This window comes from Hordeum vulgare, chromosome 6H (genome assembly GCF_904849725.1).
Source record: "Hordeum vulgare subsp. vulgare chromosome 6H, MorexV3_pseudomolecules_assembly, whole genome shotgun sequence".
NCBI lineage: Eukaryota > Viridiplantae > Streptophyta > Magnoliopsida > Poales > Poaceae > Hordeum > Hordeum vulgare.
This window is the reverse complement of record NC_058523.1, coordinates 200,652,315-200,724,403: the sequence shown is the minus strand read 5'-3', so window position 1 is coordinate 200,724,403 and position 72,089 is coordinate 200,652,315.

Genomic DNA, 72,089 nt, shown 5'->3' with positions numbered 1-72,089 from the left:
CTTGAGCTTGAGATAAACATAACATGGGTGGGCCATGAATCGGGCGTAAGCCGGCCTTCCAAACAACGCATCGTAAGGGCTCTTCATTTTGGCCACCTCAAACATGAGAGACTCGGTCGTGTAATTAGACGCTGTGCCAAAAGCCACGTTAAGTTTAGTCCACCCAATTGGATACGCTGACTTACCTGGAACAATGTCGTGGAAAACCGTGGACAATGGCATCAAGTCTTTCTCCAAGAGATTCCTCCTTCGAAAGGTATCGAAGTATAGGATGTTAATGTTCCTGCCTCCATCCATGAGGACTTTGGAAAGGGTGTATCCTCCGACTTGGGGAGCCACGACCAAAGCCAAGTCACCAGGGTTATCAACTCGGGGCGGGTGATCCTCCCTGCTCCAGGTTATGGGCTGTTTAGACCAGTGAAGGTACCTGGGGAGCGCCAGCTCGGCCACGATGAAGGTTCTATGTTTCACCTTCTGATCCCGTTTGCAGGTGCTGGTGGTGAACACATGATATTGCCCATTGTTCCGCTGCTTAGGGTTATTCTAGAAACCGCTACGATCATCCTGTCGCTGGAGATCCCCTTGCGGGGGTGGTTGCTGAAACACTCCTGGCGGGTTATACTGTTGTTGGTTGTGAACTTGGTACTGTCCACTGTTGGGTTGTGACCCGCCCTATGGACCCGGGTTAGGGAAACCGCCGAATGGGCTCTGGCGTGACCCGAGCATGCCGAACTATTCCTGTCGCTGGCCCTGATCACCTCATTGGCCTTTCTTGAGCGCCTCAGTTCGGAACTCTTGCATCACGTAGCAATCGTCCCAAGAGTGGGTCGCCTGCCCCTCAACCATAGCATGCTGTGGGCAGGGGCCTTTGAGAATCTCATGATAGTTGCGCGGCTTCTTCCCACTGAAACCCTGCTTCTTCTGGTGCTGGTTTCCGTTGCCGGTATTGGTGGTAGCAACAAAATCTGTGGGACCTTACTGTTGTCTCTTTTTGCCTTGCCAGCCATGGTGGTGGTTACCCCGGCCTTGAAACTGAGAGTGACCCTTCGACGACTCGCCCCTCCTGGCGGTGCTTGCCTTGTCATCGCCCTCTCCAGGATCCTTGGTGCCATCTGACTCGGCATATCTGGTGAGGGTATCCATCAACTCGCCCATGTCCTACACTTTACGCTTAAGTCGCCCTAGCTTCAGCACCAGAGGCTCATAATGGCAATTTTTCTCCAGAATCAGAACCGCGTGAGCCGCCGAGATGCCATTTGATGAATTAATAACTTCTGTGACTCGCCGAGTCTAGTGGTGGGCCGACTCATCAAGCAGCTGGACGCAGTGTTGTAGGTCGACGATGGTCATCGGGCGTTTGCAAGTCCCTCTAAAATTTTTGATGAAGCGCTCCTTTAACTCTGCCCAAGTGTTGATGGAGTTAGGCGGCAAGTTTCTCAACCATGCACGCGCCATTCCTTCAAGCATCATAGTGAAATACTTGGCACAAACCGCCTCGTTTACGTCGAGCATGTCCATTGCAAGCTCGTAACTCTCAATCCATGACCCTGGTTCGAGATCTGGTGTGTAATTGGGTACCTTCCTTGGTCCTTTGAAATCCTTAGGCATCCGCTCATTGCGTAGAGCGGGCATGAGACACACACCCCAATGTGCTTGCCTCCGGCATCGAGCGGTGCGGGAGGTGTTTGGGTATAAGCCGGATAACCCTGACCCGTCGCGGCTGCCGTCTCCATCTCACATGTGGCTCGCGCCGCATCCAGAATGTCTTGGGCTCGAGTATCGCGCATCCCTAGCGGGTTGGCCTGAGGAAAACGTCGTTGCCCAGTAGTCACTGCGGGTTGGTCCTCGTGGCGACTCCTTGTGTGACTCGCCTGGGGCATGGAGTGTAACCGGTCAAGGTTGTGTGAGTATTGCGCATGTTGGACCACTGTTGTCTTCAGCATCTCGATGGCGTTTCTTGCTTCTACCTCAGCCGGGGAGTTTCTGTAGATGGGGAGGGACTCGAGGTGGCGGGTTGCCGCCAGCACGTTATCCACGAGATTTGAGAAGTGTACTCATGGTGTCTGGAAGCGAGTTGCATGGGCATCCATCGGTTGAGACGGTGGCGGGTTAGGTGGTTGAACCGGACCTCCCCCTGGAGCAGCTTGCAAAAGTCGATCAGGTCCCACCCCAGGAGTGCGCGGGGTTTCGAAGAGGCGAGTTGGATGTAAGTCGGCCGGGAGGCGTCCATGATGCCTCCTTTGGTGAATAGCATCGAACGCGCGTTGTTGTCTCTCGAGTCGCCAGCCTTCGGTGTTCAGCCGTTCCGTCTCGGCAGTGATCATGTCCTGCTGCGTCGTCATCTTGGCGGCTTCCGCTTCCACGTCTCGCTGGGCTTTGGCCATCGCCTCCCACAGCTTCGCCAGCTCGGCGTTGATCGATTCCTGATTCTCTGGCGTCACAACAGTTGTCATGAGCTTGGTGACCTCCGCCGTTAAATCCTCCACGGCTTGAGCCCGGATTTTCGACCTCTCGCCGATCTCATTGTTGCCGGCTAGGTTTTGCTGAGGTTGTGTCGCCCCTGCCATATAGATGGCGATTTCTCGACGGGATCTTTCAAGATTCTCGGGGTCCATTGCCAGTGTCAACCCTCCAAGTTGTCCTTCGTGAAGAGGATGAATTGAATCTGTCTCGCCCATGGATGACTCGTCGTCAGAATTGACGGGGGTGACCTCCTGGATTGCCGGTTCGTCTTGTATGCTGGCTCCCTGCATGAAACCGACAAAAACATGGCGTCTCCTGTCCTGTCGTGTGATGGGGAGGATGTACCTGGCCGGCTCGACGATGTCGGTGGAGGTGTCCGGCTCAGGCATGGGTGCTCCAATCATGCCGATGAAGATGTTGATCTTGCCGAAGGGGACTCTGTAACCAGATTCGACTGAATCAGCTTCTAGCCCCCACAGCGAGTTGTCGATGTAGTACCTTCAGTGGTGTCTCTTAGTCATGATGCCTACCGCATAGCTTTCAGACCCTGGTAGGGCTCCCTTTGAGAACTCAACTCCACCGTGCGCTAGCCCCACGGTGGGCGCCAACTGTCATGGTTTTGTCACAACAGATGTCCTCGTGAAAGGACTTAAGGATGGAGCCATCGCACCTTGGTGGCGACTCAAAGGGGGTGAGCGAAAGCGAGACTCAGATTTACCCAGGTTCGGCCCCTCGTGTGGAGGTAAAAGCCTACGTCCTGCTTTGTGTAGATTGATGATGATTTCGATTACAAGGAGGGCGTAACTCGCCAGACCTAGCTCTCGATGATTTCTAACTTGCCTCTATCTTCCCCAGGGACTCGCCTTTATGTACAGGTTGAGGCCCTAGGATTTACAAGAGTCCTGACTATGCTACAGATCATAGCTTTCCCTATCTCTAAGTCGTTGTGGTTTCCAAGACTCGAAACCTCCTTGGCGTTCTATCCTCTATATAGCTCCTGAACCGCCATCCTGCTCCTGGGCCCCTTGGGCCAAGGCCTATATTACCAATAAATGAGTCGCCCCTTTAGTGACCCGGCCCAGCTAGGGCGGATTACACCGCAGGTAATATCCCCAACACGTAGCTTGATGAAGATAGTTGTTGATGACCCAGTTCCAAGTGGTGTGACAGTTTTACGTCTGGTTCAGAGCAGCTTGGTATTGAAACCAAAAGGACACATAGTCCCTACCATATTCTCCTTGAGCTAAGGACATGCAGTCCTTGCCCAACACTTGTGGTAAGTCTTCAGGGCAGACTTGCAAACCCTCACAAACTTGGTCACCCGGCGATCCACAATTGACTATTGGATGCTCTAGACCATGACGCCTAACCGTCTGGAGGATGCACAATCCTCAAAGGTAACAGGCTTAAGTTCCACACAGGAACAACTTCTTGAGTGATGCTCAATCACTTGGCTTTTGAGTTGTGGTTTGGTGTTTGGGGTATTTCCTCACTTGATGATTTTCTCTCGAACACTCTGAGGAATTGGGTTGCTCTAAATGACAAGTGTCAGTTTCTCTCAGAGCAGCCAACCAGCAAGTGGTTGTGGGGGGCGGCTACTTATAGCCTGGGAGCATCCCAACATGATTTGACATAAATGCCCTTAAATAATGTGACCGTTGCGTGGATAAGATCAGTGAGGTGGCGCGTGTTGCAGGAGTGGCCGGGACTTTCAACTGTGGAAGTCCTCATGTCTCTCATATTCCTCACTTTGAGGCTTTGGTAGATTTAGGCTTGGGTTGAGCATCATGAAGAAATTCATTCCATAATTTTACCTCGACCCCCTTTAACAGTACGATGTTCCTGTGACTCAAGAGTAAAGAAAATGAAACAAAAAGAGTAAATCTTCACGCTTCAAAGTCTTCAGACTATTTTCTTCAGGACACACCAAATTCCTCATCTCCAATATCTTCATGAGGAATATCAATTCCTTCGCAATTTCTTCGTGATCAAAGTCTTCAAGAAAAGATCAAAGTCTTCACGCGAAGACATTCATTATTAGGGGTCAACAATCATTGTATAACTCAAACTCCTCAGCGACTTATAGAGCATGTGTACACTCATAAACATATTAGTACCTTAACCTATAAGTCTTCAAACCACCAAAATCACTAAGGGGCAATAGATGCACTTACAATCTCCCCCTTTTTGGTGGTTGATGACAATTAGGTTAAGTTTTCAACGGGGATAATAATATGGAATGTAAGTACAGAGTTTGAGGAATTTGAAGTTAAGATACAAAGAAATTCCCCCTCAAGATGTGCATATTTCGAGGAATATCCTTTGAACAACAGATGCACATTGATGATTTATATCATCGTGATGTCCCCCTGTATCTTACAATTCATGCATGCATTTGACATATAGTATGAGGAATTAGAAATGCATGATGAAAAATGGTGTCTGACGAATTTCAGCATGTTTGCATTAATAAACTTGAGGAATAGGCATGCGAGGAAAAACGTTCAGAAGAGTCAGAACACCATCGGGCATAAGTTACAACTCATTACATCAAAAACTTCAGAAGAACCAAGAGTTTGTAACTTAATAAAGTTTATAAGCCCATAATGTATCCCGCTTGAAGACTAACTCTTAGATTTCTCCCCCTTTGTCATCAAGTGATGAAAAGGGACAAAACTGAGGACTAACGCCCTTGAAGAAATTCACTTCTTGGTTGATGTAGTGGCGTGAGCATCTTTGGGGACAGGCTTCTTTCTTGGACCAGTTGCAGTGTCTTCTGGTTCTTCATCTGATTCAGCAGTGCGAAATTAAGAAAATGAATTGTCCTCCAAGTCAGGAACTGGGATTGACTTGAATTTCTTCTTTGGAGGCCACGACCAGTCAAAGTCTTGAGTAAATTCCAAATCCTTAAGTTCCTCGGGAGTCTTCAGGTGAGCCAAGGTGGCCCAAGTGCGATCAAATACCACATGAACATAATAGTGACTTTTCTTCACTGCATTTTGAGTCTCATTGAGGGTTCTCACAATGGCACCAAACTGGCATTTTACCCACTTGTGATTGCTGTTGACTTTTTGGTGAAGACTTAGGAGAAGCTCTCTGTTAGTCATCACTCGTGGGGCAATTGGGCTTGGAGGATCTTGAGTTGCAGTGTCATCATATGAGGAATATGAATCTGCCTTGCGAAATTGGCCATCAAGGGGCCGATTTCCTTCATCTATCACAGACTTGTCTTTGCCTTCAACTGGTTCAAAAGATGACTTGATGACTTTGATCGGCGGCAGATATCTGAGGTGATTCTGAAAGTCAGCTTGATAGTTGATGCATGATCTGTTTTTGATGGATCGCATGATCCAAGGCACATAAATCTTCAACTCATATGGTGACAAAGCATTGTCAGCCAAAGTCCTCAAGAATAAATCATGAAGATTCATAGGAATGCCATGAATGACATTGAAGAGGATATTATTCATGATGCCTACGACATCTTCTTCATTGTCATGTCCTTTGATAGGTGCAATGGCATAGACAAGATCCTGTACACAGTTCTGGGCTCATACTTCAAATCTTGCACCAGAAATCGAGTCCTTAGAGGTTGTCCCGTGGCCAAAGGCTTCATGAGGACTTCCATGAGCTTGTTTGGCAGTTCACGTTCATCATACATTTTGACTACGTCCGCTGAGGGAATTGATATTGCAAGATCTCGAAGCAATTCAGTAGCCGGAACTTTGTAATGCGTGTGCTGAGTCATCCAATCTAATACCCATGTGGTGATGTCTTCAGGGTTGCCTGAGATATGTAGTGTGGCATAAAATTGAAGAATTATATATGTATGTGTTCCCATCATCGATATCTGTGCATAAAGGCAGTAACCCAGCTTCGTGAAGAACATTGAGGACTGGGGCAAAGCAAGGTATTTCCTCCATGTCACAGTGAGGAATGTGAGTGTGATGAAATATCCTCTTTCTTCTGCAGAACTTCATGTGGATTCCTGTGAAGCAGATCACAGAAGCATAATAGTTCAGTTGATTCCTTGTCCAGAACTTCATGTGTCTGATGCGAAGCTTGTCATATGGATTATCTCCTGTGAAGTACCGATGTTCCTCATAAAATGCTTCTTTCTGAAACATAGGCCACTTGGTGAAGGGAAGATGAGGCTTTGGTTGAAGAGTCTGCTCTTGAGAATTAGAAGCCTCTACAATTGCAGTTTCTGGATTCACCACAACAATTGCAGTCTCAGTATTTGTAGTAGGAGCATTTTCGTCAGTTTGAGCATTTTCTTCATTTTGAGGAGTTTTCTTATCTGAGGAAGTAGTTTCAGTTTTTTACGCTGCATTTTCTTCAGCTGATGCAGCTGATTCTTCACGAATGCTCTTTTCATCGGATCCGGTGAGAATCTCAGTGGCAGCTGGAGTATGAGGAACTTGAGCTGTCCTTGGTGAGTTTGGATGGGTCTTTTCCGAGAACTCATCATGGATTACAGGTGTGATGCATGTAGTTTCTTCATCACCCTCCTTTTCTTCAGTAGTCATCGGAGGTGTATTGATTTGAGGAATATCATGAATCTGTATTTCCTCATCCATCAGCGTGGATGCACGAGAGCGAGTGTATTCCATTTCTTCATCCTCTTAGGGAATGACATAGTCCTCCCCGAAAGGAACGATCATATACGATGGTGCTGCATTGAGAGGAGTAGCATCCACCGGGGCTGATGAGGATTCTGAAGGAGTAATCTTCAGACGTTTGGCTTCTGAGGATTCTGTAGCCATTGAAGCTTTTCTCTTTTAGTTTCTTTTCCAGACGCTTTGGTTTTCTTCACGTCTGATGCACACGGAGTCACTTTCTTCATCTTTGAAGATTTTGGTGCAGGAGAAATTTCATCTGGCACTATTTCTTTAGTGTCGGGCCTGGCAGATTCTTTAGTTGGAATATTCTGAGGAATTTCTTCAACTGCCGGTTCTTCATTTTCATCACCCTGAGCTGTTTGCACAGTATGGCTTGGCTCAGGCTTTGTTGACTGCTTGGAAGTAGCAATTCTATCATTGTATTCATCAACAGATGCAGTTGCGGCTTTGCCAAATTGTACTTTGGCGCCCTTTTGATCAGCATGAAGACTTAAATATCTGTCTGTGAGAGTCTTTAGCTCCGCCTGATTAGAAACAAGTTTCTCACGGGATAAGGTGAGGAGGTTCTGCTTCAAGAATTTCTCCTTTTTTATCTTGGAAAGCCTAGCTTGTTTGGCTTGTTGATCCTTCCATTTAGCTTTATTGATGAAAGTGGCAACCAGGTGGCTGGCTCGAGGAGGAAGCTTCAAATCATCAAAGGGGGTGTTCGGATCCTCAAGCCGGAGATCAATGAAGTTTAGCAATTCCTTTGAATCCAGCGCAAGAGGAATGGTGCTTCTAGTGGCTTGTGCAACTCTTTCCTGCTTGTTTCTGATGATGGCTTGAAGAGTTTCGTCATCATATTCTTCACTTCCTTCTGATGCAGAAGGAATGTTGACGACTTTGCCAGAGCTTGGCCTGGTACCTCTACCAGCAGTCATCTTAGTCTTCAGCAGACTAGGTGAAGATTTTGACGCAGAGCCAGTGGCAGATGGCACAGAGGAACTAGGGTTTTCAGATTGAATCTTACTGAGCTGCTTCTGCTAAGGTGGTGAGGACTTGGCTGCAGTTGAGGGTTTTGCAGTCGATACAACTTTCTGAGGAAATTGCTCTTTTGTCGTAGCTGTTGAAGCTTTTGGTTTCTTCAACAGAGCCTTCTTCTGAGGAATTTCAGTGGGAGAGGCCTCAACAACTGAAGAAGTGGCAACAGTGGCTGCAGCAGGAGAGTCCTCATTGAATTTCGTCACAATAGCTTTTGCCTTTTCCTGCAACTTAGACAAGTATTTGTCTTTCTCATCAGGGTAATCCTCAATAGTGGCTACACTTGAGGGATGAGCTGCTTGTTGATCTCCGTGTGGCGGTCTTTTGCAGGGTGGCTTGAGGGCAAACTTTTTGGCATATTTCGGAGTCACATATCTGCACGCCTTCCACTCTTTTGCCCACCCGCGCTCGATCTTTTGAAGCCTAATATTGCGCTTCACCATAGTCTCTTTACCGTGTATTTCCTCATCAGGTGTACAATAATCAGCACATATTTCTTTAGTTATTTCAAAAGGTTGTATTCTGTTCCAACTTCTTTCCTCCTTTCTGTTTCCGGTCTTCTTCCATTTTCTTCAGCCGAGGTTTTTGCTAAGGAATTTGAACTCGTGATGATTCTAAAGACACGGGTAAGGTTTCTTTGAGAAATGTTGCAAATGAGTTAAGTTGATGAGAACCTAGAGATTCATCAGCTGACATTTTGTACCTATCAACAGAGTATAGTTGTGAAGAATTTGAAGAGGTCATATGCGTTCTCAGATTTGAACAAATTGAAAAAAATTAAAAGTTGAGGAATATGACCAATGAGTTGAGGAATTTGACTAAGCATTCTGATCTTGGGTTCCAGAGTTGTGGAGATTCGAGAATTTACACAATTGAGGAATCTCGTGAAGAATTTTAGTGACTTGGTGAAATTCATCAAGTGTTCTAGGCATGACTGTGCAAGGCTCACAGAATTTCTGAGGAAAAATAGATTTCGTGAATCTAAAGAGAATTAAGAGATCAGCAGGGGCAGTAAAATAGGATTTTATTTACCCTGTGTGAAGAACACGATGAACTGGAGCAGTAAACAGAAGTTCTTTGGTTCAGATCTTCAGTGCCCTAACTTGGCTACTGAAATCAGCTATGGTGGTTGCGGAGGAAGATATTCTACTGTCGGTGTGAGTTCAGCGACGGCGAGGGCGAGGCAGTGAAGCTTTTCCTCACAGGCGGCGAGGATGTTAGCGGCGGCGCTAGGGTTCGAGGTCCAGCGGAGAAGACGAGAGTGAAGTAGAGCTTTGACTAAGGGGGGGGGGTAAGGGGCTATTTATAGCTCAGGTGAAAAACTATTCGGGCTGAAACTTTTGGACTGAACTGCCCTTGCCCCTTCGTCTCCACTTGACACATGGTGCCCACGATTGAGGCGGTGGAGATTGTGGTTATCCGAACGTGAGTAGTGGGAGTGGTTACTGTTGTAACGTAAAAAATAGTTTTAATTTTGAAGATTTCGTTGCAAAGTCCTCATCTGACAAGGATTCGTTGAGGATTTTGAACAAGTGACAAACAGAACGCATATGAAAAATTGACAATAGAGTGGGTTGAGCTTAGCACAGAGGGGAGTCGGGTCCGATCACATTCACTTAGAGGAAATATCAAATTGAAGATTGAGCGATAAGTGAATGTTGTTGAGGACATTGAAAGCTCTATATATATATATATATATATATATATATATATATCATCAAAACTTTTGAAGAATTTGAAGATTTTGAAGAATTTCAACTTTGAAGAATTTCCAACTTGAAGAATTTCAAAGTTGGGTGGTGGCGTGACCCACCGTATAAGAATGATGATTTTAGGTGTCGCGTACAACTGTCGTAGGGCCGTGAGAACCAAATTCTTCATTGATTTCTTCACACTTAGAGTGATTTTCTTCATTGGTTGAGGAAAATCATTACTTTGTGTGTTGCACATCTAAGTCATCAATTTTGCATAAGTGTTAGGATGTGTGCATGTTTACAAGATATTCGTAGATTCTAGGTTATTTAGCTCATATCACAACTTGCAAAACCTTCTCTCATCCAAGGGCTTTGTGAAGATATCTCCTAGCTGATTGTCATTCTTCAGATGATCGATGATATTGCCCTTGAGAACATGGTCTCGAAGAAAATGATGACGAATCTAGATGTGCTTGGTCTTCGAGTGTTGTACTGGGTTGTAGGCGATCTTGATTGCACTCTCATTGTCGCAGTAGAGGGGCACATTCTTCAGGTTGATGTCATAGTCTCTGAGGGTTTGTTTCATCCATAGCAGTTGAGCACAGCAAGATCCAGCACCAATGTATTCAGCTTTGGCAGTGGAGAGAGAAACACAGTTCTGCTTCTTTAAGGACCAGCAGACTAATGATTTTCCGAGGAAATGGCATGCACGTGATGTTGACTTGCGATCCACATGGCCACCAGCATAATCAGAATCGGAATATCCAACGAGGTGAAGATTTGAGCCCTTGGGGTATGATACGTCCAAAATGCATCACTATTTTGTATCATAATTTGTCTCTATTCATTGATATATTTCACTTTATGATGATGTACTTATAGTGTTTTGGCTTATTTTACACAGTTTACAACTTTCTGGTGCCGAAACACCACATGCAGGATTCAGTAGAGAAAATAGCACGAAGAGTTGCAATATCAGAACATCTCCAATTGCGCTGAAATTTTGAGGGGAGAATTTTCCAAAAAGTTCCCTAAGGCAGGCCAAAGAAGAGCCGGAGGGGGGCCACGGGTCACCCAGGCGACTCATACGTCCATTTTGCATCATGTTTTTATGTTGATATTTATCGCTTCTTGGGCTGTTATTTCACTTCACGGTACAATACTTATGCCTTTTCTCTCTTATTTTACAAGATTTACATGAAGAGGGAGAATGCCGGCAGCTGGAATTCTGGCCTGAAAAAGGAGCAAGTTTGAGATACCTATTCTGCGCAACTCCAAACGCCGTAAAAATCAACGAGGATTTTTTTCGAGAATTATAAAAAATACTGGGCCAAAGAAGTGCCACAGGGGCACCAGCACGTGGCCACAAGCCTGCTAGGCGTGGCCACCCCCTTGGTCGCGCCTAGGGGGCTTGTGGGCACCCAGCTGGCCCTATGGCCCCATCTTCTGCTATATGAAGGGTTTCGTCCGGAAAAAATCAAGAGGAGGCTTTTCGGAGGATTCGCCGCAGCCACGAGGCGGAACTTGAGCAGAACCAATCTAGAGCTCCGGCAGGACGATCCTGCCGGGGAAACTTCCCTCCCGTAGGGGGAAATCGTCGCCATCGTCATCACGAACACTCCTCTCATCGGAGGGGACTCATCACCATCAACATCTTCATCACCACAATCTCATCTCCAAACCCTAGTTCATCACTTGTAACCAATCTCCATCCCGCGACTCCGATTGGTACTTGTAAGGTTGCTAGTAGTGTTAATTACTCCTTGTAGTTGATGCTAGTTGGATTACTTGTTGGAAGATTTTATGTTCAGATCTTTGATGCTACTCATTACCTCTCTAGTCATGAATATGATTATGCTTTGTGTGTAGTTACTTTTGTTCCTGAGGACATGGGATAAGTCATGCTAATAGTAGTCATGTGAATTTGGTATTCGTTCGATATTTTGATGTGTTGTATGTTGTTTTTCCTCTAGTGGTGTTATGTGAACGTCGACTACATAACCCTTCACCATTATTTGGGCCTATAGGAAGGCATTGGGAAGTAGTAAGTAGATGATGGGTTGCTAGAGTGACAGAAGCTTAAACCCTAGTTTATGGGTTGCTTCGTAAGGGGCTGATTTGGATCCACTAGTTTAATGCTATGGTTAGACTATGTCTTAATTCTTCTTTCGTAGTTGCGGATGCTTGCGAGAGGGGTTAATCATAAGTGGGATACTTGTCCAAGTAAGGGCAGTACCCAAGCGCCGGTCCACCCACATATCAAACTATCAAAGTAACGAACGCGAATCATATGAACATAATGAAAACTAGCATGACAGAAATTCCCATGTGTCCTCGGGACCGTTTTTCCTCCTATAAGACTTTGTCCAGGCTTGTCCCTTGCTACAAAAGGGACTGGGCCTCTTTGCTGCACCGTTTCTACTTCTGTTACTTTTTTCTTGCTACGAATCATCTCACCACACAATCACTTGTTACCGATAATTTCAGTGCTTGCAGATATTACCTTGCTCAAAACCACTTGTCAGATCCTTCTGCTCCTCGTTGGGTTCGACACTCTTACTTATCGAAAGGACTATGATTGATTCCCTATACTTGTGGGTCAACAAGACTCTTTTCTGGCACTATCTGATCAGGAGAAAACCACTTTCACCTGCCCTTTCGGTACCTTTGCTTATAGACGTATGCCTTTTGGCTTATGTAATGCACCTGCCACCTTTCAAAGATGTATGATGGATATATTCTCTGACTTTTGTGAAAAGATTGTCGAGGTTTTCATGGATGACTTCTCCGTTTATGGGTCTTCTTTTGATGATTGCCTCAGCAACTTTGATCGGGTCTTGCAGAGATGTAAAGACACCAATCTTGTCTTGAATTGGGAGAAGTGCCACTTTATGGTTAATGAAGGCATCATCTTAGGACATAAAATTTCTGAAAGAGGTATTGAAGTCAATAAGGCTAAGGTTGATGCAATCGAGAAAATGCCATACCCCACAGATATCAAAGGTATAAGAAGTTTCCTTGGTGATGTTGGTTTCTATAGAAGGTTCATTAAAGACTTCTCTAAGATTTCTAGGCCTCTTACCAATCTCTTGCAAAAGGATATTCCTTTTGTCGTTGACGATGATTGTGAGGAAGCCTTAAAATACTTAAGAAGGCCTTGATAACCGCACGTATTGTTCAACCACCTGATTGGAACTTGCCTTTTGAAATCATGAGTGATGCTAGTGATTATGCTGTTGGTGCTGTCCTAGGGCAAAGAGTTGATAAGAAGTTGAATGTTATTCACTATGCTAGTAAAACTCTAGATAGTGCCCAGAGAAACTATGCTACTATGGAAAAGGAATTTTTAGCAGTCGTGTTTGCATGTGAAAATTCAGGTCTTACATAGTTGATTCCAAAGTCACTATTCACACTGATCACGCTGCTATTAAGTACCTCATGGAGAAGAAAGACGCTAAACCTAGACTCATCAGATGGGTTCTCTTGCTACAAGAATTTGATTTGCACGTTGTTGAGAGAAAGGGTGCTGATAACCCAGTAGCAGATAACTTGTCTAGGTTGGAGAACATTCTTGATGACCCACAACCTATTGATGATAGCTTTCCCAATGAGCAGTTGAATGTCATTAATGCTTCACGTAGTGCACTGTGGTATGCTGATTATGCAAACTATATCGTTGCCAAATATATACCACCTAGTTTCACATACCATCAAAAGAAGAAATTCTTCTTTGACTTGAGACATTACTTTTGGGATGATCCTCACCTTTATAAGGAAGGAGTAGATGGTGTTATTAGACATTGTGTACCTGAACATGAACAGGGACAGATCCTACAGAAGTGTCACTCTGAGGCCTACGGAGGACACCATGCGGGACATAGAACTGCACACAAGGTAGTGCAATCAGGTTTCTATTGGCCCACTCTCTTCAAGGTTGCCCGTAAGTTTGTCTTGTCTTGTGACGAATGTCATAGAATAGGTAATATTAGTAAACGTCAGGAAATGCTGATGAAATATTCACTTGTCATTGAACCATTTGATGTGTGGGGCTTTGGTTATATGGGACCTTTTCCAAAATCCAATGGGTATACTCACATCTTAGTTGTTGTTGATTACGTCACTAAGTGGGTAGAAGCTATCCCCACTAGTAGTGCTGATCACAACACCTCTATCAAGATGCTGAAAGAAGTTATGTTCCCAAGATTTGGAGTCCCTAGATATCTAATGACCGACGGTGGTTCACACTTCATTCATGGTGCTTTCCGTAAAATGCTCGTTAAGTACGATGTCAACCATAGAATTGCGTCTCCCTATCACCCTCAGTCCAGTGGTCAAGTAGAGCTAAGTAATAGAGAGATTAAACTAGTTCTGCAAAAGACTGTCAACAGGTCTAGAAAGAATTGGTCTAAGCAGCTCGATGATGCACTGTGGGCTTATAGAACTGCCTATAAGAATCCCATGGGCATGTCTCCGTACAAAATGGTGTATGGGAAAGCATGTCACTTACCTCTTGAGCTAGAGCATAAAGCTTATTGGGCAATCAAAGAGCTCAACTTTGATTTCAAACTTGCCGGTGAGAAGAGGTTATTTGATATTAGCTCGCTTGATGAGTGGAGAACTCACGCATATGAGAATGCCAAGCTGTTCAAAGAGAAGATTAAGAGGTGGCATGATAAGAGGATACAAAAGCGTGAGTTCAATGTAGGTGATTATGTCTTGCTATATAACTCTCGTTTAAGATTCTTTGCAGGCAAGCTTCTCTCTAAAAGGGAAGGTCCCTATGTTGTTGAGGAAGTATATCGTTCTGGTGCTATCAAGATCAACAACACAAAAGGTAATTGTCCGAGAGTGGTAAACGGGCAGAGAATCAAGCATTACATCTCAGGTACTCCCATAAATGTTGAAAGCAATATCATCAATACCATAACTCCGGAGGAATACCTAAGGGATGTTTATCAGCCTGTTTCAGACTCCGAAAACGAAGAGGTATGTGATTTTGTAAGAAAACAAAGTCCAAAACTTTTCCAGAAGGAAATTTTCTCCATTTTGGAATATTTGAAAAAATACAAAAATTGGAAGTAGTCCGGAAAGTGCGCGAGGAGGCGACAAGCCTGCACGTCGCGGGCCCACCCCCGGCCGCGCCGTGTGGGCTTGTGGCCACCTCATGCGCCTCCCAGACTCCGTTTTCGTGCAGGGTACTCCTTCTGGGCTGGAAAAAATCATTATATATGCTCCCGTTAGGTCTGACCCCTGCATCACGCAGATCTCTTCTATTTTTCATTTCGAGCCTATTTTCTGCCGCAGATTTAGAGCAAGATGTCGTCCCAGGAATCTGTGGGGGAGAACAATCTCCGTCAAATCTATGGAGAAGTTCATGTTGATCTGAAAAATATGGAGGATCAAACTCATGTTGCAACAACTCGATCACCTTCACCACCAAAGGAAGAGAACTGAGCATTGGTATGGGAAATCCCCTTGGCTTGTGCCAAGCTTGGGGGAGTTTCCCCGGTATTGTATCACCATCACATCTTTTGCCTTTACCTTTGTTTTAGTTTTCCTTTTCAGTTTTCTTTTTTCTCTAGTAGTTTAAAAGTCTTAGTGTTTTAGTCTTGAGTTTTGCTTTGTATCTCCCCCGATGTATTCTTGCTCGTGAGCTTCATAATAAAGAGTGTCTTAGTTGAAGAGCTTTGCCTCTTGCCATGATAAAAAGAGTGAGAATAGAACAAAAGCATGAAAGATCATGTAATGATCTTATGGGAAGTGATGGCTTCACATATAAAAAGAATGAGGATTGAAACTTGTTGAGGGTAGCGAACGTAGACCTTGGTCATTATTGCAATTAATAGGAAGTGATAAAGAAGGAGAGGTTCACATATAAATATATCATCTCTGAAACCATCTATGATTGTGAATACTCACTAAACTATTGCATGCCTAGAAGTAGATGTTGGACAAGGAAGACAACATAATGAATTGTGTTTGCTTGGTTCCGAACAATGTTATATGATTAGAGATCCCTTAGCATGTGACGATTGCTTCCACCTCATATTAGCCAAAACTCCCGCACCAAGTAGAGATACTACTTGTGCATCCATAAACCTTCAACCCAGTTTTGCCATGAGTGTCCACCATACCTACCTACGGATTGAATAAGATCCCTCAAGTAATTTGTCGTCGGTGCAAGCAATAAAAATTGCTCTCTAATATGCATGATCTATTAGTGTGTGGAAAATAAGCTTTGTACGAACCTGTGATGAGGAAGACATAAAAGCAACAGACTACATAATAATGTTCTTTATCACAAGAGGCAATATAAAGTGACGTTCCTCCGCACTAAGAGGACACGCATCCAAACCTCAAAAGTTCATGACAACCTCTGCTTCCCTCTGCGAAGGGCCTATCTTGTACCTTTACTTTTTGCCCTTGAAAGAGTCATGGTGATCTTCACCAATTCCTTATTTTTCCTTTGTCTTGGCTACCCTCACATGCTTGGGAAAGATCTATATTCATATGTTAACTTGGAGGTAAGCATTCATGAATTATTATTGTTGACATTACCCTTGAGGTAAGCAGTTGGGAGGCAAAACTATAAGCCCCTATCTTTCTCTGTGTCTAGCTGAAACTTTGATCTCATGAGTACCACGTGAGTTGTAGCAATTGTAGAGAACGAAAGAATGATTGAGTATGTGGATTTGCTATACAAGCTCTTATTTGACTCTTTCAGATGTTGTGATAAATTGTAATTGCTTCAATGACTAAAGGCTATCGGTTGTTACTTCTCGGTACGGTTCTTGATACATGCTTTACTTTGTGAAGGAATTATCACTTTAGCATGAGAGATTATATGTTGGTATTTCTGTTCTGATCTTGATCATGATGCATGCATGTTCGTATCTTGTTTTGTCGACACCTCTCTCCCTAAACGTGTGGACATATTTATTGAGCTAGGCTTTCGCTTGAGGACAAGCGAGGTCTAAGCTTGGGGGAGTTGATACGTCCATTTTGCATCATGTTTTCATGTTGATATTTATCGCTTCTTTGGCTGTTATTTCACTTCAGGTACAATTCTTATGCCTTTTCTCTCTTATTTTGCAAGGTTTACATGAAGAGGGAGAATACCGGCAACTGGAATTCTGGCCTGAAAGTGGAGCAAAGTTGAGATACCTATTCTACGCAACTCCAAATGCCTCGCAAATCAATGGGGATTTGTGGGCAGCCCACTGGCCCCCCTCTTTTGCTATATGGAGGGTTTCGTCCAGGAAAAAATCAAGGAGGAGCTTTTTCGTGGATTCGCCGCCGCCACGAGGCGGAACTTGAGCAGAACCAATCTAGAGCTCCGGCAGGACGATCCTGCCGGGGAAACTTCCCTCCCGGAGGGGGAAATCGTCGCCATCGTCATCACCAACACTCCTCTCATTGGAGGGGACTCATCACCATCAACATCTTTATCAGAACCATCTCATCTCCAAACCCTAGTTCATCACTTGTAACCATTCTCCGTCTCGCGAGTACTTGTAAGGTTGCTAGTAGTGTTGATTAGTCTTTGTAGTTGATGCTAGTTGGATTATTTGGTGGAAGAGTTTATGTTCAGATCCTTGATGCTACTCATTACCTCTCTGGTCATCAATATGATTGTGCTTCGTGAGTAGTTACTTTTGTTCCTGAGGACATGGGATAAGTCATGCTAATAGTAGTCATGTGAATTTGGTATTCGTTCGGTACTTTGATGTGTTGTATGTTGTTTTTCCTCTAGTGGTGTTATGTGAACGTGACTACATAACACTTCACCATTATTTGGGCCTAGAGGAAGGCATTGGGAAGTAGTAAGTAGATGATGGGTTGCTAGAGTGACAAAAGCTTAAACCCTAGTTTATGCGTTGCTTCGTAAGGGGCTGATTTGGATCCACTAGTTTAATGCTATGGTTAGACTTTGTCTTAATTCTTCTTTCGTAGTTGCGGATGCTCGCGAGAGGGGTTAATCATAAGTGGGATGCTTGTCCAAGTAAGGGTAGTACCCAAGCGCCAGTCCACCCACATATCAAACTATCAAAGTAACGAACGCGAATCATATGAACATGATGAAACTAGCTTACAGAAATTCCCGTGTGTCCTCGGGGGCGTTTTTCCTCCTATAAGACTTTGTCCAGGCTTGTCCCTTGCTACAAAAGGGATTGGGCCACTTTGCTGCACCTTTGATACTTTTGTTACTTGTTGCTTGCTATGAATCATCTCACCACACAATCACTTGTTACCGACAATTTCAGTGCTTGCAGATATTTCCTTACTGAAAACCACTTGTCTGATCGTTCTACTCCTCGTTGGGTTCGACACTCTTACTTACCGAAAGGACTACGATTTATCCCATATACTTGTGGGTCATCAAATGCCAACTGTTATTATTGATTGTGTTCTGGCTAATCGATATGCAGGAGATAGACATCCAGGCGAACACTTGTTATATCTTTCACAACTATGCTCCTCATTTAAGCTTGTAGGTTATTCTCTCTATCATTAAAAGATAAGGCTTTCGAATTGTATAGGATTCTTGATGACTCTCATTTACTAAATTGCCAAGATCTTATGCCTCTCTTCTATGAAAGGTTTTATCCTGTTCATGAAATACATCGAGAGGGGAATTATATTTATAACTTTTGGTCTCGTGACGGAGAAAGCATCGCTCAAACTTGGGGGAGGTTGAAATCCTTAATGCTCAAATGTCCTAATCAGGAGCTCTCCAAAGAAATTATTCTCACAAATTTTTATGCAAGTATTTCTCGTCAAGATAAAGAGATGCTTGATGCCTCCTCTAGTGGGGCATTCTACAACAAGCACTGAAGCTAAGTGGGATCTTATTTAAAGGATCCAGAAGAACACTGAAGATTGGGAGATTGATAAAGGTATTGAACCCATTATAAATTATAAGCGTGATTACATTGAGAGCTATCTGAAAACTGATTACTTCAATACCTTTTGTGCTAAGATTGGTCTTGATTCCCATCTTCTAATTGATTTTTGAAAAGTCTTTGCCTCTCATATTGACTCTTCTGAGAAGAAGGAGGATCAACATCATAAATCTTTTAAGGAATTACTTGTTGATATTAATGTTGTTGACCCTATCTTGCATGTGGTTGAATATGAAAAGCCCCTTTTCCCGCAAGGATGAGGGAGCATTCTTTTGTCACAGGTATCCTGAATAAAAGTGAAAGAACGACTGATGAGCATGACGAACTGATTAAAGTCGATCCTCAAATTTCATTAGTCAAGGATCTTGTTACTAGTAATATTGAGGATTCCAATATAAATTTTTGTGTTGTTTCCACTAACCTTGTTACAGCCAAGAATAAAGGCCCAACTTCAGGTACTCCAGTTGTATCTGTTAAAATAGGAGATCATAATTATTATGGGCTATGTGATTTGGGATCCAGTGCTAGTGCTATTCCTTTTTCACTTTATCAAGAGATCATGAATGAGATTCTACCATGTGAAATTGAAGAAGTCGATATTACTATTCATCTTGCAAATAAAGAAACTATCTCTCCTATTGGAATTATGTGATATGTTGAAGTTCTATGCAGAAAGGTAAAATATCCTACCGACTCTCTAGTACTTGGTTCAGTACAAGATAGTTTTTGCCATATTATCTTTGGTAGGCCCTTTCTCAAAACTTGTGGAGCTATTGTAGATTGCAGGAAAGGAAAAGTACCTGTTGAATTTAATGGTGAGCCATATGAATTTAACTTTTCTAAATTCTCGAAGCAAACTCGTGGTACTGATCTACCTAGTAATGATAAAATTATTGAAGAGATAGCTTCTATTGTTATTCGTCCTAACGATCCTTTGCAGCAATTTATGGAAACCCACGAGAATGATATGCATATGCAAGAAAGGAATGAGCTCGATGACATATTCTTGAGACAACCTGCTATCCTGAAGCACAACCTTCCGGTTGAGACTTTGGGAATTTTACTGAAACCAAAAGAAGACCGTGTGTTTGATCCTAAACCTCTCCCCAGTATGCTTAAGTATGCTTATTTAGATGAAAAGAAAGTATATCATGTTATTATGAATTCTAACCTTTCAGGATATGAAGAAGAGCGATTATTGGAAGTCCTTCGTAAACACCGAGGCGCTATTGGTTATACCCTGGATGATCTTAAGGGGATTAGTCCATCTATTTGTCAGCATACTATCAATCTTGAGCCTGATGCTAAACCAGTTGTTGATCATTAATGATGGTTAAACCCGAAGATGAAGGATGTTGAGAGGACTAAAATTCTCAACTTCTAGCTGCACGTATTTTCTACCCTATAGCTAATAGTAAGTGGGTAAGTCCAGTACATTGTGTTCCCAAGAAAGGAGGTACGACTGTGGTTCCTAATGATAAGAATGAACTAATACCTCAAAGAATTATTCTTATATATAGAATGTGTATTGATTATAGGAAGCTGAACAAGGCAACCAGGAAGCACCACTACCCACTGTCGTTCATCGACCCAATGCTTGAAAGGTTATCCAAAAATACTCACTTTTTCTATCTTGATGGGTACTCTGGCTTCTCTCAAATTCATGTTAATACTGTCGATCAAGAGAAGACCACTTTTACTTGTCCCTTTGGTACTTATGCTTATAGACGCATGCCTTTTGGTTTATGCAATGCTCCTGCTACTTTTCAAAGGTGTATGCCCGCTATCTTTCATGGTTTTTGTGAGGAAATTGTGGAGGTCTTCATGAAGGATTTCTCCGTCTATGGAACCTCTTTTGACCATTGTCTCCACAACCTTAATAAAGTTTTGCAGAGATGTGAGGAGATGAACTTGGTACTCAACTGGGAGAAGTGCCACTTCATGGTCAACAAAGGAATTGTTCTCCGCCACAAGATTTCTTAAAAAGGGATCGAGATGGACAGGGCAAAGGTTGAAGCAATCGAGAGAATGCCTTATCCAAAAGACATCAGAGGTATTCATAGTTTCCTCAGTCATGCTGGTTTCTATAGGAGATTTATTAAACACTTTTATAAAACTTCAAAACCCCTTACAAATGTTCTCCAGAAGGATATTCCTTTTGTGTTTGATGAAGATTGTGAGGAAGCCTTCGAAGTTCTTAAGAAAGCCTTGATAACCGCCCATATAGTCCAACCCCCCGATTGGAATTTGCCTTTTGAAATCATGTGTGATGCTAGTGATTTTGTTATTGGAGTTGTGTTAGGACAAAGGGTTGATAAGAAAGTGAATGTTATCCACTATGCTAGCAAAACCCTTGACACTGCTCAAAAGAATTACGCTGCTACTGAGAAAGAATTTTTAGCGGTAGCGTTTGCTTGTGATAAGTTTAGGCCTTACATTGTTCATTCTAAAGTTATCATTCACACTAATCATGCTGCTATTAAGTATCTTATGGAAAAGAAGGATGCCAAACCAAGGCTTATCCGATGGGTCCTTCTTTTTCAAGAATTTGATTTGCAGATTGTTGATAGGAAAGGAGCATACAACCCTGTAGCACACAACCTTTCCAGGATGGAGGACGTACCAGATGATCCTATTCCGGTCAATGATAGCTTTCCTGATGAACAGTTAGTTGTTTTGCAGGTGAAATCTAATTCAGGTCCATGGTATGCAGATTATGCTAACTTTATTGTTGCGAAGTTTTTGCCTCCAGGTTTAACATTGCAGCAGCAGAAGAAGTTTTCCACGACTTGAGGTATTACTTTTGGGATGACCCACATCTTTTTAGATAAGGTGCGGATGGAATTGTGAGGAGATGCATACCAGAGCATGAGCAGAAGGATATCTTGAGACAATGTCATAGCAGTCGTTACGGAGGACATCATGCCGGTGAGAGGACCGCACACAAGGTTCTCCAATCAGGTTTTTATTGGCCTACTCTCTTTAAAGATGCTAGAAATTACATTTTATCCTATGATAAGTGCCAGAGAGTTGGTAATATTAGTAGGAGGAATGAGATGCCTATGAATTATTCGCTAGTCATTGAGCCTTTTGATTGCTGGGGTTTTGATTTTATGGGTCCTTTCCCTCCTTCACACAAATACACTCACATCTTAGTAGCTGTAGATTTTGTGACCAAGTGGGTTGAAGCAATCCCCACTGAAAGTTCCGATCACAAGACATCTTTGAAAATGCTCAAGGGTGTTATCTTCCCCAGGTTTGGTGTACCTAGGTACCTCACGACCGACGGAGGATCACATTTTACACACGGTGCTTTTAGAAAAGCTCTAGCCAAATATGATGTTAATCATAGAATTGCTTCACCTTACCACCCTCAAACAAGTGGGCAAGTTGAGCTCACAAATAGAGAGATCAAGTTGATCTTGCAAAAGACAGTGAACAGTTCTATAAAGGACTGGTCCAATAAGTTAGGAGATGCTTTGTGGGCGTATAGAAGTGCTTACAAAAATCCCATGGGGATGTCTCCGTATAAGATGGTTTATGGCAAGGCATACCATCTACCTCTGGAGCTAGAGCACAAAGCTTTCTGGGCTGTTACAGAGCTTAATGTTGATCCAAAGCTTGCTGGTGAAAAGCGTCTCATGAATTTGACTTCTCTAGATGAGTGGATAAGTCAAGCTTATGAGAGCGCAAAAATGTTCAAAGAAAAGGTAAAGAAGTGGCATGACAAGAGAATTTTCAAACGTGAATTTAATGTTGGTGACAAAGTTTTGTTGTATAGATCTCGTTTCAGGTTTTCTCCAGGTAAATTACTTTCCAAGTGGGAAGGACCGTACCATATCGAACAAGTCTACCGCTCCGGTGCAATCAAGATTAATAATTTTGAAGGCACAAAACCACATGTTGTGAATGGACAAAGACTCAAGAATTACATGGCTGGAGACCCCATCAATGTAGAGGTGGGTGTGATACAGGTAACCAATCACGAAGAACATATTGCAACACTGTATGAGACACTGGCAGAAGCAGAATAAGAAAAGGTATGAAATACAGTAAGGAAACTTCGCGAACATAAATAAAAGTTCCAAATTATGTGTTTTCACAAAATTAGGAAAATTCCGAGTCGAAGCGGAGCTGGAGAGGAGCTCTAGGTCACCCAGGCGACCTGTTGACGCGGGCTAGCCCCTGGCCGAGCTAGGAGGCCGCCTGGACAACCTCGAGTCCGTCTCCGACTCCACTTTGGCTTGTTACATTCCTTTTGGTGCAGAAATTTTTCCTATATATTTTCCCGGATCGTCCCGGCTTTGTATCTTGCGATTCCGTGTGTTTTCCTTTTGATCTGTTTGTGCGAGGAGAACTTTCAGCAAACTTAGGTGCCATGGCTTCCCCAGAGTCTCCCAAGGACAAGTTCCTCGTCAATGTCATCAACCCTTATCTCGCAGAGATAAAAAGACACCCTCAAACCATTTCGGTGGAGGACGGTGTCCTCCACAAAGAGGATTTCAAGGGACCTATTGAATCTCAAACGTATCTATAATTTTTGATGGTTTCATGCTGTTATCTTGTCAACTTTGGATGTTTTATGTACCTTTTATATCTTTTTTGGGACTAACTTATTAATTAACTTCCAAGTGCCAGTTCCTGTTTTTTTGTGTGTTTTTGACTCTTTTCGGATCTGATTTTGGAACGGAGTCCAAACGGAATAAAATCCCCGAAATAATTTTTTCCAGAACGGAAGAAGATCAGGGGACTTGAGGGCCAAGGCAGGAGAGCCACAGGGGGCCCACAAGCCCTGTATCCGTCGCGAGGGGGCGGCGGCTACCAGGCTTGTGGCCTCCCTGGAGCCCCCTGCCCTAGCTCTTTCGCCTATATATTCCCTAAAATCCAGAAAAAAATCAGGGCATCCACGAAAACACTTTTCCGCCGCCGCAAGCTTCCGTTTCCACAAGATCTCATCTGGGGACCCTTCCCGGTGCCCTGCCGGAGGGGACTTTGGAGTTGGAGGGCTTCTACATCAACATCATCGCCTCTCCAATGACTCGTGAGTAGTCTACTTTAGACCTACGGGTCCGTAGTTAGTAGCTAGATGGCTTCTTCTCTCTCTTGGATCTTCAATACAAAGTTCTCCATGATCTTCATGGAGATCTATTCGATGTAATCCTCTTTGGCGGTGTGTTCGTCGAGATCCTATGAATTGTGGATTTGTGATCAGATTATCTATGAATTATATTTGAGTCTTTGTTGATTTCTTATATGCATGATTTGATATCCTTGTGAGTCTCTCGGAGTCTTGAGTTTTGTTTGGCCAACTAGATCTATGATTCTTGCAATGGGAGAAGTGCTTGGTTTTGGGTTCATACCATGTGGTGACCTTTCCCAGTGACAGAAGGGGCAGCAAGGCACGCATCGTGTTGTTGCCATCAAGGGTAACAAGATGGGCTTTTATCGTAGATATGAGATTGTCCATCTACATCATGTCATCTTTCTTAAGGCGTTACTCTGTTCTTTTGGACTTAATACACTAGATGCATGCTGGATAGCGGTTGATGTGTGGAGTAATAGTAGTAGATGCAGAAAGTATCGGTCTACTTGTTTTGGACTTGATGCCTATAGATATAATCATTGCCTTAGATGACGTGGGGACTTTGTGCGGTATTATCAATTGCTCGACAGTAATTCGTTCACCCACCGTCTACTTGCTTTCATGAGAGAATCCACTAGTGAACACTACGGCCCCCAGGTCTATTCACAACTATCGTTTCCACTTTCACTTTTACTTTGCTCTGTTTACTCTTTGCTTTCAGTTGTCACTTTGCAAACAATCTATAAGGGATTGACAACCCCTTCACAGTGTTGGGTGCAAGCTCTTTGTGTTTGTGCGGGTACTTGTGACTTGACGAGATCTTCCATTGGTTCGATACCATGGTTCTCAAAACTGAGGGAAATACTTACCTCCGCTGTGCTACATCACCCTTTCCTCTTCAAGGGAACACCAACGCAAGGCTCCAAGGCCGCGGGGAAATCCTTTGCATATTTGCCAAGGAAGTCCCTAAAGGTGTAGCCGTAGCAGCAGGATTCCTGGCGCCGTACCAGGGAAGGTCTGTTGTACCCGTAGCAGAAGGATTTCTGACGCCGTTGCCGGGGAAGATCAAGTCAAGAATAGTCTCTCTTGAACGTGCTGATTTCTGGCGCAAGGAGGAGAGATCAAGTCATCTATCCAAGTAGGTGTCACAAACTCATCTCTTGTATTTACCTTTTTTGCCAGTTGCCTCTCGTTTTCCTATCCCCCACTTTACATTTGTCGTTTTCTTTTGCCTTTCCCCTTTTGCCGTTTCCTTTTGCCTTTTTGCCGTCTTCCTTTGTCATTTTCTTTTGCCCGCTTCACTCGCTTACTTCCTCCTCGTTTGTGTGTGGGATAGTCCATCAATGGCTAGACCCACTACTCCAAACTATACCCCTGAGAAGGAAGTTCTCAATTTCAGGCAAAATGAGGAAGAAAATTTAAAGGACGCTTGGTACCGGATTTGCAATGCTCAAAGTAGATCTACTTGTAAGCAATCCACTACCGTTCTTCTTCGCAGTTTTTATGTTGGAATCTCTCCTTGGAATAGGTATATCCTTGATACCATCGTAGGCGGGAATTTTTTGGGGAGCCATACTGTTGACACCTATGGAGATATCATGAATTTGGTTGGCTCACCCCCGCTCATGGTTAATGGAACTACCTTGACCTTGGAACACGTGATGCAAAGGCTTGACGCTATTGAAAACAAAATTGCTACAGTTGAACTTATTGAGAGTTTGGATAGAAAGATCCACAATCAAATTACTCAGTATGGATCCAAAGTGGGAATGGTCTTGAAAAATTTAAGGGAGAAGGAACCCATAGTTAATGATTCCTCTAGAATTGGCAAACTAGAAGATGTCCTAACCAACTTGGGTTCTGCTTTTGCCGCTGTGCAAAATACTCCAAATCTCACTCTCAAAAAGACCGTCAAGTCTGTTTTTGTTCCTAAAGCTAGTGGTGAGTCATCCAATAAATATGAATATCTTAAGATGATAAATGATCACACTACGTATGGTTTGAGCACCAAAGATGACTATACGTGATTCCATCACCTTTTGCCTAGCTAAGGGCGTTAAACAATAGCGCTTGTTGGGAGGCAACCCAACGAATCTATCCTTTTTCTTTCTGTTTTGTGTTTACCACACTTTCATAATTCTGTTATGATTGTGTTTTTTGTGTTTGTTTTTTGCATTTGTGCCAAGAAAAACCGTTATGATTAGTCTTGGGGATGATCGTTTGGTCATGATGGAAAAGATAGAAACTTTCTGCTCACGAAAAGAATTTTAGTTTTCTTTCTGTAAGAGATTTTGAGTTGATTCTTTTTTATGCTGATTTCTACAAAAATTCTTCAGACTGTCGTAATTTTTCACAATTTTTGAAGTAACAGAAGTATACGAAGTATACAGATTGCTACAGATTGGTCTGCTGTTAACAGATTATGTTTTTGTTGTGTTGGTTGCTTGTTTTCATGAAACTATGGATAGTATCGGGGGGTATTAGCCATGGAAGATTGAAAATACAGTAACCCAACATCAACATAAGTAGAATTTAAGTTTGTACAATACCTAAGGAAGTGGTGGTTTGCTTTCTTATACTAATGTTATCAAGAGTTTCTGTTTAAGTTTCGTGTTGTGAAGTTTTCAAGTTTTGGGTGAAGTTCTTATGGACAAAAAGATAAAGAGTGGCAAGAGCTCAAGCTTGGGGATGCCCAAGGCACCCCAAGATGATTCAAGGATGCCGTAAAAGCCTAAGCTTGGGGATACCCCGGGAAGGCATCCCCTCTTTCGTCTTCAATCCATCGGTAACGTTACTTGGGGCTATATTTTTATTCACCACATGTTATGTGTTTTGCTTGGAGCGCCTTGTATCGTAGGTGTCTTTTATTTTTGTTGTGTCACAATCATCCTTGCTGCACACCTAGAGTGAGAGACATGCACTCACCGTGATTTTGTCGAGCTTCACTTATATCCTTTGGTTAGACAATTCAGCTCATATGTGCTTTACTTATATCTTTTGAGCTAGTTGATTTTGCTCTATGTGCTTCACTTAGATCTTTTAGAGCACGGCAGTGCGTGGCTTGGTAGTTGATCTATGCTTTGAAAGTAGTCTCAAAAGGGGTAGTTATCCAAAGGGATATGAAAACTTCCACCTTCATGTGCATTGAATAGTTAGAGAAGTTTGATTCATCTCAATTAGTTTTGAGTTGTGGTTATGGTAATATTGAAGTTATATTAGTAAGGTGTTGTGGATCGAAGAAATACTTGTGTTGAAGTTAGTGAGTCCCGTAGCATGCACGTATGGTGAACCGCTATGTGATAAAGTCTGAGCATGATTAGTCTATTGATTGTCATCCTTTTTGTGGCGGTCGGGGTCGCGCAATGGTTTATACCTACCAACCCTTCCCCTAGGAGTATGCGTTGAATGCTTTGTTTCGATTACTACTAAAACTTTTGCAACAAGTATATGAGTTCTTGTTAGAGCATATATCTCCATATGTGGTTTTGGTACTTGATGACAATTCCTATGGACTAATGGTTGCCTTAAGTTACATTTATAGGATTTGTCCATAGGCACTTCATGAAGTCCATCTGTTGGGTTCAAGGAGTTTATATGATGACCAAGATGGTATTCAAGGTATTATCCAAAGAATGGTCATAGAGACACATGGTTGATCAAGATCTCAGACAAAGAGTAAATCAAGATGATCAACACACAAAGCGTACAAGATGTACCGAGAGGGATCAAGTGATCCCATGGTATGGTAAGCATTGTCCATTACGTGTTTGTGTACTAACCCATGGTCTTCGTGAGAGTTCTATGTGGGGGTTAGGTGTGTTTCCATGGGCTTGCGTCAAAGGGAAGATCTCATACAACCCATGGAGTATGACGTCAAGTTGTGACCGTCATCAAGATTGTAATGTGCAAGTTCAAGTGGATCAGCACGAAGATAGCATGCTTGAAGCTTGTCGTCCATTGTGGTGGTAATGGACTTGTGAAGATATGCTGAAGAGTGGCTCACCCATAGTGAGTATGGGGGAGCAATCAACTAGACTTCATCAAGCCAACGTAATCAAGAAAGGTCGTCCATCTTGAGGAAGCCAAGATCATCATCATCTAGCTCAAGAGGACGAGGTGCAAGGTATAGGTTTGCCCTTGATAGGTTTTCTGGTTAGGATAGATTGTTGTACTATCAAGGGGGGCTCTCAAGTGAGTAGCTTGATCGTATCATTCGTTGAGAGCTCAAACCATTTGCATCCTTGCATCATACTTCTTGGTTCTTGTTTGGTGTTTCTCTTTGTGAGTTTTAGAGCTTATGGTCATCTTCGCGACAAGCTCGAGTTCACCGAAAACGGAGTCCATATCGCTGTTTGGATAGCTCTTGTCGTCCTGAATCCAAGAAGCTTGGGTTTGCTCGATTCGGAGCTCGTATGCGAAAGTTATGGCTGCTTCAGTGGCGAGCGGTAGTACCGCTGGACCTAGCGGTAGTACCGCTAGAGTTGGCGGTAGTACCGCTGGCCCTAGCGGTAGTACCGCTGGCTGGCGGTAGTACCGCCACAGGTCAGCGGTAGTACCGCTCCAGGAGCTTACTACCGCCTGCCTAGCGGTTGTTCGTGGACGGACCGTTTTGCAAAGACTTTCTTGGCGGTGGTAGTGCCTTTGCACTACCATGGGGCCAGCGGTAGTACCGCTGGAGTACCAACGGTAGTACCGCTGCAGCCGGCGGTGGTACCGCTAGTTGGCGGTAGTACCGCCCCTGGTCAGCGGTAGTACCGCTGGAGTGCCAGCGGTAGTACCGCTGCAGCCAGCGGTAGTATCGCTGGAGCTCGAGCAGATAGTGGGGGTAACGGTCTGATTCCTTCCCCCACTATATAAAGGGGGTCTTCTTCCCCCTTGGCTTTATCCATTCGTTGAGCTCTTGTTCTACCTCCATTGTTGACATTCTTAGAGCTTGCTTACTCTCAATCCCTCTGATGATTCTTGCTTGTTCTTGAGGGAAAAGAGAAAGGAGATCTAGATCCACATCTCAACCAATCACTTTCTCCTCTATGTGAGGGGAACCCCTTGGATCTTGATCTTGGAGTTCTTTGTGAGCTCCTTGTTCTTCCTCTCATATTTCTCCATAGCTTTCATTGTTGTGGAGGGATTTGAGTGTGAGGGACTTGACCACTTCGTGTGTTCTTGCCATTGCATTAGTTGCATCGGTTTGAGTTCTCCACGGTGATACGTGGAAGTGAAGTTTGAGAAGCTTATTACCTTTGGTACTTAGTACCGTAGATATTGTTCTTTGTGGATGCTTTGGCGTCCTACAAAATTCCTCAAGGGTCCCTTAGTGGAATCACGGCATCTTGCATTGTGCGAGGGCGTGAGGAGATTACGGTGGCCTTAGTGGCATCTTGGGGAGCATTGTGCCTCCAGACCGCTCTAACGGAGATTAGCATCCGCAAGGGTGTGAACTTCGGGATACATCATCGTCTCCCCCTGCCTCGGTTATCTGTTACCCGAACCCTTTACTTATGCACTTTACTTTGTTATAGACATATTGTTTATTGTAATATATCTTGCTATCACTTAGTTGTTTATCTTGCTTAGCATAAGTTGTTGGTGCACATAGGTGAGCCTAGTTGTTTGTAGGTTTTGTGCTTGACATATTAAACGTTAGTTTTATTCCGCATTTGTTCAAGCCTAAACCTTTATTATTTTAAAGCGCCTATTCACCCCCCCCCCCCGCTAGGCGACATCCACGTCCTTTCAGTTCTTCATGACTAATGTTGAGTCCATGGTTTAGATGCACTTTCACCTTCCACCATCACTATGTTCTTAGTGTCGTGCAACTTTCGCCGGTGCACAAAACCCACCATTAGCCTCCCTCAAAACAGCCACCATACCTACCTACTATGGCTTTTTCAAAGTCATTCCGAGATATATTTCCATGCAACTACCACCATGACATGTGCCACCACTTCCACATTGTCATTGCATGATCGTAAGATAGCTAGCATGATGTTTCCATTAATGTTTATGCCATGCTAGATCATTGTCACGGTACACTACCGAAGGCATTCCATATAGAGTCATCGTTGCTCTAAGTTTTGAGTTGTAAGTGTGATGATCATCATTGATGGAGCATTGTCCCATGTGAGGAAATAAAAGAGGCCAGCGAAGCCCATATACAAAAAGAGGCCAAGGATGCCTACCAAAAAAAAGAGGCCAAAGAGCCCACCAAAAAAATGAGAGAAAAAGAGAGAAGGGACAATGCTACTGTCCTTCCACACTTGTGCTTATTAAGCACGATGATTTTCATCCTTGAGAGTCTCTCGTTTTGTCACCACCGTATAGCTAGTGGGAAATTGTCATTATATAACTTGGCTCTTGTCGTCCTGAATCCAAGAAGCTTGGGTTTGCTTGATTCGGAGTTCGTATGCGAAAGTTATGGCTGTTTCAGTGGCGAGCGGTAGTACCGCTGGACCTAGCGGTAGTACCGCTAGAGTTGGCGGTAGTACCGCTGGCCCTAGCGGTAGTACCGCTGGCTGGCGGTAGTACCGCCACTGGTCAGCGGTAGTACCGCTCCAGGAGCTTAGGACCGCCTGCCTAGCGGTTGTTCGTGGACGGACCTTTTTGCGAAGACTTTCTTGGCGGTGGTAGTGCCCTTGCACTACCAGGGGCCCAGCGTTAGTACCGCTGGGGCCAGCGGTAGTACCGCTGGAGTACACTACAAGGAATATGCTAATACACGACGCTATATTTTTGTCGCTACATCGTCACGGTTTTTAGTTTACGACGATCTCACGACGAAAAACCAAGCGTCGAAAACGGAGCGTCAGAAATGAACAGCACCGACGTTTTGATCGAAATCGTCATAACTTCTACGACGATTCCTGGATCGTCGTAACCTTTACGACGAGCCTAAATCATCATTGACAATATAACCCAGTCCTACGTGGCAGTCCTACGTGGCAAAATTATGACGAAATCAAAACATCATGGTTGAAATCGGCCCAACCCATTTCAATTGATCACATGGGCTGATTTTATTTTTTGGGGCTTTTTCTTATTGGGCTTCTTTTTGGACCTTAGCCCATTTATAGCCACTTTTAGTTTTTATTTTTTGAAAAAAAAATTTGGGCCCTGACCTTTTAGTGCCCAAATACATTTGGTCCAGTTTCAGTTTTGGCCTTTTTTCATTTTTGAATTCAGCAACTTTTTTTTTCAGAACTTGGTTTCATTTCTATTTATTGGGCATTTTTCAACCAATTATTTGTCCAATATTAAATGCAGCATTATTTCATATTCAAATCAAGAAAACTCCAAGTCAAATTAAAATCATCGATCATATAACATCACATAATACATCTCCCAGGTTTACATAACACAATAACTTATCTCATTCACAGTTGACAATCAGATACCGGTTTTCACAGCTAAAGCATCAACCCAGAAGAATCTCAAAAGAAAATACAGAAATTAGCACTCGCTGTGAAGAAGTCATCCTGCTCTTGCTTCCCCACTCCTAGTTTTGCATCCCTGATACCAGCTTTTATGGGCTCTAGTATACCTGCATTCAAACAAAGTAATGTATTATTGAGGCACAGGAACTAGATGGCAATGCTAAATTGTAAAACGTCTTTCAAAGAACAAAATATCATCTCAGGTGAAACTGTAGCGTAAGTTTAAACAAAATATGAGGCAGAAATAGTTTGTGACTAGTAGTACCATCCAGACTCTAACAAAGGGATACATACATAGGATCCAAGATAATAGAAAGACAAATCAGAGAGTTAACAAAATGTCGTGGCGAAATACCGAACTACACTTAGTTGCATAATACCACATACTTCTATGCATTAATGCAGAATATAAAGCTCACATATTGATTACTGAAATTATCGCCCTTGTGCTTCAGTACAATAGGTAAATTAGATTTTAAATTCATAGGATAATCTGATCCTACTGGAAGGAAGAGGCAGTTTAGAAACTGATGAACTGCATTTTACTTTACTGTGTCACTAATATGTAGACTGCTTGTTGCAAAAGAAGAGATTGACTGCTTCTGGAATATATATTCATGTTTTAAAAGGAGAAAACTGTTAGGAAGGAATGATAAATGAAAAGCATGTACACCAGCAGGAGTTTTACAACAAAACAAAGCTCTGTCATTGTAGTGCAGAAATGGTAGAGGTTGATCTGTGCAGCAAAGTGCAGAGACCGATAGCAGGATACTCCATAGTCCTAACAATCAGGTAGATCAAGGCCAGATATACGGCAATGCACAAACAATACTAGCATCTAACGGTTTTATATAGATAGACATAATCGAAATCGCGTACAGGATGCAGAGCAGCAGAGCAGAGGACACCGGCCGGAGGGACGGGTATAAAAATTGGTTGATTTATTTAGGGGTTAGTAGCAACTAGCTAGTACCATCAGGGCCGAAGTCATCTTTGAAACAGGACATGTGTAGCATCTGGCCGCTAGATGTTCCGTAACTGATGAGCTCATCACGGAAAGAAGGGTCGACCTCGCGAAGGGCACGATGTATCACAATTAGCGTCTTGAGCGCAACCTAACGAATCAGAAACGAAAGTTTGTCAATCATAAGCACCATTCCACCTTAGTTACTGAACATCACCCAGACAGTAGCAACAGGACAGAACCAACAGTTTGAATTTTCGGGTAAAACGACACGATGCAGAACTGCATAAACAGGACAGGTTCCATCCATGATCCATCTACTCGGACTCAATCTTATATACCATGAATATGAGGAAATTTATGATGGTGAGACATACCGCTCGTCTTGGAGAGGCGTCTGGCAAGGGCGCGGATGCAGTAGGCCACGTCCGCCCGAGCCCTCCCGGAATTAAGATGCATGAAGATATCTGAGAAGATGAAGCACATGCTGAGAACCATGGCGTTTTCGACGAAAGAAAGATCATGCTCTTCTTGCTCCTCCATGTAGGAACATGAGTTCGCTACACATACAGAATTATGTCAGGAAACAGCATGATTGGGAAAAGAATATTGTGCTCAGGTATAGTTCTTGATAAAAACAGTTCTTGAAAAGGCCCAATAAATTCCTGCTTCTCAGGTTGTAATTGAGCCATCAGATGTCCACTCTCGAGTTGTTGAAATGGCTACCGGATCTAAACTCAGCTGCCTTAGCTGGAACAAGTACTCAAAAAATGTTATAGCAAGTAGTGATTATGAAGGCATAGTTGTTGTTTGGGATGTTCAAACCCGCCAGGTAACCTTGCTCTGCTCCACAGTTTATTTTGTAAAATTCTGTGTAATTCTCAGTAATTTATGCTATCTGCGTACTGCTTTTGACAGAGTGTGATGGAGTACGAAGAGCATGAGAAAAGAGCATGGAGTGTTGATTTTTCACATACAGAGCCCAAGATGCTAGTATCTGGTAGTGATGATTGCAAGGTATTTCAGAGCCAAAATGGTTCAGTTATTTTTCTATTCCCATAAGGAAGAAAACTTGATTGTAACCTCCTTGGTTGGGTAATAATGGGATATTTTGTCATCAGGTTGAAACCTCTGAATGTTGCATACCTACACAGCAGTTCTGTAGTGATTCGGTAATAACTGATCTGAATCTACTACTGTGTATGCCAGGTCAAAGTGTGGTGCACAAATCAGGAAGCGAGTGCCATTAACATTGATATGAAGGCAAATATTTGCTCTATTAAATATAATCCTGGATCGAGCTACTATGTCGCAGTATGTTGCATCAATTTCCTTGACTTGTATTATAGTAATAAATAAAAAGATTTCTTTACTCATAGGATGCTACAATGTTTCAAGTAGTATCCAGAATTACTACATAAGAGAACGAACGGAAATGGTACTGCTCCTCCTCCTCTACCTGCTGCTGCAACGGTGTCGTGAAGCTGTTGTTGTCGATGAACTCTAGTGTGATGGTCTTGCTGGTCAGCGTCTTCACAAAGATCTGCATCTGCATAACTGGAAATTGCAAGTAGGATAAGTCAACAAGTAATAATCTGAGAAGCGGTGCGAGAATAATTGGAAGATTGGAATGTATTTATACATATCACATTTATGCAGAGGGATTTGGAATAAATGAGATGTTGCTTCATTTTGCATCACCTGGAACTATTTTTATCTGTATGTTTATTTGAAGCGACAAGTGAATTCTCCAGAATTATTCTTGTTTAGTACGTACAAGAGCACACTAGTGTCTCGTGCTTGTTCGTTTGTGTCCATTTATGTAAGTGTATATTTATACATTTATGTTTATTTAAAGGTAAGACAGAGACTGACACAACCATAAGGCAGAACATGGGCCCATAACAATCAGAAGATTCAGCATGAGACCATTGGCTAGAGGAATAATAATCTGATGCAAGAATTATCAAGAATCTACAACATCAGATTGACTCAGTACCCACTCATCTTAATTCAATAGCATTGATGGCTACAGGACTGTGTCTGCTCGCTATACTATCTCTCGCTAACACAGCCATTAAGACAATGTTGAGAAGAAGCCCTCACCTCGTGACGCCCTGAGAAGGCTGGTAATCACCGCCGTACGGCCCTTGAGGAACAATCGCCATACCTTGTGGTGTTCAAATCCGTTGTTTGTTAGCTAAAATTAGTCAACTACAATGGGGCAAAAACGGTAGAAATGAAGAAGTACCAAAGAGGATTACCATGCGTATGCGGAGGAGTGGCAGCAGACGACGGGGATGGGGAGAGGACGGCGCTGTGGATGGACGGGGGGTAGATGACGGCGTCGTGGTGGGGATTGGGCGCCGTGGGGTAGTAGTTGGAGGAGTAGAAGGAGGTGGCGGACTTGACCTCGGCGGCGCTGACCTCCGCACCCCACCCTCCCCCGCCCTCACGCAGCGCCGACGAGCTGCTCCGCCCCAGGTGCTGGTACTGCTGCTGGTGCTCCACCGCTGAAACAAAATTCACACCATAAGGGACGAGATCGTAGATGGGATCAGATGCGTGGGTCAGTGGGTTCGGTGGAAGATGGGGAACCTGGCGACGGAGAGGGAGGGAGAAGAGGGCGCCACGACTCCTCCTCCTCGCAAGCCTCGCGCTTCGCCTCAATTGTCATCGGTGCCGCCCTGCAATTCGGTCGGATCCGCGGGTTGGGATCGCGTTGAGCGTAGGAAGGACGGGTGCCGGCCGACGCAGCAGCCTTAGTCGCGAAGGAAGCCAGTCAAATCCTCCCTCCGGGAACTGCTTCCTTCTCTTTCATGTCACATCAAATCGCTCCCCCCGAGCCGATGACGACCCACGGCGGCAGCAGGAAGTCGAGGTCGCCCCCGTCATCCTCGTCGAGCTCCCCCCCATCGGATCTTGGCGTCCGCCCGCATGGCTGTCGCTCGCTCGGTCGCTGGCTGGGGCGCTAGGGTTCGGGGTGCGGCGGCCGGGGAGGAGAGGGGCGCTCTGGCTTGGTTGTGGAATGGGGATGTGGCTGGGCGCTAGGGTTCGGGGTGGCGGCTGCGTGGGGAGAAGGGACGAGAGGATAGTGCTATGTGGGTGAGAGGGGGTGGGATTGATGGCTGCCGTTGGATCTCGGAGCATCCAACGGTGTTTGCTCCATGATCCATGGGAAGGGTAGTTCTACGTTTTGATTGGTCTGAGATATGTGGCACTAAAAATATTTTTGAAGTGTTAAAAACATGTGTGTTTGTGAGGCAACTATCAAGAGTGTATTGTAAAATCACGTTACTAAAATTTCCACTCAAGGTATATCATATTTCATGGATTATCACCAACTTGTATTCATTTTCTTTGGACGAAAAAAATTATTTTTCATTTTTCAAGTTTCCAAAAAAAGGTTTTTTAAGAACCTATCATACATTTGTGAGGCGGCTGCAAGGCTAGGGTTTGAACGCGAGAGAGAGGGAGGTGTTTTCTGCGAGAGAGAGAGGGCTAGGATTGACGGAGGGACGGATATATGGATGGACGGACGGATGGATGCTTGCCATGTCATTGATCCATGTCACAACTGATATCACCAATCAGAGTTCATCTAGTAAAATTTTGTTTTTTGTTTTTCTTTTATAGTTTTTACCCTCTTATTCAGGGTAACATTTAACCTCTTATAGTTTGTTGAACTGAACGAATGTTTTGCACATGTGTGTATCTAGGGATGATCAACAATGTTGATTTGGGGTGGCATTTTTCTTTCCGTAAAAAAAACATTTTCTATTTTTCGAGTGACCAAAATGAGTTTTTTTATTAATGACATGCCATATATTTGTTGTAAAACTGGACCAAACCAATTTTCTAAAATACTAAGCCACATTTAATGTACAATTTACTAAATGGTTGGGTGTCAAAAGCTTTTATCCACCTCTCGTGAAAAAGATAAATTTTCATCGATTCAGCTGGAAGCGGGTCAAATTTGAACTGTAGCTTCATTATAGATTTATTTTTATTTTTTCCAAAAATCATTTATAGGTACAAAAGTATCTATTTAATCAGAGAAATACCAAAATATTTCCAAGATTCAACCACTAGGTAAGAACGGTCATACCCGTCGTTTTGACCGCATTTTAAAATGGCCATGAAAAATTTAAAAAAAACAAAAAAAATGAAAACATTTGCATTGTGTCATTATATGTGACATAGATACCAGGAAAAATAATAAACTAGGAATACGACAATTATTTTAAAAAAGTGTTCTCAGAAATGGGCTATCATGTGTGAAGATTCATGGTTTTCAAGCCAAATAATCAATATTATGGCCACATTCATGACATAGTTTGTTGAAATAATATAATATTATGCACAAGGGTGCATATTGGAATGGCAAACAATGTTGATTAAGGAAGTTTACATTTTCCTTGTATGAAAAATTCATTTTCCATTTTTCAAGTGACCAAAATGAGTTTTTTTGTGAAGTACCTACCATATATTTGTTTCAAAATTGGACCAAATCATTTTTCTAAAATACTAGGCCATATTTAATGTATAATTGACAAAATGGTTGGGTGTTAAAGGCTTTTATCGATCTCTCCGAAAAAAGACAAATTTTCGTTGAATCAGCTGAAAGCGGGTCAAATTTGAACTGCATCTACATTATAGTTTGCTCTATATTTTTGCTAAAAACAATTTATAGGTACAAAAGTATCTATTTAATCATAGAAACATCAAAACATTTCCAAGATTCAACCACTAGGTATGAACGGTCATACCCGCTATTTTGATTGCGTTTTGAAATGGCCATGAAAAATTCAAAACAAATTCAAGAAAATGGAAAACCATTGCATTGTGTCATTATATGTGACAAAGTTAGCAGGAAAAATAATAAACTTGTAATACGACAATTATTTTAAACAAGTGTTCTTAGAAATGAGCCATCATGTGTGAAGATTCATGACTTTCAAGCCAAATGATCAATCTTATAGCCACATTCATGACGTAGTTTGTTGAAATGATATAATATTATGCACAAGGGTGCATATCGGAATGGCAAACAATGTTGATTAAGGAAGTTTTCATTTTCCTTGTATGAAAAATTCATTTTCCATTTTTCAAGTGATCAAAATGAGTTGTTTTGTGAAGGACCTACCACATATTTGTTTTAAAATTGGACCAAATCATTTTTATAAAATACTAGTCCATATTTAATGTAAAATTGACAAAATGGTTGGGTGTTAAAAGATTTTATCCACCTCTCGTGAAAAAGACAAATTTATGTCGATTCAGTAGGAAGCGGGTCAAATTTGAACTGCAGCTGCATTATAGTTTGCTCTTTATTTTTCCCAAAAATCATTTATAGGTATATAAGTATCTATTTAATCAGAAATACATGGTGTGGTGCCCTGACGTCGAGGTTTGCATGGTGGTCGAGGGCCCCAACTCCACAGTGCGTGAACTTGCATGCCAGTCGCATGGTCACCGCCTAACCGTTGCATTGCCACGCGTTCTAGGTGGAATAGTCATGTCTGGTGGGTTGGAAAATCCCTCGATAGGTGTTAGCAAGAATAATACAATAGAATAATCTCATGAGGATACTGAACTAAGCACAAACATGAATTAGCAGCCAAGTGTTTGATTAGCGGTGCGGGTAATTCACATAGACAATGGGCCTAAATTTTGGCTGAGGATGATCATCTACTAAGGAGACTCTCTTGGCAAATTTTTATCTCAAATGGATGAATCTAGGTGGCACTTGCTTTGCAAAGTAACACATTGTGCAGAAATATGGATGTTGAAGCTAGGATCAAATGAATGAATGGATTGACCTGAAATTTGGTGTATGATGTTAATTTGGGCATATGAAGGCATTGTATAAAAATTATACCATTTGGCCATGCCAAAGTGACACTTCCTTCACAATGTGCCAATCTGGACAGAAAATGGTAATTAAAACTGGGCTCACATAGATGATTGGATTGAGCTTAAATTTGGAGGAGGATGATAATTTGGGCACATTAAGGTACTTTAAAAAATTCATAAAATTTGGATAAACAAAAATTGTACTTCCTTCACAATGCTCTCTACTGAATAGAATATTGGGAAAAATATTGAGAGAAACTGGCTGAATTAAATGAGCTAAAATTTGGTGCAGTGAGGTTATATGCTCAGTATCATCCTGTGGTAAATTTTTCATCAACTATAAAGCAATATAAAACATAGTTGCTTCACAAAATGAAAATATTACCAAAAACAAAGATTGGATGATGAGCTCACATGAATTGTTAGATGTGGCTAAAATTTTATGGAGAGCTACGTTTTGGGCACATAGATGATGTGGAAAAAATTCAACTCATCAGGATATTCCTATCTAGTACTTCCTTCACAAAGCTGTTAGCTGAACACAAACTTTGGAAATTTGCTGAGAAAGATTTACTAGGCAAATCGTTACGATAGTTTTCATGAGGCAATGATTTGGATAGGAAAGAGTGCCCAAACAATATGAGGGTAATCAAAGAAATAGAAATAGCACTTCCTTCACAAAGTGCTATTCTGAACAGAATAGGAAAATGAATATTTTTGAATTATTTTTGAACTATGGAAGGGAGGGTTTTCACATATTTGAGGAATATATAGTCCAAAGTATTTATGAGAATTTTTCGAGAATTTTTGGAATGATAGAATAGTAGGTTGCTTCACAAACTAGGATCAGGTGGGATAGAATGGACCCACGGGTGACATGTCAACATAGTTAGAACATGTTATGACATTTTTACAATCGTCGTAAAAGTTATGACGATCTCATCTTATGCAGTTACGACGTTTTGACTCACATCGTCGTAATTTATATGTAGATTTGATCCCCTCAAACGGTTTACGATGATCTCGGATGAAATCGTCATAGATTTATGACGAATTCATCAACGACATTTTAAAAAACATCACATATGAGCATATTTCTTGTAGTGGTACCAGCGGTAGTACCGCTGCATCCGGCGGTGGTACCGCTAGCTGGCGGTAGTACCGCCCTTGGTCAGCGGTAGTACCGCTGGAGTGCCAGCGGTAGTACCGCTGCAGCCAGCGGTAGTACCGCTGGAGCTCGAGCAGATAGTGGGGGTAACGGTCTGATTCCTTCCCCCACTATATAAAGGGGGTCTTCTTCCCCCTTGGCTTTATCCATTCGTTGAGCTCTTGTTCTACCTCCATTGTTGACATTCTTAGAGCTTGCTTACTCTCAATCGCTCCAATGATTCTTGCTTGTTCTTGAGGGAAAAGAGAGAGGAGATCAAGATCCACATCTCCACCAATCACTTTCTCTTCTATGTGAGGGGAACCCCTTGGATCTTGATCTTGGAGTTCTTTGTGAGCTCCTTGTTCTTCCTCTCATATTTCTCCATAGCTTTCGTTGTTGTGGAGGGATTTGAGTGTGAGGGACTTGACCACTTCGTGTGTTCTTGCCATTGCATTAGTTGCATCGGTTTGAGTTCTCCACGGTGATAGGTGGAAGTGAAGTTTGAGAAGCTTATTACCTTTGGTACTTAGTACCCTAGATATTGTTCTTCGTGGATGCTTTGGCGTCCTAGAAGCTTGGTGGTGTCTCGGAGCTCAATCATTGTGGTGTGAAGCTCCGGGCAAGCGTCGGGGTCTCCAATTAGGTTGTGGAGATTGCCCCGAACAATTTGTACGGGTACCTGTAACCGCCCCCAAGGGTTGCCACGTGTACGGGTTCGGTGACCGCCCCCAAGGTTTGCCATCTGTACGGTTCGGTGACCGCCCTCAAGGGTCCCTTAGTGGAATCACGGCATCTTGCATTGTGCGAGGGCATGAGGAGATTACGGTGGCCTTAGTGGCACCTTGGGGAGCATTGTGCCTCCACACCGCTCTAACGGAGATTAGCATCCGCAAGGGTGTGAACTTCGGGATACATCATCGTCTCCCCGTGCCTCGGTTATCTCTTACCCGAACCCTTTACTTATGCACTTTACTTTGTGATAGACATATTGTTTATTGTAATATATCTTGCTATCACTTACTTGTTTATCTTGCTTAGCATAAGTTGTTGGTGCACATAGGTGAGCCTAGTTGTTTGTAGGTTTTGTGCTTGACATATTAAACGTTAGTTTTATTCCGCATTTGTTCAAGCCTAAACCTTAATTATTTTAAAGCGCCTATTCACCCCCCCCCCTCTAGGCAACATCCAGGTCCTTTCAGTTCTTCATGACTAATGTTGAGTCCATGGTTTAGATGCACTTTCACCTTCCACCATCACTATGTTCTTAGTGTCGTGCAACTTTCGCCGGTGCACAAAACCCACCATTAGCCTCCCTCAAAACAGCCACCATACCTACCTACTATGGCTTTTTCAAAGTCATTCCGAGATATATTTCCATGCAACTACCACCATGACATGTGCCACCACTTCCACATTGCCATTGCATGATCGTAAGATAGCTAGCATGATGTTTCCATTAATGTTTATGCCATGCTAGATCATTGTCACGGTACACTACCGAAGGCATTCCATATAGAGTCATCGTTGCTCTAAGTTTTGAGTTGTAACTGTGATGATCATCATTGATGGAGCATTGTCCCATGTGAGGAAATAAAAGAGGCCAGCGAAGCCCATATACAAAAAGAGGCCAAGGATGCCTACCCAAAAAAAAGAGGCTAAAGAGCCCACCAAAAAAATGAGAGAAAAAGAGAGAAGGGACAATGCTACTGTCCTTCCACACTTGTGCTTATTAAGCACCATGATTTTCATGATTGAGAGTCTCTCGTTTTGTCACCACCATATAGCTAGTGGGAAATTGTCACTATATAACTTGGCTCTTCTCGTCCTGAATCCAAGAAGCTTGGGTTTGCTCGATTCGGAGCTCGTATGCGAAAGTTATGGCTGTTTCAGTGGCGAGCGGTAGTACCACTGGACCTAGCGATAGTACCGCTAGAGTTGGCGGTAGTACCGCCACTGGTCAGCTGTAGTACCGCTCGAGGAGCTTAGTACCGCCTGCCTAGCGGTTGTTCGTTGACGGACCTTTTTGCGAAGACTTTCTTGGCGGTGGTAGTGCCTTTGCACTACCAGGGCCCCAGCGGTAGTACCGCTGGGGCGAGCGGTAGTACCGCTGGAGTACCAGCGGTAGTACCGCTGCAGCCGGCGGTGGTACCGCTAGCTGGCGGTCGTACCACACCTGGTCAGCGGTAGTACCGCTGGAGTGCCAGCGGTAGTACCGCTGCAGCCAGCGGTAGTACCGCTGGAGCTCGAGCAGATAGTGGGGGTAACGGTCTGATTCCTTCCCCCACTATATAAAGGGGGTCTTCTTCCCCCTTGGCTTTATCCATTCGTTGAGCTCTTGTTCTACCTCCATTGTTGACATTCTTAGAGCTTTCTTACTCTCAATCCCTCCACTGATTCTTGCTTGTTTTGAGGGAAAAGAGAGAGGAGATCTAGATCCACATCTCCACCAATCACTTTCTCCTCTATGTGAGGGGAATCCCTTGGATCTTGATCTTGGAGTTCTTTGTGAGCTCCTTGTTCTTCCTCTCATATTTCTCCATAGCTTTCGTTGTTGTGGAGGGATTTGAGTATGAGGGACTTGACCACTTCGTGTGTTCTTGCCATTGCATTAGTTGCATTGGTTTGAGTTCTCCACGGTGATACGTGGAAGTGAAGTTTGAGAAGCTTATTACCTTTGGTACTTAGTACCCTAGATATTGTTCTTCGTGGATGCTTTCGCGTCCTAGAAGCTTGGTGGTGTCTCGGAGCTCAATCATTGTGGTGTGAAGATCCGGGCAAGCGTCGGGGTCTCCAATTAGGTTGTGGAGATTGCCCCGAGCAATTTGTACGGGTACCGGTAACCGCCCCCAAGGGTTGCCACGTGTACGGGTTCGGTGACCGCCCCCAAGGTTTGCCATTTGTACGGGTTCGGTGACCGCCCTCAAGGGTCCCTTAGTGGAATCACGGCATCTTGCATTGTGCGAGGGCGTGAGGAGATTACGGTGGCCTTAGTGGCATCTTGGGGAGCATTGTGCCTCCACACCGCTCTAACGGAGATTAGCATCCGCAAGGGTGTGAACTTCGGGATACATCATCGTCTCCCCGTGCCTCGGTTATCTCTTACCCGAACCCTTTACTTATGCACTTTACTTTGTGAAAGACATATTGTTTATTGTAATATATCTTGCTATCACTTAGTTGTTTATCTTGCTTAGCATAAGTTGTTGGTGCACATAGGTGAGCCTAGTTGTTTGTAGGTTTTGTGCTTGACATATTAAACGTTAGTTTTATTCCGCATTTGTTCAAGCCTAAACCTTAATTATTTTAAAGCGCCTATTCACCCCCCCCCCTCTAGGCAACATCCAGGTCCTTTCAGTTCTTCATGACTAATGTTGAGTCCATGGTTTAGATGCACTTTCACCTTCCACCATCACTATGTTCTTAGTGTCGTGCAACTTTCGCCGGTGCACAAAACCCACCATTAGCCTCCCTCAAAACAGCCACCATACCTACCTACTATGGCTTTTTCAAAGTCATTCCGAGATATATTTCCATGCAACTACCACCATGACATGTGCCACCACTTCCACATTGCCATTGCATGATCGTAAGATAGCTAGCATGATGTTTCCATTAATGTTTATGCCATGCTAGATCATTGTCACGGTACACTACCGAAGGCATTCCATATAGAGTCATCGTTGCTCTAAGTTTTGAGTATTAAGTGTGATGATCATCATTGATGGAGCATTGTCCCATGTGAGGAAATAAAAGAGGCCAGCGAAGCCCATATACAAAAAGAGTCCAAGGATGCCTACCAAAAAAAAGAGGCCAAAGAGCCTACCAAAAAATGAGAGAAAAAGAGAGAAGGGACAATGCTACTGTCCTTCCACACTTGTGCTTATTAAGCACCATGATTTTCATGATTGAGAGTCTCTCGTTTTGTCACCACCATATAGCTAGTGGGAAATTGTCATTATATAACTTGGCTTGTATATTCCAATGATAGGCTTCCTCAAATTTGCCTTAGGTCTTCGTGAGCAAGCAAGTTGGATGCACACCCACTAGTTTTCTTTAAGAGCTTTCCCATACTCTTAGATATAGTGCATCACTTGTATGGCAATCCCTACTCACTCACATTGATATCTATTGATGAGCATCTCCACAGCTCATTGATATGCCTAGTTAATGTGACCATCTTCTCCCTGTTTGTCTTGCAACCTCCACCACACTCCACACCACTTATAGTGCTGAAACCATGGCTCACGCTCATGTATTGCGCGAGAGTTGAAAAAGTTTGAGAAAGTAAAGGTGTGAAAACAATTACTTGGCCAATACCGGGGTTGTGCATGATTTAAATTCGTTGTGCAATGATGATAGAGCATAGCCAGACTATATGATTTTGTAGGGATAACTTTCTTTTGGCCTTGTTATTTTGAAAGTTCATGATTACCTTGCTAGTTTGCTTGAATTATTATTGTCTCCACGTCAATAGCAAACTATTGTTTTGAATCTAATGGATCTGAACATTCACGTCACATAAGAGGAGTTACAAAGGACATCTATGCTAGGTAGCATGAAAGCATCAAAAATTCATTCTTTATCACTTCCCTACTCGAGGACGAGTAGGAGTTAAGCTTGGGGATGCTTGATACGTCTCAAACGTATCTATAATTTTTGATGGTTTCATAATGTTATCTTGTCAACTTTGGATGTTTTGTGTACCTTTTATATCTTTTTTGGGACTAACTTATTAATTCAGTGCCAAGTGCTAGTTCCTGTTTTTTCTGTGTTTTTGACTCTTTCCAGATCTGATTTTGGAACGGAGTCCAAACGGAATAAAATCCCCGAAATAATTTTTTCCAGAACGGAAGAAGATCAGGGGACTTGAGGGCCAAGGCGGGAGAGGCACAGGGAGCCCACAAGCCGTGTAGCCGCCCCCAGGGGGCGGCGGCTACCAGGCTTGTGGCCTCCCTGGAGCCCCCCTTCCCTAGCTCTTTCGCCTATATATTCCCTAAAATCCAGAAAAAAAATCAGGGCATCCACGAAAACACTTTTCCGCCGCCGCAAGCTTCCGTTTCCGCAATATCTCATCAGGAGACCCTTCCCGGTGCCCTGTCGGAGGGGACTTTGGAGTTGCAGGGCTTCTACATCAACATCATCGCCTCTCCAATGACTCGTGAGTAGTCTACTTCAGACCTACGGGTCCGTAGTTAGTAGCTAGATGGCTTGTTCTCTCTCTTGGATCTTCAATACAAAGTTCTACATGATCTTCATGGAGATCTATCTGATGTAATCCTCTTTGGCGGTGTGTTTGTCGAGATCCGATGAATTGTGGATTTGTGATCTGATTATCTATGAATTATATTTGAGTCTTTGCTGATTTCTAATATGCATGATTTGATATCCTTGTAAGTCTCTCCGAGTCTTGGGTTTTGTTTGGCCAACTAGATCTATGATTCTTGCAATGGGAGAAGTGTTTGGTTTTGGGTTCATACCGTGTGGTGACCTTTCCCAGTGACAGAAGGGGCAGCAAGGCACGCATCGTGTTGTTGCCATCAAGGGTAACAAGATGGGCTTTTATCGTAGATATGAGATTGTCCATCTACATCATGTCATCTTGCTTAAGGCGTTACTCTGTTCTTTTGGACTTAATACACTAGATGCATGCTGGATAGCGGTCGACGTGTGGACTAATAGTAGTAGATGCAGAAAGTATCGGTCTACTTGTTTTGGACGTGATGCCTATAGATATAATCATTGCCTTAGATAACGTCACGACTTTGCGCGGTTCTATCAATTGCTCGACATTAATTTGTTCACCCACCGTCTACTTGCTTTCATGAGAGAAGCCACTAGTGAACACTACGGCCCCCGGGTCTATTCAAAACTATCGTTTCCACTTTCACTTTTACTTTGCTTTCTTTACTCTTTGCTTTCAGTTCTCACTTTGCAAACAATCTATAAGGGATTGACAACCCCTTCATAGCGTTGGGTGCAAGCTCTTTGTGTTTGTGCAGGTACTTGTGACTTGATGAGATCTTCCATTGGTTCGATACGTTGGTTCTCAAAACTGAGGGAAATACTTACCGCCGTTGTGCTACATCACCCTTTCCTCTTCAAGGGAACTCCAACGCAAGGCTCCAAGGCCGCGGGGAAATCCTTTTCGTATTTGCCAAGGAAGTCCCTAAAGGCGTAGCCGTAGCAGCATAATTCCTGGCGCCATACCAGGGAAGGTCTGTTGTAGCCGTAGCACCTATCAAGCAGGGGAGCACCATGGCCAGGCTGGAAGAAGTGGAGCAAGAGGTCTTCAAGTACAAGTTGATGATCAAGCGTGGTGTTGAGGCCAACTATGATATCATCACTGAGCTGAAGAGGGAACGTGAGGAGGAAATGAAGGAAGTGCAATCAATCGTATCCGCACTAGAAGCCAAAGTGTTCGAGATTCAAGGGCACATCTATGACCTTCAAAACCAGAACTGTGAGTATGAACTTAAGTTTTTGCGCATGGGCTTCGCTGCCGAAAGCAGGATCCTAGAGACTAAAGAATCATGTGTGGAAGGAGGACCTCTGCCATTGAAGTGTTTCGCTAAGGATTACCTGAGGAACAAGAACAAGGATGAAGAGTGAAATCTTCATGGGTAATGGCATTCCCTTAGCTTGTTCCCAGCTTGGGGGAGTGCCTGGTATCTTTATTTTTATCCTTTATCTTTCTTGGTCAAGTTTAGTGTCGTGTCATGTCTAGGGAATTTATCTTATGAAATAGGTGTTTACATTGAGGTCTATCACTCCTTTATGGAGAGTTTGTATCCATGAGCGTGCAGTGTCTATGATGGAATATTAATGAGAAGTCTATTGGTTTCTTTCCTGCACTTGGTATTTGTTGGAAATATGCCCTTGAGGAAATAATAAATTAGTTATTATTATATATCTTTGAGACATGCAACCCATACCTGTTGGTACAAACGCATGAAGAAACTCCATGCACATGGATCATTTGGACTCACTTGATTTTTGAATCACTTGAGACATGCAAATCATACCACATGGAACATGAAAGTAACTTGTTGGAAGTAATACATTTTTTATGTGTGCAGTCCAATGAGTGCTGAGGCACGCAGTGGATATCGTTATGTTCTTACTTCACTGATGATTTCAGTAGATACAGGAGTATTTACTTGATGAATCACAAGTCTGAAAAGTTGAAAAGTTCAAAGCTATATCAGAGTGAAGATCATCGTGACAAGAGGATAAACTGTCTACGATATGATCATAGAGATGAATATCTGAGTTGCGAGTTTTGGTACACGGTTAAGACAATGTGGAAATTGTTTCGCAATTCATGCCACCTAAGAACACCATAGTGTGATGGTGTGTCTGAACGTGATAGTCGTTCCCTATTGGATATAGCGCATACTATGATGTCTCTTATCGAATTACCACTATCGTTCACGGGTTATGCATTAGAGACAACCGCATTCACTTTAAATAGGGCACCGCGTATTTCCTTTGAGATGACACAGTATGAACTATGGTTTCGAGAAACCTGAGCTGTCGTTTCTTGAAAGTTTGGGGCTACAACGCTTAGATGAAAAAGTTTCAGTCTGATAAGCTCGAACCCAAAGAGGATAAATGCATCTTCATAGGATATCCAAAACAGTTGGGTACATATCTCAGATCTGAAAGCAAAGTGTTTGTTTCTAGAAATGGGTCCTTTCTCGAGGAAAGGTTTCTCTCGAAAGAATTGAGTGGGAGGGTGGTGGAACTTGATGAGGTTGTTGAACCGTCACTTCAACCAGTGTGTAGCAGGGCGCAGGAAGTATTTCCTCTAGCGCCTACACCAATTGAAGTGGAAACTGATGGTGGTGATCATTAAGCTTCGGATCAAGTTACTAGAAACCTCGTAGGTCGACAAGGTCGCGTACTACTACAGAATGGTACGGTAAACCTATCTTGGAGGTCATGTTGTTGAACAACAATGAACCTTGATGACCCACAAGTATAGGGGATCAATCGTAGTCCTTTCTATAAGTAAGAGTGTCGAACCCAACGAGGAGCAGAAGGATCTGACAAGTGGTTTTCACCAGGAAATATCTGCAAGCACTGAAATTGTCGGTAACAAGTGATTGTGTGGTGAGATAATTCATAGCAATCAACAAGTAGCAAAAGTAGCAACGGTGCAGCAAAGTGGCTCAATCCCTTTTGTAGCAAGGGACAAGCCTGGACAAAGTCTTTAGGAGGAAAAACGCTCCTGAGGAAACACGGGAATTTCTGCTATGCTAGTTTCATCATGTTCATATGATTTGCGTTCGTTACTTTGATAGTTTGGTATGTGGGTGGACCGGTGCTTGGGTACTGCCCTTACTTGGACAAGCATCCCACTTATGATTGACCCCTCTCGCAAGCATCCGCAACTACAAAAGAAGAATTAAGACAAAGTCTAACCATAGCATTAAACTAGTGGATCCAAATCAGCCCCTTATGAAGCAAAGCATAAACTAGGGTTTAAGCTTTTGTCACTCTAGCAACCCATCATCTACTTACTACTTCCCAATGCCTTCCTCTAGGCCCAAATAATGGTGAAGTGTTATGTAGTCGATGTTCACATAACACCACTAGAGGAAAAACAACATACAACACATCAAAATACCGAACGAATACCAAATTCACATGAGTACTATTATCATGACTTATCCCATGTTCATAAGTAACTACTCACAAAGCATAATCATATTCATGATCAGAGAGGTAATGAGTAGCATCAAGGATCTGAACATAAACTCTTCCACCAAATAATCCAACTAGCATCAACTACAAAGAGTAATCAACACTACTATCAACCTTACAAGTACCAATCGGAGTCGCGAGACGGATATTGGTTACAAGTGATGAACTAGGGTTTGGAGATGAGATGGTGCTGGTGAAGATGTTGATGGTGGTGAGTCCCCTCCGATGAAAGGAGTGTTGGTGATGACGATGGCGACGATTTCCCCCTCCGGGAGGGAAGTTTCCTTGGCAGGATCGTCCTTCCGGAGCTCTAGATTGGTTCTGCTCAAGTTCCGCCTCGTGGCGGCGGCGAAACCACTAAAAAGCTCCTCCTTGATTTTTTCCTGGACGAAACCCTCCATATAGCAAAAGAGGGGGGCCAGTGGGCTGCCCACAAGCCCCCATGGCGAGCCCTGGGGGGTGGTCGTGCCGTGCAGGCTTCTGGGCACCCCCTGGTGCCCCTCTGGCACTTCTTCGGCCCAGTATTTTTGATAAATCGGGAAAAAATTCCTCGTTGATTTTTACGGCGTTTGGAGTTGCGCAGAATAGGTATCTCAACTTTGCTCCACTTTCAGGCCAGAATTCCAGTTGCTGGCATTCTCCCTCTTCATGTAAACCTTGCAAAATAAGAGAGAAAAGGCATAAGAATTGTACCGTGAAGTGAAATAACAGCCCAAGAAGCGATGAATATCAACATGAAAACATGATGCAAAATGGATGTATCAACTCCCCCAAGCTTAGACCTCGCTTGTCCTCAAGCGAAAACCGAGCTCAATAAATATGTCCACATGTTTAGGGAGAGAGGTGTCGACAAAACAAGATACGAACATGCATGCATCCTGATCAAGATCAGAACAGCAATACCAACATATAATCTCTCATGCTAAAGTGATAATTCCTTCACAAAGTAAAGCATGGATCAAGAACCTTTCCGAGAAGTAACAACAGATAGCCTTTAGTCATTGAAGCAATTGCAATTTATCACAACATCAGAATGAGTCAAATAAGAGCTTGTAAAGAAAATCCACATACTAAATCATTCTTTTGTTCTCTACAATTGCTACAACTCACGTGGTACTCATGAGATCAAAGTTTCAGCTGGACACAGAGAAAGATAGGGGCTTATAGTTTTGCCTCCCAACTGCTTACCTCAAGGGTAATGTCAACAATAATAATTCATGAATACTTACCTCTAAGTTGACATATGAATATAGATCTTTCCCAAGCATGTGACGGTAGCCAAGATAAAGGCGAAACAAGGAATTGGTGAAGATCACCATGAGTCTTTCAGGGGCAAAAAGTAAAGGTACAAGATAGGCCCTTCGCAGAGGGAAGCAGAGGTTGTCATGCGCTTTTTAGGTTTGGATGCGTGTCCTCTTAGTGCGGAGGAACGTCACTTTACATTGCCCACTGTGATAAAGAACTTTATTATGCAGTCTGTCGCTTTTATGTCTTCCTCCTCACATGTTCGTATAAGTCTTATTTCCCACACACTAATAGATCATACATATTAGAGAGCAACTTTTTATTGCTTACACCGATGACAACTTACTTGAGGGATCTTATTCAATCCATAGGTAGGTATGGTGGACACTCATGGCAAAACTGGTTTGAAGGTTTGTGGATGCACAAGTAGTATCTCTACTTGGTGCGGGAGTTTTGGCTAATATGAGGTGGAAGCAATCGTCACATGCTAAGGGATCTCTAATCATATAAAATTGTTCAGAGCCAAGCAAACACAATCCACTACGTTGTCTTCCTTGTCCAACATCTACTTTTAGGCATGCAATAGTTTGGTGAGTGTTCACAATCATAGATGGTGTCAGAGATGATACATTTATATGTGAACCTCTCCTTCCTTATCACTTCCTATTAATTGCAACAATGACCAAGGTATACATTTGCCTACCCTCAACAAGTTTCAATCCTCATTCTTTTTATATGTGAAGCCATCACTTCTCATAAGATCATTACATGATCTTTTATGCTTTTGTTCTATTCTCACTCTTTTGATCATGGCAAGAGGCAAAGCCCTTCAACTAAGACACTCTTTATTATATGGCTCACGAGCAAGAATACATCGGGGGTGACACAAAGCAAAACTCAAGTCTAAAACACTAAGACTTTTAAACTACTAGACAAAAAGAAAACTGAAAATGAAAACTAAAACAAAGGTACAGGCAAAAGATGTGATGGTGATACGATACCGGGGCAACTCCCCCAAGCTTGGCACAAGCCAAGGGAATTGCCCATACCAATGCTCAGTTGTCTTCCTTTGGCGGTGATGATGATGAAGTTGTTGCAACTTTTGATTCCAAGAGGGCCATCGGTCTTCGATTTATACTTTGGAGATCTGTGATACGTTTCTCCAGCAAAACAACTTCACGAGTGAGACAAGTATTGCGAGCAGAAGTTGTTTCACAAAACCTCAGGAGTTCAATCAAAGATGGAGACAATAGGTGGAGGTAGGGTTGGAGGAAATCCACTTCTTCAACTTCTTCCTTGTTGAGCACAGATTGCACTTCGTCCCACGCCTGATCCTTCTCCTTAGCTTTGCCCTTGGTTTCTTTAGGTAGCCTTTCCTTAGCCTCCATGACCTCCATCCTTTTCAGATCAGCATGAACTTCTCCATAGATTTGACGGAGGTTGTTCTCCACCACAAGTTCTTGGGACGACATCTTGACCTAGATCTGCGGCAGAAAACAAGCTCGAAACAAAAAACAAGGGAAATATGTGTGATGCAGGGGTCAGACCAAACGGAAGTATATATAATGATATTTTCCAGATCAGAAGGAGTCCCCTGCATGAAAACGGAGTCCGGGAGGCGCACGAGCTGGCCACAAGCCCTCACGATGCGGCCAGGGGGTGGGCCTGTGCCGTGCAGGCTTGTCGCCTCCTCGCGCACTTTCTGCACTATTTCCAATTTTTGTATGTTTTTCAAATATTCGAAAACGGAGAAAATTTCCTACTGGAAAAGTTTTGGACTCTGTTTTCTTAACGAATCTCATACTTCTTTGTTTTCGGAGTATGAAACAGGCTGATAAATGTCCCTTAGGTATTCTTCCGGAGTTATGGTATTGATGATATTGATTTCAACATTTATGGGAGTACCTGAGATATAATGCTTGATTCTCTGCCCATTTGCAACTGTTGGGCAATTACCTTCCGTGTTGTTGATCTTGATAGCACCAGAACGATATACTTCCTCAACAACATAGGGACCTTCCCATTTAGAGAGAAGCTTGCCTGCAAAGAATCTTAAAGAGAGTTATATAGCAAGACATAATCACCTACATTGAACTCACTCTTTTGTATCCTCTTTATCATGCCACCTCTTAACCTTCTCTTTAAACAGCTTGGCATTCTCATCTGCCTGAGTTCTCCACTCATCAAGCGGGCTAATATCAAATAGCCTCTTCTCACCGGCATGTTTGAAATCAAAGTTGAGCTCTTTGATTGCCCAATAAGCTTTATGCTCTAGCTCAAGAGGTAAGTGACATGCTTTCCCATACACCATTTTGTACGGAGATATGCCCGTGGGATTCTTATAGGCAGTTCTATAAGCCCACAGTGCATCATCGAGCTTCTTAGACCAATTCTTTCTAGACCTGTTGACAATCTTTTGCGGAATTAGTTTAATCTCTCTATTACTTAGCTCTACTTGACCACTAGACTGAGGGTGATAGGGAGACGCAATTCTATGGTTGACATCGTACTTAGCAAGCGTTTTACGGGAAGCACCATGAATGAAGTGTGAACCACCGTCGGTCATTAGATATCTAGTGACTCCAAATCTAGGGAAGATAACTTCTTTCAGCATCTTGATAGAGGTGTTGTGATCAGCACTACTAGTGGGGATAGCTTCTACCCACTTAGTGACGTAATCAACAGCAACTAAGATGTGACTATACCCATTGGATTTTGGAAAAGGTCTTATATAATCAAAGCCCTAGACATCAAATGGTTCAATGACAAGTGAATAGTTCATAGGCATTTCCCGACGTTTGCTAATATTACCTATTCTTTGACATTCGTCACACGACAAGACAAACTTACGGGCATCCTTGAAGAGAATGGGCCAATAGAAACCTGATTGTAATACCTTGTGTGCAGTTCTATCTCCCGCATGGTGTCCTCCGTAGGCCTCGGAGTGACACTTCTGTAGGATCTGTCCCTGTTCATGTTCAGGTACACAACGTCTAATAACACCATCTACTCCTTCCTTATAAAGGTGAGGATCATCCCAAAATTAGTGTCTCAAGTCAAAGAAGAATTTCTTCTTTTGCTGGTACGTGAAACTAGGTGGTATGTATTTGCCAACGATATAGTTTGCATAATTAACATACCACGGTGCACTACGTGAAGCATTGATGACATTCAATTTCTCATGAGGAAAGCTATCATCAATAGGTTGTGGGTCATCAAGAACGTTCTCCAACCTAGACAAGTTATCTGCTACTGGGTTATCAGCACCCTTTCTATCGACAACGTGCAAATCAAATTCTTGTAGCAAGAGAACCCATCTGATAAGTCTAGGTTTAGCGTCCTTCTTCTCCATGAGGTACTTAATAGCAGCATGATCAGTGTGAATAATGACTTTGGAATCAACTATGTAAGAACCTGAACTTTTCACACGCAAACACGACTGCTAATATTTTATTCTCCGTAGTGGCATAGTTTCTCTGGGCATTGTCTAGAGTTTTACTAGCATAGTGAATAACATTCAACTTCTTATCAACTCTTTGCCCTAGGACAGCACCAACAGCATAATAGCTAGCATCACACATGATCTCAAAAGGCAAGTTCGAGTCAGGCGGTTGAACAATAGGTGCTGTTATCAAAGCCCACTTAAGTATTTCGAAGGCTTCCTCACAATCATCGTCAAAAACAAAAGGAATATCCTTTTGCAAGAGATTGGTAAGAGGCCTAGAAATCTTAGAGAAGTCTTTAATGAACCTTCTATAGAAACCAACATGACCAAGGAAACTTCTTATACCTTTGATATCTGTGGGGTATGGCATTTTCTCGATTGCATCAACCTTAGCCTTATCGACTTCAATACCTCTTTCAGAAATTTTATGTCCTAAGACGATGCCTTCATTAACCATAAAGTGGCACTTCTACCAATTTAAGACAAGATTGGTGTCTTTATATCTCTGTAAGACTCGATCAAGGTTGTTGAGGCAATCATCAAAGGAAGACCTGTAAATGGAGAAGTCATCCATGAAATCCTCAACAATCTTTTCACAAAAGTCGGAGAATATAGCCATCATACATCTTTGAAAAGTGGGAGGTGCATTACATAAGCCAAAAGGCATACGTCTATAAGCAAAGGTACCGAAAGGGCAGGTGAAAGTGGTTTTCTCCTGATCAGATTGTGCAACTGGTATTTGAGGGAAACCAGAATAACCGTCTACAAAGCAGAAGTGTGTGTGTGTGTTTGGACAGCCTTTCTAGTATTTGGTCCATAAAAGGCAAAGGGTAATGATCTTTCCTAGTGGCCTTATTCAACTTCCTAAAATCAATCACCATCCTATAGCCAGTAATAATCCTCTATGGGATCAATTCATCCTTATCATTAGGGACGACGGTAATGCCTCCCTTCTTAGGAACGCAATGCACCGGACTCACCCAATCGCTATGAGCAACAGGATAGATAATACCCGCTTCTAGGAGCTTTAGTCTTTCTTTTCTTACTACTTCTTTCATATTAGGATTTAATCTCCTTTGATGATCAGCAACTGGGTTGAAGTCAGGATCAGTTTTAATCCTGTGCTGGCATGGGTAGGACTAATGCCCTTAAGATCATCAAGAGTATATCCAATAGCAGCACGGTGCTTCCTTAGAGTTCTTCATGCTCTGAGAGGCTAGCACTAATAATAATAGGATATATCTCTTTTTCATCAAGATAGGCATACTTAAGAGTATTTGGCAACTGTTTAAGCTCGAAAACAGGATCACCCTTTGGTGGAGGTGGATCCCCAAGCAGTTCAACACGCAAGTTATTCTTAAGGATAGGATATTGTTCTAAGACAACTCTGTCTATTTCATCCCTTTCATCCATATGCATATCATTTTCATGCTCAAGCAAGTATTGCTCTAAGGGATCAGTAGGAGGCACGGCAATAGAGGCTAAGGCAATAGTTTCATCCTTACTAGGCAACTCTTTTTCATGAGGTTGTCTACCAAACTTAGAGAAATTGAACTCACGTGACACACCTTCAAAGACAACAGTGATAGTTTGCTTCTCACAATCAATATGAGCATTGACAGTATTGAGAAAAGTTCTACCAAATATGATGGGACAAAATCTATCTTGTGCGGTAGAAAGAACGAGGAAATTAGCAGGATACTTTGTTTTAGCACACAAGACTTCAACATCCCTAACAATTCCCACAGAGTAGATAGTATCTCTATTGGCAAGCTGAATAGTGACATCAATAGGCTCAATCTCAACAGGTGCAATCTCATCTTTGATTTCATTGTATAAGGATTGAGGTATTGTACTAACACTAGCACCCACGTCACTTAAACCATGATAACAATGATCTCCTATCTTAACAGAAACCACAGGCATGCCAACAACAGGCCTATGTTTGTCTCTAACGTGAGGTTAGCAATTCTAGCAGCAACTTCACAGAAGTGGATATTATGTCCCTCAACTTCTTCAGACAGAAGATCTTTGATAAGAGCAATGCTAGGTTCAACTCTAATTTTCTCAGGGGGTGTAGGTGTTCCCATATAGCCTCTACGTATGACAGTTGAAGCTTTAGAATGATCCTTTATCCTAACAGGGAAAGGTGGTTTCTCAATGTAAGCACTGGGAACAACAGGATCATTATAGGCAATGACTCTCTCTTCAACTGGAGTCGGTTTAACTACATTGACTTCTAAAGGAGGATGAAATTTAAATCACTTCTCTTTGGGGAGATCAATATGAGCAGCAAAGGATTCACACAATGAAGCTACTATCTCAGAGTCAAGTCCATACTTAGCGCTAAAGTCACAAAAAGTATTTGTCTCAACAAAGGATTTAACGCAATCAAACATGAAATTCATACCTGACTCCTTACCTTCTTCAAGCTCCCAATCTTCAGAGTTGCGTTTAATTCTCTCCAATAAATTCCATTTGAAGTCAATATCTCTCTTCATAAAAGAATAGGTACAAGAAGTGTCAAGCATGGTGCGATCATCATGAGAAAGTCGAGCATAGAAGTTCTGAATGATAATTTCTCTCGAGAGCTCATGATTGGGGCATGAATATAGCATTGATTTAAGCCTCCCCCAAGCTTGAGCGATCCTTTCTCTGTCACGAGGCCAAAAATTGTAAATATAATTTCGATCACGATGTACTAAATGCATAGGATAAAACTTTTGATGAAATTCAAATTTCAACCGATTGTAGTCCCATGATCCAGTATCATCACATAGCCTATACCATGTCAACGCCTTATCCTTCAAAGATAAAGGAAAGACTTCTTCTTGACCTCATCCTCGGGCACACCTGCAAGCTTAAATAAACCAAAAATTTCCTTTACATAGATTAGATGCAAGTCTGGATGTGATGTTCCATCTCCTGTAAAAGGATTAGCCAAAAGTTTCTCAAGCATACCCAAAGGAAATTCAAAGAAAATATGTTCAGTAGGTGCAGCAGGTTGAGGAGCAACCATTCATGCTTCCGTTCGAGGTGAAGATACCCCGAACAAGCCCCTCAAAGGATTAGTATCTATAGTGACAAGTGACAACAAATTTCAGCACACTATATGAATGTTTCCTTACCAATTTCCACTTACCAAAGGCGCTTCACTCCCCGGCAACGGTGCCAGAAAAGAGTCTTGATGACCCAAAAGTATAGGGGATCAATCATAGTCCTTTCTATGAGTAAGAGTGTCGAACCCAACGAGGAGCAGAAGGATCTGACAAGTGGTTTTCAGCAAGGAAATATCTTCAAGCACTGAAATTGTCGGTAACAAGTGATTGTGTGGTGAGATAATTCGTAGCAAGAAACAAGTAGCAAAAGTAGCAACGGTGCAGCAAAGTGGCCCAATCTCTTTTGTAGAAAGGGACAAGCCTGGACAAACTCTTATAGGACAAAAAACGCTCCCGAGGATACACGGGAATTTCTATCATGCTAGTTTCATCATGTTCATATGATTCGCGTTCGTTACTTTGATAGTTTGATATGTGGGTGGACCGGCGCTTGGGTACTGCCCTTACTTGGACAAGCATCCCACTTATGATTAACCCCTCTCGCAAGCATCTACAACTACGAAAGAAGAATTAAGACAAAGTCTAACCATAGCATTAAACTAGTGGATCCAAATCAGCCCCTTACGAAGCAACGCATAAACTAGGGTTTAAGCTTCTGTCACTCTAGCAACCCATCATCTACTTACTACTTCCCAATGCCTTCCTCTAGGCCCAAATAATGGTGAAGAGTTATGTAGTCGACGTTCACATAACACCACTAGAGGAAAAACAACATACAACACATCAAAATACCGAACGAATACCAAATTCACATGACTACTATTAGCATGACTTATTACATGTCCTAAGGAACAAAAGTAACTACTCACAAAGCATAATCATATTCATGATCACAGAGGTAATGAGTAGCATCAAGGATCTAAACATAAACTCTTCCACCAAATAATCCAACTAGCATCAACTACAAAGAGTAATCAACACTACTAGCAACCTTACAAGTACCAATCGGAGTCGCGAGACGGAGATTGGTTACAAGTGATGAACTAGGGTTTGGAGATGAGATGGTGTTGGTGAAGATGTTGATGGTGACGAGTCCCCTTCGATGAGAGGAGTGTTGGTGATGACGATGGCGACGATTTCCCCCTCTTGGAGGGAAGTTTCCCCGGCAGGATCGTTGTGTCTGAGCTCTAGATTGGTTCTGCTCAAGTTCCGCCTCGTGGCGGCTGCGAAACCACGAAAAAGCTCCTCCTTGATTTTTTTTTCCTGGACGAAACCCTCCATATAGAAAAAGAGGGGGGCAGTGGGCCAGTGGGCTGCCCACAAGCCCCATGGCGCGGCCTGGGGGGTGGCCGCGCCGTGCAAGGCTTGTGGCACCCCCTGGCGCCCCTCTGGCACTTCTTCGGCCCAGTATTTTTGATAAATCGGGAAAAATTCCTCGTTGATTTTTACGGCGTTTGGAGTTGCGCAGAATAGGTATCTCAACTTTGCTCCACTTTCAGGCCCGAATTCCAGTTGCCGGCATTCTCCCTCTTCATGTAAACCTTGCAAAACAAGAGAGAAAAGGCATAAGAATTGTACCGTGAAGTGAAATAACAGCCCAAGAAGCGATAAATATCAACATGAAAACATGATGCAAAATTTACGTATCAAACCTACGAGCTATGGAGAAGCGATGGTGGGCCCGGATTCCGGAAAATGGCTGGAGGCCATGAAATCCGAGAGAGGATCCATGTATGAAAACAAAGTGTAGACTTTAGAAGAACTACTTGATGGTCGTAAGACTAAAGTAAAGATGGATCTTTAAAAGGAAGATAGACAATGATGGTGAAAAGTCACCATTAAGAAAAGCTCGACTTATTGCAAAGATGTTTCCGACAAGTTCAAAGAGTTGACTATGATGAGACTTTCTCACTCGTAGCGATGCTAAAAATCTGTTGGAATTATGTTAGCAGTTGCTGCATTGTTTGTGGAATATTGCACCTAGGATGCCAAAACATTGTTTCCTCGACGGTTTCCTTGAGGAAAGGTTGTATGTGATACAACCAAAAGGTCTTGTCGATCCTAAGGATGCTAACAAGTATGCAAGCTCCAGCGATCCTTCTATGGACTGGTGCAAGCATCTCGGAGTTCGGATATACGCTTTGATGAGATGATCAAAGCTTTTGGGTTTATACAAGGTTTATGAGAAAGTTGTATTTCCAAAGAACTGAAAGGGAGCACTATAGAATTTTTGATAAGTATATGTGGTTGACATATTGTTGATCGGAAGTAATGTAGAATTTCTCTAAAGCATAAAGGGTTATTTGAAAGGAGTTTTCCAAAGGAAAACCTTGATAGAGCTACTTGAACATTGAGCATCAAGATCTATAAAGATAGATCAAAACGCTTAATAGAACTTTCAATGAAATACATGCCTTGACAGGTTCTTGAAGGAGTTCAAAGTAGATCAACAAAGAAAAAGTTCTTGGCTGTGTTGTAAGGTGTGAATTTGAGTAAGAGTCAAAGCCCGACCACGTCAGAAGAAAGAGAAAGGAAGAAGGTCATCCCCTATGCCGTAGCCGTATGCTCTAAAGTATGTCATGTTGTGTACCGCACCTGATGTGTGCCTTGCCATGAGTCTGTCAAGGGGTACAAAGAGTGATCCAGAATTGAATCACTAAACAGCGGTCAAAGTTATCCTTAGTAACTAATGAACTAAGGAATCTTTCTCGATTATGGAGGTGATTAAAGAATTCGTCGTAAAGGGTTGCGTTGATGCAAGCTTTGACACTAATCCGAATAACTCTGAGTAGTAAAACGGATTCGTATAGTGGAGCAGTCATTTGGAAAATTTCCAAATGGCACATTGGTAGCAGCACCTACAGGATGACATAGATATTTGTAAAGCACACTTAAATCTGAAAGGTTCACACCCGTTGACTAAAATCTCTCACACAAGCAAGACGTGATCAAACCCCAGAACTATATGGGTGTTGGATTCGTTAAAATCACATAGTGATGTGAACTAGATTATTGACTCTAGTGCAAGTGGGAGACTGTTGGAAATATGCCCTAGAGGCAATAATAAATTAGTTATTATTACAGTTCTTTGTTCGTGATAATCGTATATTATCCATGCTATAATTGTATTGACTGGAAACTCAAATACATGTGTGGATACATAGACAAAACACTGTCCTAGTAAGCCTCTAGTTGACTAGCTCGTTGATCAAAGATGGTCAAGGTTTCCTGACCATAGACAAGTGTTCTCGCTTGATAACGGGATAACATCATTAGGAGAATCATGTGATGTACTAGACCCAAACTATGAACGTAGCATGTGATCGTGTCACTTTGTTGCTATTGTTTTTGCATGTCAAGTATTCATTCCTATGACCATGAGATCATGTAACTCACTGACACCAGAGGAATACCTTGTGTGTATCAAACGTCACAACGTTATTGGGTGACTATAAAGGTGCTCTGCAGGTATCTCCGAAGGTGTCCGTTGAGTTAGCATGGATCAAGACTGGGATTTGTCACTGCGTGTAACGGAGAGGTATCTCGGGGCCCACTCGGTAATACGACATCACATACAAGTCTTGCAAGCAATATGACTCAAGTGTAAGTCACAGGATCTTGTGTTACGGAACGAGTAAAGAGACTTGTCGGTCACGAGATTAAAATAAGTATAGGGATACCGACGATCAAATCTCATGCAAGTAACATACCGAAGGACAAAGGGAATGTTATAAGGGATTATATGAATCCTTGGCACAGAGGTTCAACCGATAAGATCTTTTTAGAATATGTAGGATCCAATATGGACATCGAGGTCTCGCTATTGGATATTGACCGGGGAGTGTCTCGGGTCATGTCTACATAGTTCTCGAACCCGCAGGGTCTGCACACTTAAGGTTCAGTGACGTTTTAGTTTAGTTGAGTTATATGTGTTGGTGACCTAAGGTTGTTCGGAGTCCCGGATGAGATCACGGACATCACGAGGGTTTCCGGAATGGTCCAGAAACGAACATTGATATATAGGAAGTTGGTGTTTGGATTCCGGAAAGTTTTCAGGCATTACCGGGAGTGTACCGGGAGTGACGAATGGGTTCCGGGGGCCCACTGGGTGGGCCCACCACTCCCCAAGGGGTCCACGTGGGTTTATTGGATGCACAAGAAGGTATAATGGCCTGACAAATTCATCCAAGGAAAGCCCATGAGGAAAAAGTGGAAAATCCAAAAGACGTGGGAAAATAAGGAAGGAGTCCTAATCCAAGTGGGATTGGAGAAGGACTCCCTTCCCCAAGTCGGCCGACCCAAGGAGGCCTTCTTGGCCGGTGCCCTAAGGGCTTTCCCCACCCCTTGGCTCCTCCTATATATACTTGAGGTTTAGGGCGGTTTGAGACACAACTTTGCCACGTGGAACTCAAACCTACACCTCATAGTTCTTCATGTAGATTAGATTTCTGCGGAGCTCGGGCGGAGCCCTCCAGGAATAGATCCTCACCAACACTGGTGCACCGTCACGCTTCCGGGGAACTCATCTAATTCTCCATCTCTCTTGTTGGATCAAGAAGGCCCAGATCATCATCGAGTTGTACGTGTGCTGAACACGGAGGTGACGTCCGTTCGGCGCTAGATCGAAACAAATCGTGGGACGGGGGTGATTTGAATCACGAAGTTGTACCACTACATCAACTGCATTTCTTAATGCTTCCCGCTGAGCGATCTACAAGGGTATATGGATCAAATCTCCCTCTCGTAGATGAACATCACCATGATAGGTCTTCGTGTGCATAGGAAAATTTTTGTTTCTCATGCAACGTTCCCCAGCAGTATTCTCTTCGTGCAATCGATCTCATATGTTGATTCTTATGGGAGTATTGATCTTACACATCAGGTATGGCTTTGAAAACTTTATTTAATCTTGGCAAACATAGGATTGGTCATAACAACAAGCATGATTTTTTAGTAGCAACTTAGGCAAAACCTTTATGTTCTTATGCTTGAAGTGTTATGCTGACAAGGAAGACAACTAGATGTTTTATGCCAATTCTTTATGTTAAACTTTATATTGTTTTGTATCCAAGTCAACATTATTTCTCTGCTCTCAAAAGCCTTTTCTAGCCAACCCTTGCACTAAGTGAGAATACTGCATGTGCATACATACCCTGAAACCTCAACCTTTCCAAGAGTCTACCATACCTTCCCTATACGTGGTATTTCACTGCCACTCCTAAAGTATATTACTCATGTGCTATCTTTAAACCTTCAAATATTACTCCCTGTTTTGTGCCTCTGCTTTAGCTCATGAGGAAGTAGTAGGTAATTCATGATCTTCTCATACTGGACAAGTTTTATCTTGGGTTTGCATGTCTAATCTGCAAACCCCTAATACGAGGAGGGACTCACATGAGCGCACCCAGCTCGTAAAAGATAATAACAACAAACAAAACCTCCTTCATGCTTTGTTGATGAGAAATCAGAAAACTTTGGTAGTGATAAACAAAGGAGACTAAGGGGATGTGATCATCCCAATTTTGGGAGCCGTTCCTCAAAACTTGTCCAGCATGAGAAGTATTGGGCTATCTACTAGCATTTATTGACAAATCATGCACCTCTCAAAAGCTTGTTTTACAATCTTGTTGATTTCAAAATCTCTAAAAAGCTCTAGCACATGAGTTTTCCCTACTTCCATCTGCGAAGGGTCAATCTTTTAATTTTATGTTGAGTCAGTAAAACCTACTTATTTCTATCCTAAATAGAGTAGACACTTTATGTTGACAAAGATGCATGCATTTATATTGTTTCATTGAGAGTTGTCATATTACACCTTTGTTGATGATTATCATTAATATAAGTAAGTTGTTTGTTAAGCCTAGCTAAAGCAAACATATTCCTTTGTGTTAGCATTTTCACTTCTTGACTAATAACATGTTCTTTCAAAAAGCTTCTATTGATCTCATCAAAATATAAGAAGAAGAGCAGAAGTTAAAAGTTGTTAGTTGTTGTTTGACCAAGGACATGTTTGCCATGGTTTGATGAGTTTTCTTAGCTCTACTTTTGATTGTAATTGATATTACTCTTTCATAAGGGCCTTATGAGTTGAGATTGATGTTGAGGATGGTTGAGTTTAGTAGAGAAATTATGATGCTTCTTGTCAGTATTCTTATTTATCGACACTTCACTCTCTAAACTTGTGGACAGGTTTACCAAGCTCGGTATTCGCTTGGGGACAAGCGAGGTCTAAGCCTGGGGGGGTTGATACGTCCAAAATTCATCACTATTTTGTATCATAATTTGTCTCTATTCATTGATATATTTCACTTTATGATGATGTACTTATAGTGTTTTGGCTTATTTTACATAGTTTACAACTTTCGGGTGCCGAAATAGCAGACGCGGGATTCAACAGAGAAAATAGCACGAAGAGTTGCGATATCAGAACATCTCCAATTGCGCTGAAATTTTCAGGGAAGAAGTTTCCGAACAGGCCCCGAAGACAGGCCAAAGAAGAGCCGGAGGGGGGCCATAGGTAACCCAGGCGACCTGCTGGCGCCCCCTCTAGGCCGCGCCAGGAGGCCGCCTGGGTGATGGGCCCAGCCTCCGGTGCTCTCCTTTGGCCTATATGTCCCTCTTGAGCAAAAAATTCTGGGGACAAAAGAGTTTTCGCGATTCCGCCGGAGCTCCGCGGCGGAAACCTACGGAGAAGAAAAGACCTTTCCGGCGGGCAGATTCCGCCGGGGAGAACTCCTCCCGGAAGGCGATATCGTCCTCATCATCATCACCATCGTCACGGGCATCATCGATATCATCATCACCATCATCACCAACACCAGCACCATCTCCACCTTCATCTCATCTACTTCACAATTGCAATCGAAGTTGTATGTTGCACTATTCATTCCCTCTACTCTACCGGTGTTGATTATTCTTTTGTGGTGAATGCTATTGAGTTTTGTTGGAGGATTATTGTTATGACCAGATTGTTAATCATATTTTCGTCACCTCTGATCATGATCTCTTTTATGTCTTGTGAGTAGTTCCATTAGTTCTTGAGGACATGGGAAAAGTCTAGATGCTAGTAGTCATATGATGTTGAAGTAATATGTGTTGATTGATATTTAAGTTATGGTGTTATTATTCTAGTGGTGTTATGTGAACGTCGACTACATAACACTTCGCCTTTTTAAGGACCTAGTGAAATGCATCGTGTATAAATAATTCTTATGTTGCGTTGCCGGAGTGACAAAAACCTGAACCCCAGTTCGCATACTTTTGCATGAGGGAGTACTGGATCCTAAATCTTATTGCTATGGTTAGGCTTAGCCTTAATTTCTCTCTTATATTTGTGGATGCTTGCAAGAGGGATTAATCATAAGAGTGTACTTGTCTTAGCCTAGACGGTGCATTTGTTAAGATCCACCCACATAACACTTATCAATACAAAACATAGCACTAGACAGAGTATGGCGAAAGCACTTGACTATCTCTCCCGTGTGTCCTCGAGAACGCCTTACTCTTTATAAGTTTAGTCCCTCGGCTTATCATTTGTGTTCAAAAGGATTGGGCCACTTGCTGCACCTCGGCACCATTTACTTTACTTGCATTTATTTCCTTGTTGCTTATACTAGAAAACCCATAAAAAGTTACCTTTCAATACTTGTAGTTATTCCCTGCTCAAGATCACTTGTCAATACCTTCTGCTTCTCGCTGGGTTTGACACACTTACCTATCGAAAAGGCTACGATAGATCCCCTACACTTGTGGGTCATCAGGGTACCATATTCCTAGTGTTGGAGTGTGAGCTAAAAAGTATCGAAGAATGTGTTTCACAGCCTTACGGTGTGATTCCTTCGGTTTTGCTTGAAAACGAGCACACATGCAAACACTAAGCATAATATTTGGCCTAGATGCACATAGGTACAATAAAGATCCAATCATAGAACGATATACCTGCTGATCGAAATCTTTACCTTTTTCGTCAGTGTAGAGGTGGGCGTTGGTCGGCATAGGGATCTTGACGCCTTTGCATTCATGCATGTCGAATTTCCTCAGAACGGCCTTGAGGTATTTCTCTTGAGATATGAAGATGTCGTTGCATTGTTGACGAATTTGAAGACCTAAGAAGAATTTCAGCTCCCCCATCATAGACATTTGATATTCTTCACTCATCATGTAGACAAATTCATCACTGTAATGTTTGTCAGTACAACCAAAGATAATGTCGTCGACATATATTTGGCACACAAATAGTTAATTGTCACAGGATTTTGTGAAAAGAGTAGGATCAAGTGAACCGGGTTTGAAGCCTTTCTTCATGAGGAATTCCTTCAATGTATCGTACCACGCCCGAGGGGCTTGCTTGAGGCCATAGAGTGCCTTTTTGAGTCTGAAGACTTTCTCAGGATACTTCGGGTCTTCAAAACCTGGGGGCTGAGAAAAATATACTTCTTCCTCAAACTTACCATTGAGGAATGTACTTTTCACATCCATTTGACATAGAGTAATATTATGATGATTAGCATAAGCAAGTAGTATTTGAATAGCTTCAAGTCTAGCAACAGGTACAACAGGTGCATAATTCAACATGTGTGTAGCCTTGGGCTACAAGCCATGCCTTATTCCTCACTACCTTACCATCCTCATCTTGCTTGTTTCGGTAGATCCACTTGGTGCCGATGATATTGTGCTTGCGAGGATCTGGTCGTTTGACGAATTCGCACACGTCATTTAGCTTGAACTGAAGAAGTTCATATTGCATGGCTTGAATCCACTCAGGTTGCATGAAGGCTTCAGCAACTTTTGAGGGTTCTGTGATAGACACAAAGAAGGAATGCCCAGAAAAGTTAACTAAATGTGAAGATTTTGCGCAAGTGAGAGGACCTGGCACATTGATTGTTGGGGAACGTTGCATGGGAAACAAAAAAATTCCTACGCACACGAAGACCTATCATGGTGATGTCCATCTACGAGAGGAGTTTTGGATCTATGTACCCTTGTTGATCGCACAGCAAGAAGCGTTAAGAAATGTGGTTGATGTAGTGGAACGTCCTCACGTCCCTCGATCCGCCCCGCGAACCGTCCCACGAACCGTCCCGCGATCCGTCCCACGATCCGCTCCGATCTAGTGCCGAACGGACAACACCTCCGCGTTCAGCACACGTACAGCTCGACAATGATCTCGGCCTTCTTGATCCAGCAAGCAAGACGGAGAAGTCGATGAGTTCTCCGGCAGCGTGACGGCGCTCCGGTGGTGGTTACGATCTACTCCTGCAGGGCTCCGCCCGAGCTCCGCAGAAATACGATCTAGAGGAAGAACTATGGTGTCTTGATCTGAGTTGCACGTGGCAAAAGTTGTCTCAAATCAGCCCTAAATCACCACTATATATAGGAGGGAGGGGGAAGAGGCTTGCCTTGAGGGCCAAGACCTCATGGGTGCGCCGTCCAAGGGAGACGAGGAGTCCTCCTCCAATCCTACTCAAATTAGGATCGGAAAGTGGAGTCCTTCTCTACCTTCCCACCTGTCCTTTTTTCTTTGGTTTTCTTTCCTTGGCGCCAAGGCCCTCTTGGGCTGTCCCACCAACCCACTAAGTGCTGGTGCACCACCCCTAGGGCCATTGGGCTTCCCCGGGTGGGTTGCCCCCTCCCGGTGAATTTTCAGAACCCATTCGTCACTCCCGGTACATTCCGGGTAATGGCCGAAAACCTTCCGGTAACCAAATGAAGCCATCCTATATATCAATCTTCGTTTTCGGACCATTCCTGAAACCCTCGTGACATCCGTGATCTCATCCGCGACTCCGAATAAAATTCGATAACCACACATAAAACTCAACTATACTAAAACATCGTCAAACCTTTGTAGACATGCCCCGAGGTACTCCTCGGTCAATATCCAATAGCGGGACCTGGATGCCCATATTGGATCCTACATATACTCCGAAGATCTTATCGGTTGAACCGCAGTGTCAAGGATTCGTATAATCACGTATGTCATTCCCTTTGTCCTTCGGTATGTTACTTGCCCGAGATTCGATCGTCGGTACCGGCATACCTATTTCAATCTCGTTATCGACAAGTCTCTTTACACATTCCGTAATACAAGATCCCTTGACTTACACTTAGTCACATTGCTTGCAAGGTTTGTGTGTGATGTTGCATTACGGAGTGGGCCCCGAGATACCTCTCCGTCACAAGGAGTGACAAATCCCAGTCTTGATCCATACTAACTCAATGGACACCTTCAGAGATACCTGTAGAGCACCTTTATAGTCACCCAGTTATGTTGCGACGTTTGATGCACACAAGGTATTCCTCCGGTGCCAGTGAGTTATATGATCCCATGGTCATAGGAACAAATACTTGACACGCGGAAAACAATAGCAATAAAACGACACGATCAATATGCTACGTTCATAGTTTGGGTCTTGTCCATCACATGATTCTCCTAATGATGTGATCCCGTTATCAACTGACAACACTTGTCTATGTTTAGGAAACCTTTACCATCTTTGATCAATGAGCTAGTCAACTAGAGGCTTACTAGGGACAGTGTTTTGTCTATGTATCCACACATGCATTTGAGTTTCCAATCAATACAATTATAGCATGGATAATAAGTGATTATCACGAACAAACAAATATAATAGTAACTAATTTATTATTGCCTCTAGGGCATACTTCCAACAGTCTCCCACTTGCACTAGAGTCAATAATCTAGTTCACATCACCATGTGATTTTAACGAATCTAACACCCATATAGTTCCGGGGTCCGATCACGTCTTGCTCGTGAGAGAGGTTTTAGTCAACGGTTCTGAAACTTTCACATATGTGTGTGCTTTACAAATCTGTATGTCATCTTATAGATGCTGCTACTACGTGCTATTCGAAAATACTCCAAATATCTACTCTACTATACGAATCCGTTTTACTACTCATAGTTATTCGGATTAGCGTCAAAGCTTGCATCGACGTAACCCTTTACGGCGAACTCTTTAACCACCTCCATAATCGAGAAAAAGTCCTTAGTCCACTAGTTACTAAGGATAACTTTGACCGTTGTTCAGTGATTCAATCCTGTATCACTCTGTGTACCTCTTAACAGACTTGTGGCAAGGCAAACATCAGGTGCGGTACACATCTTGGCATACTTTAGAGCCTACAGCTAAGGCATAGGGGACGACCTTCATCCTTTCGCTTTCTTTTGCCGTGGTCGGGCTTTTGAGTCTTACTCATATTCACACCTTACAACACAACCAAGAACTCCTACTTTGCCGATCTATTCTGAACTCCTTCAAAAACTTGTCAAGGCATGCATTTCATTTGAAAGGTCTATTAAGCGTTTAGATATATCTCTATAGATCTTGATGCTCAATGCTCAAATATCTCTATCCAGGTCTTCCTTTGAAAAACTCCTTTCAAACAACCTTTTATGCTTCACGGAAATTCAACATTACTTCCGATTAACAATATGTCAATCACATATACTTATCAGAAATTCTATAGTGCTCCCACTCACTTCTTTGGAAATACAAGTTTCTCATAAACCTTGTATAAACCCAAAAGCTTTGATCATCTTATCAAAGTGTATATTCCAACTCCGAGATGCTTGCACCAGTCCATAGAAGGATCACTGGAGCTTGCATACTTGTTAGTATCCTTAGGATCGACAAAACCTTCTGGTTGTATCACATACAACCTTTCCTCAAGGAAACCGTCGAGGAAACAATGTTTTACCGTCCTATGTGCAATATTTCATAAATAGTGCAGCAACTACTAACATAATTCCAACAGACTTTTAGCATCGCTACGATTGAGAAAGTCTCATCATAGTCAACTCTTTGAACTTGTCGGAAACATCTTTGTGACAAATCGAGCTTTTCTTAATGGTGACTTTTCACCATCATTGTCTGTCTTTACTTTAAATATCCATCTTTACTTAATTGTCCTACGAACATCAAGTAGTTCTTCCAAAGTCTACACTTTGTCTTCATACATGGATCCTCTCTTGGATTTCATGGCCTCCAGCCATTTGTCGGAATCCGGGCCCACCGTCGCTTCTCCATAGCTCGTAGGTTCATTGTTATTCAACAACATGACCTCCAAGACAGGGTTACGGTACCACTATGTAGTAGTACGCGACCTTGTCGACCTACAGGTCTGTAGTAACTTGATCTGAAGCTCAATGATCACCATTATCAGTTTCCACTTCAATTGGTGTAGGCGCCACAACAACATCTTCCTGCGCCCTGCTACACACTAGTTGAAGTGACGGTTCAATAACCTCATCAAGTTCCACCACCCTCCCACTCAATTCTTTCGAGAGAAACCTTTCCTCGAGATAGGACCCATTTCTAGAAACAAACACTTTGCTTCCGGGTCTGAGATAGGAGATGTATCCAACTGTCTTGGATATCCTATGAAGATGATTTTATCCACTTTGGGTTCGAGATTATCAGACTGAAACTTTTTCACATCAGCGTCGCAGCCCCAAACTTTCAAGAAACGACAGCTTAGGTTTCTCCAAACCATAGTCTATACTGTTTCATCTCAATGGAAATACGTGGTGCCCTATTTAAAGTGAATGCGGTTGTCTCTAATGCATAACCCATAAAGGATAGTGGTAATTCGATAAGAGACATCATAGTATGCACCATATCAAATAGGGCGCGGCTATGAAGTTCGGACACACCATCACACTATGGTGTTCTAGGTGGCATAAATTGTGAAACAATTTCCACATTGTCTTAACTGTGTACCAAAAACTCGCAACTCAGATATTCATCTCTATGATCATATCGTAGACAGTTTATCCTCTTGTCACGATGATCTTCACTCTGAAATAGCTTTGAACTTTTCAATATTTCGGACTTGTGATTCATCAAGTAAATATTCCTGTATCTACTCAAATCGTCAGTGAAGTAAGAACATAACGATATCCACTACGTGCCTCACCACTCATTGGACTGCACACATCAAAATGTATCACTCCCAACAAGTTAGTCTCCTGTTCGATGTGGTATGTTTTGCATGTCTCTACTGATTCAAAATCAAGCGAGTCCAAACGATCCATCTGCATGGAGTTTCTTCATGCGTTAATACCAACAGGAATGGTTTGCATGTCTCAAACGTTTCAAAAATGAGTGAGTACAAAGATTCATCAGCATGGAGCATCTTCATGCATTTTACACCAACATGACTCAAGTGGCAGTGCCACAACTAAGTGGTGCTATCATTATTACTTTGTATCTTTTGGCACCAATATTATGAACATGTGTAACACTACGATCGAGATACAATAAACCATTGAAGGTAATTATTCAAGCAAATAGAATAACTATTATTCTCTTTAAATGAATAATCGTTTTGCAATAAACACGATCCAATCATGTTCACGCTCAACGCAAACACCAAATAACAATTATTTAGGTTTAACACCAATCCCAATGATAGAGGGAGCGTGCGATGTTTTATCACATCAACCTTGGAAACACTTCCAACACTTATCGTCACCTCGCCTTTAGCTAGTCGCCGTTTATTCCGTAGCTATCATTTCGAGTTACTAATCACTTAGCAACCGAACCAGTATCCAATACCTGCGTGCTACTAGGAGTACTATTAAAGTACACATCAATATCATGTATATCAAATATACCTTTGTCGACTTTGCCAGCCTTCTTATCTACCAAGTATCTTGGGTAGTACCGTCTCATTGACCGTTCCCCTCATAACAGAAGCACTTAGTCTCAGGTTTGGGTTCAATCTTGGGTTTCTTCATTAGAGCAGCAACTGGTTTGCCGTTTCATGAAGTATCCCTTCTAGCCCTTGCCCTTCTCGAAACTAGTGGTTTTACTAACCATCAACAATTGATGCTCCTTCTTGATTTCTACTTTCGCAGTGTCAAACATTGCGAATTGCTCAAGGATCATCATATCTATCCTTGATGTGTTATAGTTCATCACGAAGCTCTAGCAGCTTGGTGGCAGTGACTTTGGAGAACCATCACTATCTCATCTGGAAGATTAACTCCCACTTGATTCAAGCGATTGTTGTACTCAGACAATCTGAGCATATGCTCAACGATTGAGTTTTTCTCCTTTACTTTGTAGACAAAGAATCTTGTCGGAGGTCTCTTACCTCTCAACAAGGGCACGAGCATGAAATCTCAATTTCATCTCTTTGAACATCTCTTATGTTCCGCGTCGTTTCAAAACGTCTTCGGCGCCTTACTTCTAAGCTATTAAGTATTACGCACTGAACTATCACGTAGTCATCAAAAGCGTGTATGTCAGATGTTTGCAACATCCACAAACGACGCTCGAGGTGCAGCACACCGAGTGGTGCATTAAGGACATAACCCTTCTGTGCAACAATGAGGACAATCCTCAGTTTTACGGACTCAGTCCACAAAGTTTCTACTATCAGTTTTACGGACTCAGTCCACAAATTTTCTCTAGGAACATATAAAAAACAGTAGAGCTATAGCGCAAGCTACATCATAATTTGCAAAGACCTTTTGACTATGTTCATGATAATTGGAGTTTAACTAATCAAATTACTTGCTAAACTCCCAATCAAAAAGTACATCTCTCTAGTCATTTGAGTGGTACATGATCCAAATTGATTAACTCAAGTCCGATCATCACGTGAGTTGAGAATAGTTTCAGTGGTAAGCATCTCTATGCTAATCATATCAACTATGCGATTCATGCTCAACCTTTCGGTATCATATGTTCCGAGGCCATGTCTGCACATGCTAGGCTCGTCAAGCTTAACCCGACTGTTCCGCGTGTGCAACTGTTTTGCACCCGTTGTATGTGAACGTTGAGTCTATCACACCCGATCATCACGTGGTGTCTCGAAACGACGAACTGTAGCAACATTGCACAGTCGGGGAGAACACAATTTCGTCTTGAAATTTTAGTGAGAGATCACCTCATAATGCTACCGTCGTTCTAAGCAAAATAAGGTGCATAAAAGGATTAACATCACATGCAATTCATAAGTGACATGATATGGCCATCATCATGTGCTTCTTGATCTCCATCACCAAAGCACCGACACGATCTTCTTGTCACCGGTGCCACACCATGATCTCTATCAACGTGTCGCCATCGAGGTTGTCGTGCTACTTATGCTATTACTACTAAAGCTACGTCCTAGCAATATAGTAAACGCATCTGCAGACACAAACATTAGTTTAAAGATAACCCTATGGATTCTGCCGGTTTCCATACCATCGACGTGCAAGTCGATATTAACTATTACAACATGATCATCTCATACATCCAATATATCACATCACGTCATTGGCCATATCATATCACAAGCATACCCTGCAAAAACAAGTTAGACGTCCTCTAATTTCTTGTTGCATGTTTTACGTGGCTGCTATGGGTATCTAGTATGATCGCATCTTACTTACGCAAAAACCACAACGGAGATGTGCAAATTGCTATTTAACCTCTCCAAGAACCGCCTCGGTCAAAACCAATTCAACTAAATTTGAAGAAACCGACACCCGCCAGTCATCTTTATGCAACGAGGTTGCATGTCGATCGATGAAACCAGTCTTTCATAAGCGTACGAATAATATCGGCCCGGGCCGCTTCAATCCAACAATACCGCTGAATCGAGAAAAAACTAAGGAGGGCAGAAAATCGAACATCATCGTCCACAAAACCCTTTGTGTTCTACTCATGATAACATCTACGCATGAACCTAGCTCATGATGCCACTGTTGGGGAACGTTGCATGGGAAACAAAAAAAATCCTACGCACACGAAGACCTATCATGGTGATGTCCATCTACGAGAGGAGTTTTGGATCTACATACCCTTGTAGATCGCATAGCAGGAAGCATTAAGAAACGTGGTTGATCTGGTGGAATGTTCTCACGTCACTCGATCCGCCCCACGAACCATCCCATGACCCGTCCCGCGATCCGTCCCACGACCCGATCCGATCTAGTGCCGAACGAACGGCACCTCCGCGTTCAGCACACGTACAACTCGACGATGATCTCGGCCTTCTTGATCCAGCAAGCAAGACGGAGAAGTAAATGAGTTCTCCGGTAGCGTGATGGCACTCCGGTGGTGGTGACAATCTACTCTTGCAGGGCTCGGCCCGAGCTCCGCCGAAATACGATCTAGAGGAAGAACTATGGTGTCTAGATCTGAGTTGCACGTGGCAAAAGTTGTCTCAAATCAGCTCTAAATCACCACTATATATAGGAGGGAGGGGGAGGAGGCTTGCCTTGAGGGCCAAGCCCTCAAGGGTGCACCGGCAAGGGAGAGGAGGAGTCCTACTCCAATCCTACTCAAATTAGGATTGGAAAGTGGAGTCCTTCTCTTCCTTCCCACCTCTCCTTTTTTTGCTTTTTTTTTCTTTCCTTGGCGCCAAGGTCCTCTTGGGCTGTCCCACCAGCCCACTAAGGTCTGGTGCGCCACCCCTAGGGCCATTGG